Raw genomic sequence first — 72,089 nt, forward strand, 5'->3', positions numbered from 1 at the left:
CAAGCTTTGATGCCCTCAGATGAGACAATATGTCCCAGTAACCTCCCTTGAGTGGCTCCAATGGTTCATTTCTCAGGGTTGAGATTGCCATTCGCATCATTGACCCTTTGGAAGGCCAACCTAACCTTCATGACGTACTCCTTACGTGACGAGAATATATAGAAATCATCTTAAAACACCTCCAAGAAATCCCCCAAATAAGGAGCAAACACCATCTACATAAATCTTTGAAAGGTAGCAGGAGCATTGGTGAGGCCAAATGGCATTACTTTGAATGCAAATGTCCCCCAGGGTGTGGCAAATGTGGTTTTGAGCACATCTTCTTCGGCAATTCTAATTTGATAAAACCCGGAGTAACCATCACAGAAAGTATACATCTCATGACCACTTACCTTCTCAAGAATGAGGTCTTGAAAGGGCAGAGGATGATGATCCCTCTTGGTGGCCGCATTGAGTTTCTTATAGTCGATGGAGACCCGCCACTTCTTGTTTTTCTTTGGGGTGACTACCACTGGTGAAACCCATTCAGTATTGTGAACCGGAACAATAAACCCAGCTTCTATAAGTTTTTGCAACTCTGAGCACAAAGCATCGGTCTGTAGCGGCCCTAATCTTCGATACTTCTGAGCCACAGGCTTCGCATCAGGCTTCAGCTTTATCTTGTCTTTATGGCAGTCACATGGCGAAGGTGGCGGTAGCTAGTTGCGAAGAGGTCAAGGAAATCTTTGAACATTTCTAGGAACTCGTCTTTCTCACTTGGAGTGAGGTCTGGGGAAAGCATAGATTCAAGTTGTTGAGGACTAGCTGTTACCTTTTCTGCAGGTGGCGGGGTCGGAGACACCCCCATCATGTAAACTTCCTCCTCTGAGAATTCCTCCCCCCCGTCTGATTCTTCCATTGATTCACACACCGAGGATAAGAGAGTATCACTGTCTTGCTCCTCTTCTTCTTCTAGTTCCGTGGCACCTGGTTGCACCAGAATCTTCTCCTTAGAAGCACCAAAAGACATGTGCCCTGTCTTCCAATAGCTGACTGCATCACTCTTTCTCAACCATGGTCTCGCGAGTATGGCTGGGTAACTCCTGCCTGTATCTTCGATGTCCACTACATAGAAATTGACGGTGGTGGTCAACCCATTGACAGTGATGGGCAAATCCTCAATGACTCCCAAGGTGGTGAGTCATCGACCATCTGCTACCTTGATTTGAGTGGAGGAATGCCTTGTGCATTTCAAATTCAATTTCTTCATGATTCGGGGCACCATGATATTACATGCAGCTCCCCTATCAACACACACACTTTTGACACTATGATGACATCTACTGTATGTGGGTGCCGATCAATTTCTTCAGAGATAGAAGAGACCTCTCGTACCTTTCGCTTTTTCTTGCTCCTCCTTGTTGAGAGCCCTTGCTGCAGCTCACATCTCACCTTAGGGCTTAATGCTATTAGTTGAGGGAGCGTGATGCTCAAAGACCGATGAGCAAGGTCCTAAACGACCAAATAGTCCTCTTGCCCTGAGCCGATGGGAAAATCCGAGGGCGACCACTTACTCCTGTGACTTTGAGTCTTCTCTATTGGTGGGTCTGCCATCTCAGCATCTGAGGGTTCTGAGAAGGATACCTTCTTCCTAGGGCGGCCCGGTCCACAGTTTGGAGAGGGGTCCGAGGTGGTACGACCTCTTTTCTCGAGGTCAAGAATCTATACGTCAGAATCCTCAGTGCCTGATTCACTTAGAAGATTCACCCTTGGAATATTGGGACATTCCGTGTGATAATGACCCTTTTGATGGCACTCGTAGCACACAACATTGGCACGTTCTCTTGGAGGGTGATTGGATTGATTTCTGATGCCCACCATCTCAAGCCGAAGATCATTCAGGACCTTGGCTAGGTCATTGACTCCGGGTTCTTTAGCAGGAGGGGCCTCTTTAGGTGGAGGGGCCGAGGGAGTAGAAAGGAGAGGGGCTCGTGGGCGAGGCTGGGAAAATCTTCCAGGCAAAGGGTGAGGATATACACCTTGTTGAGGGTAAGCATCTAAGGGAGGACCATACATTTGAGGTGGAGGCGGTGGATACATCCCTGATGGAGGGTGGGAGTATGCCCCTGGGGTGGACCCCCCAGGTTGTTGTTGCCAGAGAGGAGGGGGTTGCAGAGGGACAATCATGTTCTCTGAAGCAGACTAAACTTTATCAAACTTTTGAGCAATCTCATGTGCTAGCACCATAGTTTCTGGATTCTCCCATTTAAGCTTGAGGCGGAATTCGTCACTTGCTCCTACTACAAGGTAGCCCAACACATGCTGAGTCATTCCAGCTCAAAATTCGGCATTGTCCTCTTGCATGGTAATTAAACGATCCAGGAGCATGGCCGCTCGATCCACATATCGACGCGCCGTCTCACCTTCTGACTGCTTCAAGTTTGCCACCTGCAGGTACACATTCTCTGACTCCTCTTCTTTGCCGAAATACTCAATCATCGCTGCTATTAACCTTGGCCAGCTTTGGCGAACATCGTCGGCCTACTTCTCATACCACACTTGAGCCAAATCCTCTAGAAATAATGTGGAAAGAACCAACAGCCATCTATCTTCAGTAAGAAAGTTGAGAGAAACACAACGGTGCTTGAAGGCCACAAGATACTCATTTGGATTTTCTTCAATCCGTCCACAGAACACGGGAATGTCAACCATGCTTGAAAAATGGAAAAGTGAGACGAAATGAGGCTTATCTATAAGCAAACAATGGAAAGAGGTAGCTTGAACTGAAAATCAGGTGAAGATACATCCACAAGGCACACATAGGCAGGGTAGGTTGTGACTGGTGTATTGTGAAATACTACACGGGAAGAATCTTCAGCATAGAATAGCTCATAGACAATCTTAAAAGGACCAACCCTCATGATATCGCATCCATCTTTACAAGCGAGGGTTAGAGACATGGTGTTGCATGAGGTTGTTCATCAAGGCGAACAAGAATGCCATGACAAATGTCAACAGTTAGAGGGCTTGCACATCACCTTCAGCTTCTTCCAGTTCTTGTAGTCACCATGCTATTTCCTCAAAGGGTGTGCGGTCTAGCATCCTTCTTTTGAACATGTCCTTGAGGACCTTTCTGATGATCTTCCGAAGTCGGTAAACTCATATCAAATATGCCCAACACTTAGTTTCATGATGACCACAACCTTTGCATTCCTTACAAATGATCACCCTCCTTCGTGGCTTGCGGCTTTGTTGGGGCGGTGCTTTCAGTCGCTTCATGTGTGGTTGAAGTACAAGCTTCACGTGCCAAGAAATCAGCAACTAGATTTTGAGCTCGAGGGATATGCTGAATTTTTACCTCTTCAAATTGGTTGCAAAGTTCCAATGCTTGTTGATGTCGTGGAACCAAGCCTTCACTCCGCACCTTCCACTAACTTGTTCACACATGAGCTGAGAATCTCCTTGCACCTCAAGTTGCTTGATGCGATGTTCTTGCACCTTTTGTAGCCCAAAAATGAGTGCCGAGTACTCAGCTTGGTTGCAAGTACTTGCTGGTGCGGACTTACTATAACAATACATCTCACCCCCTGGTGAAGTGAGCTTCACACCCACACCAGTAGCCTTGGTCGAAGATTTGTATGCGCCGTCAAATTAGAGGAGCCAAGATGTCATCACACCAAGACTAAAATCCGGACATCCCAAGTTTCTCGGTAGTCCAAGATAGGTAGAAGGAGAGGGTGGGGAGAATTCAATACTTGAGCCAAACATTCAGCACCAAATAAACTTGCAATCCTTTGTTGATAGTTTATCTTTAGACAAAAAAGAATTACAACTTGAAGCTCAAAATGAGGCACAAAGGGTTGATTAGGTACAAAGGGATTCCTTGGTCGAAACATTACCAACCATAGCCGAGCCCTAGAAACCTTTGTAGTGAGATTGAGAATAAACCATTCAAGACGAGCTTATCCACAGGAATTAATAGGTAGATGCACAGATCACCACACAATGAGTAGAATTGAAATCAAAGTCCTCCCAGCGTATCACTAGTTCTTCACCTTGAATCATCCATGGCGTATCATCCCACCCGTCGTCTCCTTGAGCAATGCACTGTACAATCAGTTGTTGAAGATCGACATGAAGATCAAGAAAGAGATCTCACCCATTGGTAGCCGTAAGGCGCGATCAAGAAAGAGATCTCACCCATTGGTAGCCGTAAGGCGCGGAGGACCAGGCACCAAATTCTTAAACTCGTCGAGAAGTGACATAAATATCCACCTTCCTCGTGTGGCGTGCGTCCGTGAAGTGAACTTGAAAAAGTTTAGAATCTGCGACCTAGTAGGAGATATGAGTAGAGCACATGAAGTGAAGTACTTTTGCTTTTTATAGCATGTGAAAACTCCCCATGGTTAGAGAGTTACAGTTCCCAAGATTTCAATATATAAGCAAAAAATCATTACATTTTCATCACTTCCTACTTGCTGGCCCATTGATAAGTCTCCTTTTTGTGAAGGGGGAGGTCTTGGGTTCAAATCCCACTCTTTAATAAAAAGAGAGGAGAGGAGAAGGAGAAGAGAAGAGAAAGAGAAGAGAGGAGGAGGGGCGCAGGATCTGTTATAGTTTTGTAGAAGCACAAGGAATCTTGCCACCTCATCCTACTTTCCCCTTATTTAACTTGCATCCTTGGACCTTCTATACCTCCCCCACATGGGCCTATCCTATATGGAGGGAATAACCCAATATAATATCCATCTCCACCTATTTTATATTACTTCGCCCATGGACTTTGGGCCATATCTCACTAAATGCAGGCATGGGACTACCTAGGTGGAGGGGTGGCACATGCAGGAGCCATGCCACCTTACATTTTATAATATTACTACCATGGATTATGTACAACACACCTTATGGGTCCTCTTACGTGAAAGGGTGGCACATGGTCATGCCCTGCCACCTCAACCCTGGGCCCTATGCACTCCATATTTCATTATACTATTGCCACACATACAAACACACACACATATTAATGTCTTTTTCCTTAGACAAATTGATCCATAACAATGGTCGCGCAATTGTGCGCTATGGACTCAAGTCGTGTGGAAAAATCAAAATGACTCAATTGGTAAGGGAGAAAAAAACCGAGTAGGAGTCGTGTCGCCACGCTAGGGAGCTACAAAGCCAAGAGCTATGAAACCAAGCAGACGCCAAGAAGACAAGCCAAAGGGAGAAAGAAGACGAGGCTTTTGGAGCTATCATCTAGATGAGCTAGTGCCTAGTAGACAAGCAAGTGTTGGCCTATGATCCATGCAGAGGAGTGACCTCTTTGAGAGGATTAAGGAGGAGCGACTTCTTTGAAGGGAAGCTTGGCGACAAAAAGAAAAGAACAGATGCCGAAGCACAGGCAAGTACTGAAACATAAGAAAAGAAAGGTAGCTGGCAAGGAGCCCGTCAACGCAAAGAAGCCTTCAAGTAATTGAGCAATGGAAGAGGCCACCAACCGAGTGAAGGGATCGTGCTTGAAAGATGGTCATAGGAGTAGTGAGGCACCAAGACATGACAACAAAGGAGGACAAGGTGCTAAAAGCAGGAGACAAAGAGATAGCCCGAGCAGTCGAAAACATGTCATAACCTGAGAGAAAAGGTTATGAACACAAAAATAGATGCTCAGCCGTCTCACATGGTGTTGAAAGCAGCAGCACCTATACAAAGTCAAGGGAAACAAGGCCAGACGACCAAGCAACCAGATCCGTAAGCTTCAGGAGACCGGGGATGATCTCAACCTTAGACAGACAAATTCCATCAGTGAACAACAAAGATTTACATATGAGGAGATGCTATGCGCCGGCAAGGAGGAGTAAAAACGAAGTGAATGAGTTACGGGTTAGGTACGCAACAGTAGAGTAGTGTGTGACAACCACCATAAGCTGAAGCTCAAGCAGCAAACTTCCAACTGAGAGAACAGGTAACAGCATAAGGAAGCAGGTCCATGTAGAAGTAAAGCATAAAATGAGGGGGAAGAAATGCTCTTTCAGAGTTAAAGCTACCTGAGGAGGCCATGGATGAAGGGAAATGCAAGGGTCAAAGAGGCGAGGTCGTGTACATAGAGAAGGGGGAATGGTATGACCCAAAGCGGGGAGGAGGCATATTTAAAAGGTAGGTAGCATCACCATACCATTAATGTTTACCACATGCACTACATATCAAGCCACTAAAGACACCCTTATCCGACTTAAGTCTATCCACACCTAATTTCTTTAAAATAGGTTCAATTCTAAAGAGCTATTAGATACCGTAGAACCTTATACGCTCATCACATAAATCCATGAGCGGCATAGTAAAGAATATTTATGAGTTTTTGAAGTGACCACTAATTACATGAAATATCTATTAAAATTTTTTATGGGAAAAGGGCTACGAATAATCAGAAGATAATATACTTAGTCGAACATGCATATGTGTTTACTATCACCAAGAATATTGGATAGGCACCATCAAAGTAATAGGAGGTACATTCGTTGTTTGCAAAGATTTCCCATGTCTCACCTGAGAAGACTTTCCAAGGTATAGTCATAACTATGTGTATGCATATGAATATGTGTGTCCATGTGAGTAAGTACAAGTTGAATAAGAGAGAGAGAGAGAGAGAGTGTGTGTGTGTGTGTTAGGGAAAAATGGAAAGGGGGGGGTTTAATAGTGTAGTGTGTAGGAGTGTAGAAAATGTGTGTGTGTGTGTGTGTGTAGATTTAATAGTCCCATCAATACATGAGCCATACAATTAATTCCACCATTTGGATAAAAAGTTATAAATGAGACAAGTACAAAACAATTTATGACATCTAATTTGCGACTTGCAAAAAATTTTAGAGTTTGTAAAAAATCTAATAAAATTGAGAATTTATAATCATATTGAGTTTGAAATAGGAACACAAGATTGGAAAAGGGTGTCGAATCCATCAAGTAGTCCAAGTTCCAAGGTCAGGGTCCACTTACCTACCACCTTTTTAAGGAAAACTAGGTGTTAGAACATCATAGTTTCAATTGGGTAGACAAGTAAGGCCTGTATTCCCTAGCGTGTTATTACTTTACCTAGGAACAAAGACATCCATTTAGATTCAATATATCAAATTTTTGCAAATACCATCTTTATATCTATAATCATTGTCACAAATCCATCATTAGTCTACCACCAAAGTGTGAGATAATAAAGGGGGTAGTCCACACCCTCAAAAGAAAAAATGGAAGTTGGGGATAATGACCTCTCTTAGGTTAGTTAATCTCAACTTTTTATTTTATAAACCAAAGAGGAATAATAACATATTAAAACGACTAAGTCTACAACAATTGATAAAAAATCGAAACTAGAATCACCCAGGGATGAATCACCAATTTAATAAAATAGAAAGAAAATGTGGGAGCTAGTCCACATCCACAATTTAAATAGATATCACAATTTAAATATAAGGGGATTTTAATCCACTCCCTTCAAGTAAACAATAGGACCATCAAGGGGGGTACTTGTAAAAAAGATCACTTCAAAGTAACATTATGGCATAAATTTATTGGCTTAGCATGGCTTGATGAAAATACATTATTGAACATCTTGGACTTTGTTTTCTTACTCCTTTTGATATTGGTCATATTTCTTTTTCTTGAATTTGTTTTCATAGTGGTGCATGCCACAATAATGAAATCAACATATTTTATAAGTTTCCTAGACCCATTATTATACCCTTCAAGCTTGTGATTGAAATTGCCATTGCAACCTCTATTGCTTTCCTCATTAAAGATACAAGCATTTTCTGCATTTTTGTGATCATGTTTATTTTTCCATGGCCATGTGATGCAAATATTTCACCATTTCCTTTATCACCCTCCATCTTCTATATCATATGCACTTCCTAGTTTACCCAATCGCCTCTTGTAGAGTGGGCATAGCAAATCTAGATGTCATGTAGATTTCATGTAAAAAGGAAACATGGAGTTCAAAATAATGAAATAATAGTTTCTTTTGTGGTTTCCTTGACCTTCATGAGATGAGTGGAGAGTAAGAGTGTAGCAGATTCAAGTTGTATTGCTACCTCCAAAGTTCTCCACCATTATTTGTTTGGGTTGCTTGAGATGATGGACATTGCTTCTCCATCTATCATCTCCCATTCATTAATGCTCTAGGCATCTATATGAACTTTTGTATGCATGTTCACTTTCTATGACCCTTACCAAGAATATGGGTTTGCTAAAATCATTACATGAATAAAATTTGGGGCAATTTATTATAAGATTAGTATGTTGCTACAACATGGATGAAAATATCACAAGGTGAAATTGGCATGTTCACTAACATGACAAAGAAGCATATTTGTAAATTGAACATACAAGAATCCATTCAACTATATAAATGGCACCGTGGGCTAGCGCAAATGGTACCTTGAGGTACATGCCAACATCGTGAGGTCTTTTGGAAAGGACCACCTACATGAAGTAGCTTGGCCTTAAATATGACTAATTATCAATTAAAATGCAAGTAGCTGTTATCATCCTTAAGGAGGCTCATGCATGTCCTTGCTAACTAAAGATTTTCTTTAGGAGAGTGTTACCAATACTACATGAAAGAATTTGAGATTTCACGAATGAATCACAGAGAAACAATACAAAGAGAGGATAGGGTTCGAGCAATTTGTGTGAGTAAAACGAGAGGTGATCACCCAACTTTGAGAGAAATCTCTCTTCTGTACGAGATTTAATATCAAATCGTCACCATAATAATGATAATAAAATCACAATGAATTGCTACATTAGTAGCTATGCATCTAACCCCCCCCCTCGAACATGGACACACACACGCGCGCGCGCACGCACACAAGTGTGTCATCTTGAAGCAAGTATTTTATGGGGATAAATGCTCTGATTGTTGTCATCATTTGATTATGGGGGTTGTCAAAGACATTATTACTTTGGTCACTGGTTAGATTTAAAATATGCTCAAGTCAATACAATATGTAGGACCATATTTAAGTACATCACATGTCACCCTACGTGTTAAATGTATCAAGCTCTAGGGTTACATTTTCTAGCTATACAACCCATATAGGCCTCCTAAGAGAGGGCAAGCATACTTGTCTTGAGAGCAGATGCCCACTTCATACATAGCTCCAACAAGAGCCTATGGTTAGCCTAAGAGTCCCGTGGTGACCTCTCTTGTGAAGCATTCCCTTTCATTTTTTTTGTAGAGCCCTAATGTCCTTGTTCTATCAAACAAGCTCCTTAATACCAACATTTATGCCAGGAAACTTGTTCTATCAAACAAGCTCCTTAATACCAACATTTATGCCAAGAAACTACATCACCTTGTTTGCAAATTGTAATACTTGGATTCAATGGGATAATGAAATTTTTGTTTAAAAAGTTTACTCACCAACCCCACGCCATAGCCATGGCCTTGGAAGAAGCAAGCAGAATGCCTATGAAATTGTAATTGTAAATTGTAACTATGTACATGAAATCTTGCCACAATTGGTTATGTGGTGGAAGGACAATCCCATCTACTAAATCACCTAGCCTAAATCTCAAATCTCTCAAATTAGTGGTGCTACTTTCATTTTGAGCTCTAAAATTCCTAAAACTACACCTCACATATCTTAGATCTCTTCTTTAAGCTCTTTGATGTCACCGTTTGGAGCCACAACCTACAATAAAGGGGACAAAACATCTCAAATAGTTCTTATCTCAAATCAAGATTGGGATGTTGCCTTGATAATAAGGAAACTACCTAATGCATAACACCGATCTTATAACAAGCAAACATCATCCATGATATTGATTGTGAACATAGCCCAATGCAAGTACTTGTGTTCAAGAATTGGGCTATAAATAGGTTCCTCCCTACGTCAAATCCCTTATGAAGGGAGGCTTTGAAAAAAAACTCCTCCCTCCGACTCTACCCCCTTTCTTACCTAAACCCTTCTCACTATGACTATGGTTTGCCTCTCCTCTTCTTGCTCTTCCAAAAGTTGTGCGGTGTGTATAATCTAGTTCAATTTTGTTCAATTTGCTTTGGTTCGATTTAGTTACGTGAGGGCTTTTGAATGTGGTTAGCTTGGTTAGGTCAAGCGCATTTCAAGTGATTCTCTAATGCAAAACTAGCAAGTAGTTTTAGTGTGATAGGCATTATATACTATTACATATGAATTTTTGAAGAAAGGAAACCCATCATGCATACATGGAATTGAATTTACTACACGAGGTCCCCATGTGGCCTTGTGCTATGACGTTAAATAAGAGTGTTTGAAAGGAAACCCATCATGCATTACATGGAATTGAATTTACAACACGAGGTCCCCATGTGGCCTTGTGTTGTAACATTAAATAAGGGGTTTACACACTAGCCCACCAGTGGGCATGCCCAAGGCTGATGGACGAGCAAGATTGCTGCCCACAGCTCGCCACGCCATAGTGTGTAAACGACCTAAGGCAACAATTATATAATACAGCATTGAGCCCTATTTTGTGGTATTTTGAATTTAAATAAGAACACTATCCGTACATACATGCATGCCACAATCCCTTGCTTCTATGGGTATCTTTTTATGACAAGATTCATATGCATCCTCCCAAATCTAGATTTCAGGACTTGCATTACAAAACTTTCCAGGCTGTGCTCTCTTGAATTCTCATTCTCAGGACTTTGAAGACTAATAATAGTCTCTGAGCATAGAGAAGCACTCAAGGCAGCACATCATACACTTGAGTAGGTTGCATATCTTCCTCTGGCATTGTTCAAAGCCCTTGCTCTCATGACAAGGTACGAGACCAATATTCTTCATTTGAAGTCTTAAAGAGTTCTGCCCAATAACAAAACAGAAGGTAGCAGAAGTTGTAGAGGCAAGAGAGCAGGAATTGAAGAAGAGAGAGCATAGTCGATTGTGCGGAGGAGACGAAGAGCGAGCAGGACCAGTGTATAAGGGCGGGCTTAAACTTCAAACATGATTTACTGATTACAAAAATGGGAATTTTTATTAGCCCCGCAAAATGGTGCAATGTCACCAAATATCAAAGACAAGACAAGGAATGGTAAATCACCTACAAAGAACACAATACGTACGAATAATTGAACCATGACAAGCGACTGTACAGTCTTACTCGTTAAATAGAACTTTGCATTACTCAGCTATAGGTTTCGGACCAGAATTCCTCTTGATCCCTGCCCATTCATTCCCGTTTTCCGAGTTTTGCTCATGCTCCAAGCATGAAGCTCCCTTAATAGAGGCCTTCATTTGTATGTTTTTGGCTGTTGATAATCTCTGGATGGGAGCGCACTGTAATTCACCTCTGATAGTAGAGAAAGAATGCCGTGTGCTCCAGCAACAATTCATGCATGTCAAAGAAGCTTCTTGCAAGAAAGCAGCTTACCTTTTCCGCAATGTCCGCTTAATTACGTATGCTCCAGCAACAATTCATGCATGCCAAAGAAGCTTTTTGCAAAAGAGCAGCTTATCTTTTCCGTAAGGTCCACTTTCAGTTTCCAAAATGCGAGTTTGCCACCTTGCTGATCTCGCAATAGCTTCCACTTCTTCAATCACGTCCAAGGAATCACGAATGAGAACGTGTCCCCCAGGACGTAGCATTCGATCCATTTCCACAATAATTTGTGCTATGCTGCATCTGCAAACGTATAGGAATTAGCATCTACTTTCCACAGTGATATCTGCTCCTCCCACATTTAGACTTCCCTGAGTCATCAGGATCTGTATTATATTTAGTTGTGGACACAATTAAGGTCCCATGTTACACAATACTATACTATGCAGTTTTTATTTGCGCTACATACTGTTGTCTATCGCTAAAGAGAGTAAACCCCACAGGTCGTGATAATCCTGTATTGTATGCAAATAAACATGGCTGTAACTGACGCTCACATTCATGCACCAACCCCTACCCCCAAACAAACACATATACCATGCATGTGAGAAAAGGATGCTTGATGGGAGTTAGAGCTCATTCTGCAAGGTATGCCGTCCCCTTCATAACAGATTTTTTTAAAAGCTCACTTCACTGGAAAGGCCTCCCAGATGATGAGGATCTTGTGGGGATGTGGTTCGGAAGCCCCCCTCACTGGGAAGGCCTCCCCTATGATGAGGATCTTGATGCGGCACATTGGCAATGCCCCTTCTGAGCCATGCCTCGATGTAGTGAGGAAATAGAGAAGCATCCACTCATATGGCACAAGGTCTATGACTAGAAGGGGTTGGTTGGTAGATCCATGGAAGCACTGACCACACAACCTCCCTTGCACTAGAGCCTTATTACACATGAGGGGGGCAAGAAGAGAGAGAGAGAGAGAGAGAGAGAGAGAGAGAGAGAGATCCATTCCACAGGCCTAGAGAGGGGCTTCCACACAAATTCCTGCCCTTCAAACTTTTTTAAAAGTTCCATCTATCGAATTGAATAAGAAGATGGAAATTTGGTTAATGAGGATCAAAATCCTGGTAATTCCGAAACCCGGAGGGCTCAGAAAAGGAAACGCAAATGACGATTCTCTGGCACTCCAGATTGAAAGGCTCTCTCAGCTACAGTCCCTTTCAAAGAGATATACTTTGCATGCCACTACAATTTGAGAGAGGATGGGAGCCTTTGGCCAGTGTTCTATGGTACAAGTCCCAAGGAGCCCTCCAATCAGAGTCTCCCGCCTTACACACAGATCCCATGGATGACCACTCCCGACACGCAATAATGGCAGAGGATCACAGTAGTAGAGAGGTTAGGCAAGCATTGGGCCATCAAAGGCGTAAGGGGACCTCTAGAGTGGTTTTGATCAATCTAGGCTAGGCAAATTGCGTGGACCATGCACACACCTTTCTGGAGCATCACTCGCATTGGTAGACTCTTCTAGGTAGCAGCTTCTTCTTAGACCCCTTGCGTGAGAGACGTTGCCTTCAGCAGCAGGTACTGCACACACCCCTCTCCATGACGAGGGAGGCACGTGGAACTGCTCTGTAGTAGGATCTCATGGGACTGCCCTTCAGCTCAAGCGATCTGACAGTACTCACTCATGATTATCTTACTTTTAGGACAAGATACTGAGAGTGTTCACTTGTGGGATGGTAGGGCTCACCAGAGGTGGCAAGCCTTCCTCACGGAAGTGATATCCCTTGCTTACTTCACAAGTTGAAAGGCAGGGAGATCCAGGATGTACAGGTCCACATGCAGTATCCAGTCGAGACTATTGAAGGATGGCATTTGGAAGATAACAGCTAGCGTCACAAATATGGCATATTTGCATTGCACGTGAGGGGGAACAGCAGGTTTGAGCTGCTGCCACCATCGTCAATACATGGCTTGAAGCCATTTATACCTTGCGCTTTAGTAAAAGCAAGGACCCAAGGGCTCCAAGAAGAGCACACAAGTCTTCAGTATTCCCACAAGGCTTAGCCTGCAGGTATTTTATACATTCTCGTGGATCAGGAATCCACTTGAGTAAATTTTTCACAAAACTCCAATTAAAAAGTCTACATGCTTATCATCAACATGAAAGAGAATCAGATGCAATGAATCTTAGACCACAAAACTTGACCAGTAAGTACAGGTATGTGAGCTATGAAGGAAGACATATTGAAAGGTTGCAGGAAAAAAACTAGTGTGAGCACGTAAAGAACAGTCATTAAGAGGTTAAATAAGAGTAGCTTTGTTAGGTAAGACAAACTACCTACCTGTTATCCTCCAGAGTAAACAAGCCAGCTGCATGGAGAAGATCATAAGTCCGAGGATAAGTATCAAACGACTCACACCTGCAAATGTGTGCATGTAAGTGTACCCTCAAAGAAACACGCTGCAGAAAACAAGATATGAAAGAAATCCACATCTTTATATATAGTGTAGAAGAGTATTAAAAAACATATAGCTTAACTAGCTCTATTTGGTTACAATTTGGAGACCCCTACAATAAAGCAGGTTTTTTTTCGTACAAGAGAAACACATGGTAAGATCTAATCACTTTTGAGAGGAATTTCATAGCATACTCTCAAGAATCAGACCGTTAGCTTAGAAAAATCAAAGCAAAAGTATTGGAATTGCTCGTAAAAACACTACCAACTCGCAGAAGGAATGTGTATAGGAGTGTGAAAATTCTATAATGAGTGGGGTTTTGGGGGACTTTCGGTGGTGGTGCGAAGTAATTTGACTTCATGCTACATATCAACACCCCCCCCCCCTTTGTTAGAGGTGACATCTCCTGTATCATAGAGTGAGGGCCTTGGTTGTGGGTCTGCCCGTCCATGAGAGGTAGAGTGAGGGCCTTGCTTGCGGATTTGCCCGCCCGGGAGAGGTAGAGGGGGATAGTCATGGGGGCTGCTCAGTCCAGGGCTGTACGGAGGAGGGCGGGGCTGTTTTCACCCGCCCCCACGCCCATACAAGGCCACTTGCTGCGGCATCTGCTGCTGACTGTACCAGAGGGGTGGGTGCGGGGTGGTTTTTCCTGGCCCCGGGCCCATTGTATGGCTGCCACCAGGCCGTCTTGATGACACCTAGGTGGTGCCTTGATTGGGGGTCAACCAGGCGCCCAACCCTGGTCACACGACCCGACCAGAAGGTCTGGTATACCCTGGGTCTCGTCCCCCTGGTCGGCCAGGATACCCCCCTCAAGTTAGTCCTCTAGGGCAGGGGGAAGGCCCTATATATAGGGCCCCTCTCCCCTCATTGTTCTCATCTCAGTGTGGACTCTCAATGCATCCTTGAGTAGAGGTTTTCCCCCAGCAATGGCGGGGTTTTCTTCTGAGATCCCTTTGCGTTTTTTCTCTCCTTCCCAGTTCAGTTTGTGAGTGGTTTGCTCTCTCTCACCATTGTTGTTCAGTTCCACTGCGCTTCTCAACCCCACCCCCCAAGTCCCCATTTTCTTCTTGCTCGATATAGACTTGTCATATACAATGCACATTCCTTCCACAAGTTGGTATTGCTTTTACCAGCAATTCCAAGACTTCTGCTTCGATCTGTCTAAGCTAAAGGCCTAATGCTTAAGATATGCCATGCTAAGTTTTACTTTGTGCTTCCATTTGTATGACACAGAAAAAATAAGCAAGGTTGAAATTGAGGCAATTACTCCCAAATTGGCCCATCGTCTACTCGATTCCCACGGTGGATGCATCAAGTAGTGCCTTCCTGCCAAATTAGTAGTGCAACATTTTGAGAAAAGTTACCACTTACCAATCATGAGCGACACCTATAAGCCCACGGTCATAGATGATAGGCAAGGTATTGATAGCATTTATTGGAACTACATTCATCACCCACCAGTCCACCTTTGAATCTACCATAGCTGCTGCAAACCTGCATAACATGTACTCAAGCATAATCAACTTTGTTTTACTTCATCTTCACATGACAAACATACCAATCAAATATGATTTTGACTTCAGCAAGCACAGTGGTATTACAAAGTAAATACAACAAAATTCCATCTTTTTAAAATGCACCATTTACAAATGTTATGTCAGAAAGATACTCCAACAGGCTGGGAATGTCAAAGACTTTTCAAGCATTTTGATAACATGTTCCATACATACAAGCTAAACACGAATGCAGCAGGAACTGATGATTAAAACAGAACTCTTTGATGAGCTGGGTGCTATGGAGCCAATATTAACATAAAAATTTGAAGTTGCTAGTTGATGTTCGGTGAATTATGATTGCCTAGGATAGCCTCGGAATTACCTATGGGCCACACCTACATTTAACGTAGCACAATATGCTGCAGTTAACATAGTTCAAATTTAAGGAGAGGTCAGAATATTCATCATACAAAGGATGGGAGACTATGTATAGAATTTCATGGCAGGTTCTCATGTGTGGCCTGAAAACGAGGGAAACAAAGTGTATGCTGTAATTGCAGCCGACATGCAAGCAAGCTCATCGTGGGGGACAAGAAATTATATTATCATAAAGAGTGAATCTGGGAAGGAGTATAGTGCATTGTATCTTTTTAATTGTTTTCATCAAGAATCTGGGAAGGAGTCCGACTCGAGACATGCACACTACCATGAGTTTGAAATTTGTTTTCAGTAATCAACATAGTCCATCATGGGATGTAAACACTTTGACATTTGTTAAGTTTGTAGTGATCCACACTTTGCACTAACACTCTCCTTGAATCACCTCTGCCTATTTAGTCATGATTTGTATGCAGTCAACCAAAACTGTTTATTTTCCATACTTTTGTGCTAGTGACCACCATCAAAGAAAAGAAAACGTTACCCTCCATAGCCAGCATTCATGTCCATCACATTTCGAACTTCTTGAACTTTTAATCCAAGACCACGTAGATAACCACCAACAATTGCATCCCAATAGCGCTGCTCAGCAATGAAAACCTGTTCTTTAGCGTCCTTTGCATCACTTTTCAATGTAAGCAAGCTTGGTGGAGGAGTATGCAACCGAGTTGGCCATAAAGAGAGATTTTTTTGTGTCCAGTTCTGAGGCAGTGGTGTGATACATTGTGACATTGGAACATACCTGCGAAAACCCTTGTAGAATGACAATTCGTTCAACAATAATACATAAAAGAAAATGGCAACCAAGCAACATGCAGCGAAAACAAACTTTCATTCGACCATCACAAAAACGATGTGTTGGATTTTAAACGAATATATCTCACTCTTGAACCCAACCAGTTTATCTAGTCACCCCATCCCTCATTCCAGAACCGTATCTTTCATCTCTACACCATCACTCATTCCATAACCATGTCTTTCATGTCTACTTCCTTGCCCACAGCTTGTGCACTCCTTTCTTCTTATCTTCTCACTCTCTTATCAGATAGACTCAAAACAGCAGCTATCAGGTACTGGATACTCATCAATACATATACAGATCAAAGCATCATGGCACCATGGCATCACACCATCTCACTACAGAACGCATATAAAATATGTCAACACAGAACACATTGTTTGCAACGAGCAAAAGAAGCCATGCCTGCGCCCACATGCAGACGAAAATTCAGTTCTTTTCAACTCTATTAGCTATGGGCAGTACACTTAGTCCAGTTAACCCATATACATTGCATGATCATATTGGGTCTACACAACACCTCCATGATGATCACCATTGCAACGCACTATTGTGCAAAACTGTTTAATACTAAGGTCTAGCTATGCTGGGCCATCCATAATTGCAGCACTCCCTTTCAGGAAAGAACATGACTATATACCTTGTACGTCTAGAATATATCCAATCGTACAAATTTAGAAATTTTGTTGTTCTAAAGTCCAAAAAATACACATAAAATAAAAGAGAAATTAAAAAAAAAAGAGGTAACAAATTGTTTGAAAAACAAAAGGAAGGCATACTTAGCAAGCAAAGCAATACTCATGCCGTCATCAGTGCTCAAGCATAAGCAGCTATACTGGGTTTATAAAGACCCGCGGAGTCTCTTAGGCAAACCCAGTGCTTACTAAAATACATCAAATAAACAAAAGAGAAAGAACTCTACTCTCAACCCATGATCAATCTCAGCAGCAATCAGTCCCACCTTCTGTAAGGTCTTAGAATTGATGAAACTATGAGTGCTACCGCTGTCCACAAGCATGTGAACAGTCCTACCATTAATTTGCCCTTTCAATCTAATAGTTTCAGCACTTTTAGCACCCATCAAGGCATGAAAAGAGAGAGCATAAATTGTTTGCTGCGCATCCCAATAGATCTCCTCCCCGTCCACAGGAGCATTTCCATCTGCATCCTCTTGGGCAAGAAATGGCATAGCAACCTGATGTTCCATAAGAAAAGACGTAGGTCTACGACCTCGCATGCCACGAGTAGGCTGAATGTCCAGTGATGACATAACATGAATATCATGACCAGTTGCACCATGGTTGACACGTCCGATCATGTTCGATATGTACCGTTCAATATTAGCACGGTACTACTAAAAAAACTAAAAAATATTGGGCGTACATTCGATGGTATGTTCGATACAAAAAAAGAGAGAGATTTTAGAGTTTTAGAGTAAGTACAAGCTTTTCTTGAATGGACATTCAATGCTTAGAAGATGTCCATAACTTGATTCTTCAAAGTTGAAACACAAACATTCTGCATGTTGCATATGTGCAATTTGCAAAACTTAAAAGAACCGAAGATATATCATAATTCATGTTAAAAGTATTGAAGATTTATCATTACAAATAGTAGCGAGTCGTGACTCATGACATAAAGTAGTGAGTACAAAAAGGGGGACCAAGGTCTAATATAGATACAAAAAGCTTTACTACTACAGGCAAGAGCCTAGGGCCTAGGGCCTGGCCTCTACGGACTCCCATCACTATCAAATCCAAGACTATGATCACTCTCACTAGAGGATGATGAGGATCCATGAGACCCCTCACCATAGTCACCCTCACTAAGAACATTGCCCTCATCATCATACTCCAGCTCTCTAACCATAGGGGTGTCCTCAGCAACGGATGCGGTTGATATGCCCCCAGAGCCGCGCCTCACATAGGTCCGGGGAGTCGATGGCACGGATGTCCTAATACGGGCTATGGATGCTCTGCCACCACGAGTGCCACCAACTGGAACAGCGACCCTTCTCCCAATGCGAGTGCGTGACACTCATCGATCTATCTCCTCCAGCTCCAAGTAGAGGTCCCTGAAAATATGGTCCTGCTCTGGATCGCACTCTCTAGTAACACTTCTAAGATTATTTGCCAATAGCTTGCACTCATCCACATTTACCTGAAAATTTGACGTGTGGACTATAGTTAGAACTTAAGACCTATAACTTACAAGTGTCAAGTGACAAGTACCACTGTGTACAACTTACATAGGAACAAATCGTGTCTTTGATGACTTCTTGAGCTCCAAGTCAGAGTAGATACGAAAGATGGCAAGAAGCTTGTTTTTGGAGTTGATGAAGCTCACAATGGAGCAAGTGTCACTCACAATGGTCTTTACCCACGGCAATTTACCTATGTCCTCCATGAGAAGGTCAAGGCAATGACTAGCACATGGAGTCCACACTATTGAGGGAAACTCCCCTTCAAGCATGCGACCCATTTACCTACAATTCGAGGCAATGTCCGTTACGACTTGCACCACATTTGGGGGACCGACCTACATCAACTTGTAAGATTCAAGAAGAAGAAGAAGTAGATTTGCTTATGGAGATCAAAGAATATAAAGAAGCTAGTTGCTACATGACTCTCAACTTACCTCAAGTATAGCATCCCGAATGTGACGATAGATACAGTGGTTTTTCTTCCCTTCTCTCTGGCATCCACAGCCCGCAAGAAGTATGTGCCAAGAGGACAAGAGACAAGAATGTTGATGATGCCTCTCTTCTTTCTATCACACCATCCATCGGAGAGAATGGAGCATCCATGCTTGGCCCACCCGGCATGCACGGGCTCGAGAGACTTTTTGATTCTCTCTCTCTGTTCATCTAGCTTCTTGGTACGCATGTCGTTGTAGATAACTCCATCCCATTCTTCACATGGACCAACTGAGGCTATGGCTTTCACTATTCTTCGCCAGCGTTCACATCGAAGCACATGGAAAGAGAGATTGCACTCAATGACAGTGCAGGCAATCTCTATTTCAGCTTGTCTCTGCCGCTCCTTCTAGAATGACAATGGACCGGAGAGGCCACCCGTGGCTTGGGCAAGAGTGGCTTGCCTCCTCCTTGGAGCATCACTTGTCTTTGTTCTCTTTAATGCCGTACCGGAGGACATAGCAGCCCGAACAGAGGCAACGGAGACGGATTGAGAGGCCTCATCCTCCGCTTCGGATGAGGAAATGTCTAGGCACACCAACTCCTCTCGTGCCATAGAGGTCTTCTTCCTTCGCTTCAAGAGTAAGTACTTTTGACAATAATCTTGAAAAATGTCATCGGGAATCCCCGTGCATGGTCTGGATTGCCCACCCAACTTACACAAATGGATAAGGCGGGTCACACTACTAGTTGGGATCTTGGGGCAATACTTGCAATGCCACTTGCAAACATTGAACTTCTCTTTCGCTAAGCACAATGCAAGGAAAAGGCTTCATGAATATTTGATGGCATTGCAGGAGAGAGAGAGAGAGAGAGAGATGAGGAGGGAGAAGGGCGGAGAGGCTTGAATCTTGATGCTTGGAGAAAGGGAGAGAGATGGAGATGGAGAAGGGGAGAGATGGAGATGGAGAGGAGCTTGATGGAGAGGGAGAGGGAGATGGAGATGGAGGGAGAGCTTGATGGAGAGGCCCGAGGGAGATGGAGAGAGAGCTTGATGGAGAGAGAGAGAGCTTGAAGAAGAGGGAGCTTGATGGAGATGGAGAAGTGATGGAGAAGTGATGGAGGAGGGGGATGAAGAGGAAGCTTGATGGAGATGGAGGGGAGCTTGATGGACAGGTAGAGGGAGGTGGAGGGGGAGGGGGAGAGGAAGAGGGAGATGGAGATGGAGAGGAAGAGGAAGATGGAGGGGTGACAGATAGAGAGGCATGTTCTTGGAAGTTGGAGGGAGAGGGAGATGGAGAGGTGGGCAGCGGGCTGCTTGATGGCTAAGGAGATGGAGAGGGAAGAGTGCTTGGTGGAGAGGGGGAGGGGTGAGAGGGGTATATATAGAGGTTTGGAGGAGAGGCTGGCCCCAAACCGTCAAAAACGGGCCAAAATGGGCAGATCTGCAAACCCTAATCGGCCAAAACCCTTAAACACAGTCGACCGTACGGAACGTACGGATCGTTCTGCACATCGAACATAGGCAACCCTGAGTTGCACCCCCCCCCGATCAAAAGGGAAATCAATCCCCTTCGTGGCTCCATTTTCAAGAGCCTCATCCGCATCATGTGTTGTCTCATCATGAGAGGCATCAAATGATTTATGAATCTGTGGCATCAACCAAATCCTCATCATCAAAGATTTCAATGATCATATTGAGCTTGGCTGAACCAGTATTCCTTGCAAACATCCCAATGCTCAGGGGTCCATTTCTCCCCACACTTAAAGCATAAGTTTGCCTTTTTTATACTGTCCAATGTCCATTATGGCCCTAGTATACTGCTTAATTTCTGATTTTTCATTTCCAGCAGTAGGCTTAGTTCCTGGCTTGGCATCTGATGGCTTGTATGGCCTGGCATAGGGCATTTTACTACCTGAAACAGTAGGAAACCTTGGAAAGGGCACTGCTGCAAAATTTTTATCATGCCAGTCACCCATCTTAGGCTTCTTCTCAGCCTCATTTGCAGCACCATGTATGCTACCCCTTTGGCTTCTAAGCAAGGGCACTCTAGCCTCCCTTTCAGTGTGTTTAAAGTCGTTTTTTCAGTGATATTTAACTAATGGAATGGCTGGAAATGATGCATTGTGGCTGTGAGTAGTGTGGATGTCAAGTTAGTTACAGTTTACTTCCCTTTAGCTTGCTAGAGGCCAGTTTCAATTGGAATACGACTGGTCACCTCCCCAATTGTGAGCCCCCAAATGAGGAGTGCATTGGGGGGTGGACCATAGCTTGATAGGTTTAGGCATGGGGCTGCCACACAGGCAGCAGATAAGCTGTCATGTAGGCAGCAAAGAGAAAGGACAGGTACCTAGCAAGGGAGACACGCCATGGAGGGCAGACCTTGCAAAGGAACATCCAGATGCTGTCCACACATGGAGAGGACAGAAATGCACGGGTCAGCAAGCTTTGGAGGACCCTAGGGACATGGAGATAGAGGCAGGATTATGGGAAGCCCTGCCTGGGCCAGTGGCAGCCAGCTACGTGGCAGCAAAAGCCTTGCAAATGAGCCCCCAGAGGGGAATTTAAAGGGGCTGCAAGGACTGAGTCAGTTTTGGGGCAGACAAAAGTCGGCCAATTTGGCTGGGCCCTGAGCCCTATAAAAGGAGGCCATTTGGGCCTCATAACACATTACTTGGAGCAGCAATCCAAGAGCAGGAAGGAGCAGCAGGAGGACCATCCTTGGGCCTATACACAGGAGGTGAAGGTGACCTACAGAGGGCTGCAGACTTAGCTCAAGGAGCTGCCCACCTAGGCTGAGTTTCCGGACAGCAAGGTGGAAGAGATCCTTTGGACGGAGAGTCTACATAAGCTCAGTGGAGCACGTAGGCTCAGAGATCTAGAGGTGCCAGGCATACAATAGGAGAACCTTTTGGTATATTGTCTTGTCCAATTTGTGGATGGACGGAAATACATAAGAGTTACTTCTATATTGTCTTGAGCACAGTCTATTTGCTAGTCTGCACACACATGTGAATGGTTGTGAAGTATGAAGCTTGATTTCATAGTGAAACACTTCCGCGTGTGATTCCTATCAATCTTCTGCTGCAGGATACCCTCTGGTTTTCTATGGAGACAGAATGGCCCCACATAGAGAGACTATAGGTTATCCTTCTTGCTCAGATGATCCGGAACAAGCCATCATATTCTACTAGCATAATTTGGGGTTAACCCTCTACAGCTTGATGCAACTTTCAGGTGGTCACTTATCTCCATAGAGTAGGGAAATTTGGCACCATGACATCTTGATGGCACAGATTACCATGGCTGGCCTTGATTGTACTAAAGGCAGAGAACTAGTATGCTCTGACATGCAAATGGCCTGCAAGCTTGGGACTACACATGGACAGACTAACAATGTTCCAGTATAGCCTTGAGGCTCCATCCCATCCACTCAACAGGGTCATCAGAGAGGTCATTATACCTTCACATGTATAGTTAATAGGACCTAGCTAGCGCCCCTTGAACTTTCAGTAAAACTCAGCTTGTCAAGAGATCATTGCTTGCGAATCTCATAGGAGGGCTTTACCGAACCACCAGGCTACACCTAGATCCATCTCCCACATGCACTAAGGATCTTGATCGAGCAGTTTCGAGTTTCTTCTCACAAGCTATAGGTTGAGGCAAGATGGGCTGAGGGCATTCCACATGAAAGACGGATCTGCACTTTATGTGATATACAAGAGACACATATCCCGGCCTATGTTTCATTTATATGTTCCTTGTAGATACATCTGTTGTTTCATGGGTTACTCTAACCCTTGGATTGGTTAGTGATTGAGTTTTTATAGCTTCTTCCCTCACTTAGATTCTTTTTACTCTTTAAAGTTTACTCATGCAAAGATATGAACTGTATGTTACTTAATGAGAAGAATCATTCTACAATAAAATAATTTGGTTGGGTGTTTTATGCCCCACACATTGATTGTCACGAAACGCTGCCTAGTGAAGGAAATGGAGAGAGTGAGAGCTAGAGAGAGTGAGAGAGTCGAAAGCTTGGAAGCTGTAGTTGCTCAATAGAGTGTAAAGAGTACAACACAAAGTAGTGTAGATAAGGTTTTGTCATAGTGACAAAACCTTAGTAGTCACTAACCATAGTTAGTGAACTAACTGCAGTTAGGGGGAAAAACCTCTAAATGAGGGAAAAGTGCCCCTAACTAACTTATTATATTACATTGGTCACTGCTGAATTATATCTATAATTCCAACACCCCCCTGCAGTGCCAATGTCATGTACAAGGCTGATCAATCACCAAACGGATATAAGTTCAGGGCACTGCGAAATGCCTCGAACTTCTCACGTGGTAGTGCTTTGGTGAAGATATCTGCAACGTTGTCATGTGTGGACACAAAGATCATACTGATCTCTCCTGCATGTAACTTCTCTCTGACGTAGTGATAGTGAACCTCAATGTGCTTCGTGCGAGCATGAAACACTGGATTCTTTGCCACTGCAATGGCACTCTGACTATCAGTGAGAATTGGAGAAGGACCCTCCAAAGACAGATGAAGAGCAGCAAATAAACGTCTCAGCCAGACACATTCAACTGTTGCTGTGAAAGCTGCCCTGTACTCAGCTTCACATGATGAGGTAGCCACTGTAGATTGTTTCTTGCTTAGCCATGAAATGCAAGATTTTCCCAAAAAGAAACAATTGCCACTAGTGGACTGCCTAGTGTCATAATCACCAGCCCAATCTGAATCACTGTAGGCATGCATCTGCAAGTCACCCCCCTTGGGAAATAGTAAGCCAAAAGACTTGGTGCCTTGCAAATAACGGAAGATGCGCTTAACTGCCTGCCAATGCATAGTTTTGGGGCTGTGCATGTACCTGCTCACCTGAGATACTGCAAACTGAATATCAGGCCTAGTATTGCAGAGATATATGAGGCATCCAACAGCTTGACTGTAAAGTGTGGCATCAACTGATTCTCCTGCATCATGCATTGTGAGTTTCAGCCCCGGTTCCATAGGAGTAGATATGGGCTTACACTCTTGCATGTTAAATCTGTCCAAAAGTTTCTGAACACTGAAAGAGAGATGCAAGACAAGACTAAGGCATCCCGTGAATCCCATCTCTTTTGCTCAGGAGTATTGACTGTAGCTGCACCAACAACTTGTCCTGCAGCTGCACCTTGTGCACGACCTCTTCCACCTCCTTGGTGAGGACGGGTAGCAGGTGCAATATCTGCTGGTCGGATTTCATCCCCATTGACATAATCCCATAAATTACGAGAAATCAGAATATTACGTACCATGAAACTCCAGAGGGAGTAGTTGGTACCATCCAATTTGTCTTCCTGAGAAAGACCACCGAACTGAAAATCATTCTGATTTTGATGGGCCATATCTGAAAAAGGAATTGAAGCAGATACAAAGCTGAATTCCCTTACTGGGAATAAAATGCACAACTCCCAAAAACCACACCCAAGCACGGGCTGTATATGCAACTTAGATTTCTGCACTTGAGCTGTCAGAAATCTGTCCAAGCATAAAACACTCTCCAAAATCTGCCAAAAGTGTTCCAAACACTCCAAGAAAGGCAGTATGTACTGAATACTCCAAAAAATGCTCTCCAAACACAAAAGCCCCAATTTGTGGCTAGAAATTGCAGCCAGAAAGGGGTAACAATGCTAAAAGCCCCAAATCTGCAATTTTAATACAAAAGCCCCAAATTTCAGACAAATCTGCAATTTTGCTCTTGTGATAGCTTCAAACTTGCCCAATGATTGCAATGGCTGCAATCTGCAAAATGCCCCAAATGTTCTTGCAGAATACTTAGCCAAACAATGGCTGTCTGCAAACTTAGCCTGCCAAAGATCACTTGCCAAATCAAAGATGACCTGCCAAAAATCACCTGCCAAATCTCTTGTCCAAAACCAAGAAGATACCTGCTGCTATACTGAAGCAGATTCAGTACAGATTTACTGTACTGAATACTGTACGGAGATGCCGTACAGTTTGTACGGCACCGTACGCCTGGTACGTCGTCAACAGGTACGGATGACAAATGAAGGAGATGGAGATGTACGGCGCGCAGGTACGGTGAACAGGTAGGTACGACGGTGTACGGTATATGTCCACGGTGTACGGCGCTGTACGGTGTACGGTGCGCAGGTACGGCGTAGTACGCAGATGACGAAACTTTCGAATGAAGGAGATGGTACGAGGATGTACGGCGGCAGCAAATAACGACACCTTCGAAAGGCTTCCGTACAGTCGTACGGACTGTACGGACGGATTGGAGCGGGCTGGAGTTCGAGGTAATACACAGTGATGTCTGTGGTCCCATGAGGACTCCTTCATTGGGTGGTCATCTCTACTTTGTCACATTTATTGATGACTACTCCAATTTTACTTGGGTTTATGGGCTGAAAAAGAAATCTGAAGTGTTCACAGTGTTTAAACACTTTTCAGCCATGGTTGAAAATGAAACCGGGCTCAAGATACAGATATTACGCACGGATAGAGGTGGGGAATACCTATCTGCAGAATTTGATGCTTTCCTCAAACAAAAGGGTATTGTGCATCAGCTCACAGTCAGGCTGACCCCTCAGCAAAATGGCAAAGCTGAGAGGAAAAATAGAACCCTCATGGAGATGGACAGATGTATGCTGAAAAGCAAACACATGCCTCATAAATTCTGGTTAGAGGGTTTGATGTGTGCCAATTACATTTTGAACAGGGCTCCCACTAAGGCTTTAAAAACAAAAACTCCTTTTGAGGTCTGGAATGACAGGAAGCCTTCAGTGGATCACTTCCGAGTCTTTGGATGCCTTGCCTATGCACATGTGCCAGTTGATTTGCGAACAGCTTTAACTGAACCATCCTTCTTGAAGGGAAATCTATGCATTTTACCTAAAATGCACCCTTCACAGGCATGTGGAGGAGGTATCTCAAGAGGGGGCAATGCATCAACCATTGAAAATTTCTGAAGTGTCATTAAGCTGTTGTAATGCATGTGGCCATATCTGGCATGCCATAATTCTGCATTTTGCATGGCAACTGTAGGGGAAGAAATTGCCAAAGCATGAGCTGCTCTTTTCTGAAAAATATCAAGCTGAAAAAGCCCACGCAGCAGAGTACCAGATAACATTAAGGCATAGTTAGCTTCCCTGTCCCGGACAGCACATTTGTCATCCTCAAAGATGACCTGAAATCCCCCTCTGTTAAGAGTGGACACTGAAAGGAGATTTTTGGTTATGCCAGGCACATATAAAACATCAGAAAGTCTGAAAATTGAGCCATCAATTGCAGTGAGCTCAACTTCTCCTGTGCCACGTACTGAATATGAGGAGTTGTTGGCACAAGTGACTTTCTTACCAACAGGGGGTGGATGCAAGGAAGTAAAGAGATACTTCCTCGAAGTGATGTGCTTGGATGCACCGCTGTCAAAATACCATGTGTTCAGTGTTTCATCAACACTGAAAGCAGATGCATCTGAAGGAGAGTCAAAACTGCAAGTCAAAAATGCATATGTATCATCACTGCAAGAAGTTGTACTATCCCGATCATCTGGAACAGCCAACCTAGAATCAGAAATGCAAGATAAAAAGGCATAATCTTGACCAACAAAGTTGGCTGCAGCATCCCCACTGTCAGATGCACAAGGGGCTGAATCTGAAACAGCCATTCCTGAGCTGTTTTTCTTTTCCTTTGCAATCCTTTTCCTGCATTCTGCTATGTGATGACCTGGCTTTTTGCAGTAGTGACAGAAACCCTTCTTTTTGGGCTTGCTTGCATCACTTTTAGCCTTTTGTGAAGGCTGTCCTGACCCACTGGAAGGCTGATTTGCTGCTGTTTTTGCCTGTCCCTTTGTTTTTTATTTGAATTTTGAGAGCATGGCTTGTTCACCTGCACGTGAAGCCAAATTTTTCCTGGTCTGCTCAAATCTCTTGTCCAAAACCAAGAAGATACCTGCTGCTATACTGAAGCAGATTCAGTACAGATTTACTGTACTGAATACTGTACGGAGATGCCGTACAGTTTGTACGGCACCGTACGCCTGGTACGTCGTCAACAGGTACGGATGACAAATGAAGGAGATGGAGATGTACGGCGCGCAGGTACGGTGAACAGGTAGGTACGACGGCGTACGGTATATGTCCACGGTGTACGGCGCTGTACGGTGTACGGTGCGCAGGTACGGCGAAGTACGCAGATGACGAAACTTCCGAATGAAGGAGATGGTACGAGGATGTACGGCGGCAGCAAATAACGACACCTTCGAAAGGCTTCCGTACAGTCGTACGGACTGTACGGACGGATTGGAGCGGGCTGGAGTTCGAGGTAAGGCGCTGGTATGAAGAAGGAGCAGAGGGCACACGGGCCTAGAACCTGCTCTGATACCAAATGAAGGAAATGGAGAGAGTGAGAGCTAGAGAGAGTGAGAGAGTCGAAAGCTTGGAAGCTGTAGTTGCTCAATAGAGTGTAAAGAGTACAACACAAAGTAGTGTAGATAAGGTTTTGTCATAGTGACAAACCCTTAGTAGTCACTAACCATAGTTAGTGAACTAACTGCAGTTAGGGGGAACAACCTCTAAATGAGGGAAAAGTGCCCTAACTAACTTATTATATTACATTGGTCACTGCTGAATTATATCTATAATTCCAACACCTAGCACACCTTGAATATCCTACAAATGCTCATGGAAGTAAAGGAGTAGTTCAATATCCTAGAAAAATCACTACCATTTGCAAGACTCTAGAGGATGATGGCTTTGGGAAACCATCCCAACTCACATGATGTTGGGATGAGTTTTAAGAACCTAGAGGCCTTTTGCAAGAGATTGAGCTTGTGTTGAAGGCATCGAACTTGTCACCTTTTTGTTGACACTTGACTTCTTCTTTCTAGCATTTCTTAATTCAATGTTTTTACACTTGGCATAAATAAATGACACTAACCAAAGACATTTAGAGAAGGATTCAGCCGTGTCACTAACACATAAAGAGAAGCCCTTTGGGGCTCAAATTCAACTAAGAACCTTTTATGTGAAGGAAAAGTCTCAAAGCCCCACTAGGGTGGAATCTTTGGCTTGATCTTACAAGACTTATATTGATCATCTACAAAGCTTAAGTGAACGCACACCATACATGTGAATCCGTTGCATAATATACCTAGATGAATCCAAGAACATTCCCAAACTCATCCTCTAAAAACACAACATAGTGCAGTTTCAATCTCATGATAGTCAACTCACAAGATTGAAAACCATAAACTCCATCATGCATAGCAGGGACTAGCTACTATGACATCCCCACTGACGTCATCAGCACCCAACAATGGGTGTAGACCATAGTATAAAAATATACATGTGAATCCGTTGCATAAATTGCAAGTTGTGTGATTGTACTTGGAACTAAAAGGGAACTTTACTATCGACGCTTGCACTAACTCTAACACCGTCACAATATCGACTTTGGGTTAAATTTTCCATACCGATGTTTTTATAGAACCGGCAACCACATTTGACTACCACGGTACAATAATTCTGGACTTGACAGTCTATGTGCTTAAATGTGTTTGAAGCTCTTATTAGCTTTGCCCTATGTTACATCAAAGCCCAGTTGATACAGCCAAACAATTCAATTCTAAACCAAATACAATCTTAAATTGAACATAAAAAATAATCCTAAGAACTTTGCTACTGCTAAAAAGCACAATGTGGTAATTATTGAACAGTGTTTGCAAGATGGGTTAAAATATTTACAATGTCATATTAAATTGATTAACATTTAAAATTTTACATTTTAAGGACAATGCCGCTAATTTCACAAAGCTGTTTGCCAAGAAAAACACACAGCAACTGAACATATTCCATTGTTTCCAATACAAGAGACTGAAAGCAAAAAGTCAAAAAAGAAGACACTGACAAAGAACTTCCTCGGTATGAAGCAAGCTATACAACTTTATGGAAATTATCATAATCCAATGTGCAGAGCAAATATCTTTTCTGACGATCTATTACACACATGTTCTAATCTGAAAATAGTGTCTAAAACTACTGACTTTGATACTGACAAACTTCTGACTTTGATACTGACAAAGGACAAACTTACCAGACATCGTCTGGGTCAATTTTTGCATCACACAATGGTGGCTCACTTCCACTTGGCTTATTCTCATAGCATGTATTATCAGAAGGTTTCTGCCAGATAGCAAGATATCCTTCCTTCGCCACCAACTTCCAGCATATGCGTTCAGTAATATTGACCATCTCTGCCATTCAACAACATAAAAGCAATTAGTTTACACCATCCTTTCTTTATATTTAGGATTAGAAGGATTATGAAACAAGATATATAACATTCCACACATACATGTCTTACTCAGAATTGATTCAGATATGCTTAAATAGTGCATACAGTCATCAGCCCTCTAGATTCTGCAGCCCATTGTGATCATTTTCAAAAAATTCCATAGTAAAGTTCCTTTTGCCCCAAGCTTACATGTTCTTGTGTAATCCAGTGGAGGGAAATACACATGCACACCCACTACACGTATTGGCGTGCGTATTTACTCACTCCCTCATTTATTTCTTTTTTTTCACGTTCTAACTGAACCAAAAGTGTGAGCAGTGAGCAGGAGCAACCGTATATGTGCCCACAGTCATTCCTTGAAGGCATGTGAACAAAATTTGTTGACTTTCTGGAAATGTCTTTTTTGGGTTCTGGGACTCAACTCGAGACAATTTCTGGTCATATCTGATTGAAAATAGTAAAGGGATTCGTTGAGAAAAAAAAGTAAAGGGCAAACCATGGCAGCAAAATTCTACTTTTAATGCAAAAGCAGAATTCATCAATATCAGGTTCTCCACTGCCTAGCAATGGAAAGGCAGCAATTCCTAAGATAATGGTGGACAGCAAACAAAGGTCAAATGCATTTAGTGCCACAGATATGGACAATATAATAATGAATGGAGGCAGCCAATTACATGTATAGCAGATGTCCTACCAAAGCTCCGAAAGTCCAAACTCTATTTAAAGCAATCTGTTTGAAGCTTAATACAGTAAAAAGCCTAAAGCTGATCATCTCAGAGTTTGTGGGTGTAAAGCACATACTGTTGGAGGTATAGGGTCAATGCTTCACCTCTGAGGCCCCGAATGAGGAGAGCTCATGGAGTTGACACCTACATAAGTGGGATGGGCTGAGGTGCAGCAAGATGGCTGCCACATGGACAGCAGACAGAGATCCTGTTGAGGTTTTATCTGGGACGAATGATTCAGCAGTTCACTGGCACATACAGGGCCTTATATAGGCCATCGACCCAGAGCAGCAGGTCATCCCCATCTGTGAAACAAACAGACCAGTCACCAAGTTGGCTGGTTCCAGGGGCATTCAGCCTATAAATCGCAGCCTATAAATCGGCCCCCATTTGCAGGGAATCCAGTCATTCTTGGAGTCTCACCTGCAGGTCACTATTTTGGATGAGGATCAGAGGGAGAAACAAGGATCGTCATCAGCACTACTTGCAGGACAGAAGTCCAGATATCTGCAGCACATCTAGGGTGCAGACATACCCTTTGTAGGAGAGCAAGGTGGTGCAGCAAAGGGAGGAGCTTCATTTCCAGTACACATCAGAGCATATCTTTGAAGGAGTGCTCAGCCTTAACCTGCTACTGGCAGGTGGCAGAAGGCAGGAGTTCCCTAAAGAGGGTGCAGCAAACAGAGCCTTGTTTTGGTACCTTAACTCAGGGATTGTTTCTAAAGGTGATGGTATATATGTTGGAAAGTTTTTGTGACTCTGTCTTTGCTGTACATCTGGGTTCTCTTTCAGATCTCAGTTGCCCTCTTCACGTTTAAGTGGCACATGTATTTGAGTTGTGTTCCATATTAAGTATATTGTGATCTTGGGGTGAATCTTCCACTTCATAGGAGTGTTAGCCTCAAGCAAGCAGCCTCCATCTACTTTTCCAACACATAAATGTGGACTCCACTGAACAAACACACAAATCTTCGAGACAAGGGCATCAGCTTCAAAAGTACCAACTCTATTCAAAGCACTCAGTTTGAAGATTAATGCACTAAAGAACCTAAGGCTAGTCATCTCAAACTTTTAAGGAGTATAGCACATGCTACATGTGCATGCCAAAAAGTTTCTTCTCAATAGAGATGTGGTCTCATCAAAGCAACAAGGTTTACTATTCACACAGCCACATGGGTTAGAGAGCAGCATATAGTTTCATCTTTCACTTTCATTCTGTCTTAGGTGCATTTGCCTACAACAATTTTTATGCACCCATGAAAGATAAAGAGATATCGTGTGGGAGTACAAAATCAATTCACACCAAACACCACCAGGCCACAGAAAAAAACATGCAATGTGACTAGCACACAAGATCCGCTGCAAGCACAAGCATGCATGGCACTGAAAAACAGAAACATACAACACCCCACCTGCCACAAAAGGTAGTCCAAGTAAGGTCCAGGAGAATGACAGCACTAATTCATCCACTATCGAAATCCATATGAAACGTACACAAATAGTATGTCAAAGCATCAACATTCAGCCTACTCTTAACCAGCACTTGATCAGCTCAAAAACAGTTGACCCATTCCAATGGGTCAACTATAAACTGACGTCAACCAGAATGGATGCCACTTAGCCCAACAAATCCAAGGATGCAGCCAAATGGCAGCAAGCAAAGCAATTCCCAAGAAGAGCATGATTCAATCATGAACCATCACACATGGCACTTGTGGATTTGCCATGGAAACTAATGCTATAGGATGCAAGTGGACATACAGGATATATCAAGGAGGGCTGGGTGCAAAGGGTCATATGCAAGAGGGGGATACTGAAAGGCCTTGGCCCATAGGGCAAGACGACTTAGCACTTGCAGCTCATGATGGAAGGCCCATCCAGCGAATAGGTGCCATGTCTGGATTTCTTAACAGCAAAATAAAGGAGGCATTCATGGAGGAGCCATCAGCTTTGAGGTGTCAGAGCAGGAAGGCAACGTCTCATGCAGGCATCACCTCGTAAACACTGAAGCTAAGTTTTGCTAACCTGGGCCTTGTGTACTGAAAAAGTCAACACATCATTTTGACTTCATGTTGAGTTTAAAGAGCTGCCTTGCTGCCACATGGCAGCCCAAACATTTGCACCTCTGTTTCGACCTGTTCTCCCCACTAGGTGCTCTTCAGACAGCTAGATAAGCTTCTTCCAGATGCTTCCCACATGACATCCCATGTGCTGCCCATGTGGCAGCCTTTCTTTTCCTGTTAGACCTGCCCATGTAGCATCTAATCTAACCACCTGGTACACCTCCCCCATACTCTCCTCATTTGGGGGCTCATAGATGGGGAGGTGACCATTCCAGCACCCCCTCTCACCGACACATCGTGGGCCAATCCCAACACGTCGATGTAGATCCTCCATTGGCTCCCATGAAGAAGCCCTCTGAAACAATACGGAGTCATTGTTGTTCCTTGGTCCTTCAACAAGCAGCTCCTCCTCCTCCTCCAGTTCTAGTCCTGCACAAGAGAACCATCCTAGATCATACCAAGAGAACCATCCTAGTACACGATGTAAATCTTGGCCGTACCACCGTTCCATGGCACCACCACATTCAATAACGCACTAGTCAGTGACCTTGAGCAATCCCAATGCAAACACCATCCAGCTGTCACAATCAGTGAGCAGCCTAGAGTTTTCCAAGCACCATGCTCCCGAGGTCTGTTTTGACAAGTCTTTCCCCTGGCAAGGTCCACATCCAAGTGAACATCCTGAGCACTAAAACCCTAGTGGCTGATCCACACAGATCTCCCAGCCCAAGTATAACTCCAAATAACATGGACCATGAGCTCTCAATGACCTCTCAAGCAAGTACTCTTCTAGCTTCAGCACAATCTTTCCACCTGTAGGTGTTCCTGCCTTCACTACCAAGGCTCATCATGTCCACCTTCCAGCAATCTGCTTCTAGGCCTCGAAGAAGCACCAATACTTAACCCTTCTGCCTTCCAAGAAGGCATAATGCATACCTTCCAATCCCTCATCACTTGAGAAACATAAAGAATGAAAGAAAACCATACACCTCATGGAGGCACACCCAGCTTCAGCATGTAATCTTATAATGCTATCTCTTGTATCCCACCTTCTATCTGAACATGAACTAAGCAGTAATGGAGATGTCACCAAGAAAATATCTACTGAGATTACCACATTTGCCGCTGGTTTTGGCTCCTTTGATTCTAAATTGGATGACTCCTATTGATCCACCTTCTTTCTGCAATCCTTGGGAAAGCATCCTGGCCGGTTGCAGTACAAGCACTCTGTCATATTTCTTCTCCTGGGCTTCCTGTTGCCAAAGCGAAGGCACTAGCTGCTAAAAATCTACATATGTTGATGTTGCTCGAAAGTTATCGGTGCTGACTACCGCCCAGCACTCCTAGTCGTGACGAAGCTCTTGTATTTTCTTGGAAGCATGCCAAGCAAGAGCCTAGCCATTCTTGCCGAATCCGTCGTCTGAGCAACCGCTAAGAGGTGATCCCTCACCACCTTCATCTTGATTATGTACTCCTTATCGAATTCCCCTCATCCATCTGCATGTTGTACAACTCCGCCTTGAGGTCTAGAACCCTCGCATCATTGTTCACGTCGTCCATGTCCTTGAGGATGGTCCATGCACCAATATCCGCAAGCTGAATGTGCGGGAGCACTAATCCACATTGGTGCCAATAATGATGCCAGGGCCTCCCCGTCACACGTCACCCAATCTCTTATTGCTACCACATCTGTTGGTGTCACATGCCGTGGCCAGGTGTTCAGCGTGGCATCCTCTATCGGCAAAGTGCTGACTAGATGTGGAAACCTTGCGTTGCTCACCTAGAGCTTATGTGGGCCTCGTAATATGTGCCCCGCAATCATGCCTCCTTGCTGCTCCTCTGGACACTAATCCTAAGCTAGTGCATCCTTGACCTCCCTGCTGTTGTGAAGGCAGCCCAAATTAAGGCACAAGTCTCCTTTGATGTCATCTTCCTTTGCTGCTCCTGTGCACCATGATCCAGCTCTTCTACACTAAGTAGATCTGCTCCTTCATGTGCTCCTAAAATGTATGAAGACCCGTGATGTTCTCTTGCTGCATCCAGTCACTCTTGTGCATCCACCAGACAGCCGCTGGTCTGCTCCCTGAAGTATACTGGAAAGCCCAAAGTGTGAACTACCAAATGACCCCAAGAGGGGGCCCGTTTATAGGCTGGAAGCTGAGCCAACCAGGCAACTTTTACAGACTGGCTGACCAGTCTGTCAGCCAGCCAACTGGTTACACCTGGCCCAACCAGTCCTGTAACCTATATAATGCCCCTGCAGCAGTCAATTTGTTGCTGTTGTTCCCTCCATGGCATAGGCATCTGTTCTCTGTGGGCCGTGCTCCTGCCAATCTGAACCATACACCTGCACCACCTGTTACAGCCTGCCAGGCTAAGCTGTACATCCGACCTGCTCCATGGAGCTTCCACAGTGCACCTGATTGTTGCCCCTCTGCACAGGCCATCTGCAGCATTTCCAAGACTCTGCTCCGACCTGTGGAACAGTCCCAAACTCATCGCCTGACTGCTGCGTGGCAACCAAACATATGTCGACCTGTTCTGCCCACTAGGGGCTCTTCAAACAGCCAGGTAAGCTTCTTCCGGATGCTGCCACTATGGCAGCATGTGCTGCCATGTGGCAGCCATTCTGTTCCTGTTAGACATGCACATGTGACATCTAATCTTACCTGGTACTGCTCTCCTCATTTGGGGGCTCATAGATGGGGAGCTGACCATTCCAACAGATTTATGTTCTCTACAATGGCAGTACTTTAGAGGATTTTGGCAATTGGTATCTACAACGAAGGTCAATTTACTCAGTGAGCAGACCAAGAAGGTGCTTAAGCTCCAGAAGGTATTTTGTTCATGCTCGGCAATCACTTAGCACTCACACGGTAGCCAAGTTATACCTTGCTAGAATGATAGAGGGGAGAGTGTTCATCATCACTACTTGATCGGACCTACACATACACAGGAAGACAGCTCCAAGTTCTTACGATGGCTCTCGAGCTCTACAAATCGATAGCAAGTCTATTCATGACTAAGAAAACTTAACAGGAATGGCAAGAATTAATGGATGTCAAATTGAAAGCAAGACTGGACACCAACCAAAGCCAGTTTCCCAAGTGACAGTCCAACGTTGTAGCAGATACCAAAGGCTTCTAGCCAGGTTTCAGCTTCAGCAAAAGGGATGTCACAAGCATCCACAATCATGAGCATCTGCCATAGGGTTAACCAGAGCAGGCACAAGCGCTTCCACAAGAGCAAGCAGCAGACATCTCACAGGAAGGCAATATATATAGGCAGCACTATGTCAGCCCTGGATCAGCTAGGTTGTCCATTCACAGATCTGGATGGCAAGATCTTACAGATCCTTGCCCATTTACACATATTATTGGCTGGATCTCGGGACGGGTCAGCAGCTTCAAGGGCAGGGGTTCAGCAAGTAAAAGAGGCCACACACCCCTCAATTTCATGAGCAGCCTGTCTTCAACAGTCAGCTCAGGCGCAGTCTACAGCCCAGCCTTTATTGGCCTCTGTAGCCAGCAGTGGATGAGGGATTCACCTCCTCCCCACTCTTCAGTATGCATCCCTCAGCCTGATCCTTCAGCCATAAGTCTCAGATCAATCCCTTGTGCACTTGGTGAGTTATCAGGGCCATAAGCAATATAATAGAATTAGAATGTAATCATCAGTAGTCTATCTAGGTGTGTGTTACACATAGTATATATACCTTTGTAAGATCAATACATCCAATCATACAAATTCAGATTTTTGTTGTTCTAAAGTAAGCACACTGAAATTTTAGCTGTTGAGGCTTCTGCGCCCGCGTAAGATATGGAATATATCTGAACAGCTGATCACCACTTGGACGAAAATTTAAAAAATTTGCATGTCCTCTAAGGTGATAAAAATATATACCTTTGTAAGACTATAATATATCCAATCGTACAAATTCAGATTTTTGTTGTTCTAAAGTAAACACACTGAATTTTTAGCTGTTGCGGCTTCTGCAGACACGTAAGATAATTCATTAGACATAGTAGCCTGATGCATGGCATATGTATATTCTCTTTCTGTTTCGGTTTGTCTTTACACTTCTCCACTTGATCAATTAGCAAGGATGGGCTTGTGAGAGATGATCTTACTTACGTGTCAATTACACAAACATACTCCAAGCACACCAGCAGGCAGCACCTAAGCTTCTTTGCCAATTGGAGATACACTCCATGATTCTTGGACCAGAGTAAAAATTAAACATCCCTCCCTTGAGAATTTTATGACTTTGTAGGGCATGTCTTTTTCTAAGCCCAAAATAGAGCTAGATTGTCAAATTCTACAAGTTTTCTAAAACCATAGTACGAACTACGTATATGTATGTCTATGCATGGAGCTAAATATTTAGCATAAGTAGGTATATATATTAATCAGGTCTCCCCTTTTAATCAAAGAAAACATATTTGTATGTTTTAGTCTCATGTAATTAATTTAAAATTATGTATACCTTTACAACGTGGTTTGATTTCAGAATATTACACTATTGGACTCAATTATTGGAAAAAAACAGTATATTCATGTATTCATGTAGATCATGCTACATGACTAACATTGCATTCGGCAATCAAGTTAAGATCAACAGTTTCTGGTTGTTTCATCCACCGATCCTGCCATTCTGGGACATCCAAACAATTACAAAAAATGAATGGAATCAGATCTCAGGTAGAGATGCCCCTACTGTTTTCCTTTTGCTCGTTCTCAACATACAGAGAGACATGCAGCAGGGACTGGCTCGTTGGGATCCATTGCTGCAGTTTGACTGTGCTTTAGGATGTACCATTTTCTTGTTTTCTGGGAGCTGCTTTTCCCACATTAATAAAATTACTTTTCTTTCCTTCTTCCTGCCAAGATTGTATTCTGGGCATCTTGGCAATATATGAGAAGGTGGCTGATATAATGGAAGATGGCCAGGAGGATGGTAGGGGGTAGCACATAGCATGTTGGCAGTACAAAAGGCTGCCTCCTCTCAGCCACCCTCTTATATTGATAAGCTGAACCAATTAGAGGAAACTGACAGACAAAGCGATGCCCAATTTCATTATACACTGACAAGGTCATTTTGTGCTTCCCAATGGCAGAGTGCCTCCGGATGCACACATGCCCTACAATCCACGTGAATCTCAACCAAAGATTACCAAACAAGTGATATAAGTCAAAGAGGCTTTTAAAATATAATGTTTAACTGTCATAAAGTCTTGCCTTGCTTTCATGCATCTATAACATAATACAGTTCATGTGGAAATTCTTTCAAGAATACTCCAACCTGAGAAGTATGGTCCTACAATGCAATATTGCTTCAACAAATGATATTTAAAGCCTAAGATTTATAGCAGAATACAGTAACTGGTGAGATATCAAACATGGGCCAGATGACAGGATTGGTAAGAAATCAAACATGGGCCAGACTAACAAGATTAATGTCTCTCAAGGCTTGTGGGCAATTCTTTTGAAGGTCTTTCCAAGAAATCACATTCATGGATCCAAACACCATATAAACTTGATGTGTTGCAACATCATATCAACTGACATGAACCCATAGTCCACATCAACACCTGTATCCCATCAAAGGATATTAGAAGAAAAATGTTTCAATACTTGATACCCATTATAAATATGAGATACATTCAAAATATTGCTTAGTAACAAGTGTGCAATGCAACAGCAAATCAACCATCTTGCCCTATTTTAAATATTTAAGTGACCAATGAATAACTTCAAATCTAAAAGCAAATTTGTTCTTCTTCGTATAACACATGGCCATCATTAGACAGCAGCATATCTATGTAGAAAAAATCCATGGGTATCTTTGTTGATATTAGACAATTTGCTACTTCAATCAATTCAACAAGCATCCTTTGTTTTTTTTAAACATCAGATCTGGATTTTCCTTGTTATGAAACTAGCATACATATCCACAAACACGCAGAGTGTGTATGCTTGACATTAAACTTAATCTATTAACAATTAGATCTGTGAGACTTCCCCCTGAGTCTCTACAATGCAAACTGGTGGTAGCACCCACCAAGCCATTCCTCTGGAAGGTTTCCCTCATGCTTGTAGACAGGCTGAGCAGCCCAAGCAAAAAAACCTCCAGCTCTTAATACACGGTTCACTTCAAGCAAAAGAATTCCTCCTGCAAGAAGCCACAAAAGACAGTAAAGATCAGAAGGTACTCAACAAAACGATTCATGTTCGTATAAGTTCAAGCTAGCAATCTTCACTCCTTTGCATAAAAAGCATTGATTTCTTTAAAAAAATAATGCTAGTAAGCACTGCCAAAACTTAGTGGTGACTAGCAAATTGGGGTTCCTAGCAGCTTGGACGAGAGGCAAGTATCTCATAATCAAGATGAAAGCCACACAAATAATAAGGTTACATGTACAGAATACAGATGGTTAGACACAAGAAATGTAACATGCAACGGTAATCTGATCGTGTAATTCACAGCAAGACCTTTAAACCTTTAGCAAGGAATTAGCATTGTACACCATAGAGAGAGAAAGGAGATGAGGGTAGAGAGAGAGTAGAGTCGACAACCGATTGGGTCCATGTACCCACTGAGAGCCCCTCCCCCAATCAGGGGAGAATTTGCTTTATACTTGGAGAACTGAGAAATACAAAGAACACTCTTTGAGAGAGCACGGAAAACGTGCTTTTGAAGAGCTCACTGTGCACACGTATAGCAGACCCAAAGACCTGAGAGGCAACACCAACCAATACCGAGACCTTGATGCTGTCCACACTGACGATGTAGGACGCTTCTGCAAGGCAAGGGAGAGGCTTGTGCTGTCCACCGGAATGTAGGGTTACTGCGTGAGTGAGAGAGTGAAAGCTAGGAGTGATAGATTCTATAAGAGAGCTAAGAGATGACTGAAATAAAGATCTGAGAATGAGCTGTGTAAAACTGTAAGAGATAACTGAAAAGAGCTGCTGAAACAGACCCCAAACCTTACTCCGTTTGCTGTCCCGACTCCCCATCTAATGCGCTGCGTGAACACCTTCCAGAGGGCTGAACTGATGCCAAAGGCTGAGGCTGGTCAAAGGGCCACTGGGGGTGAGTGTCAGGCTGTTCAGAGGGGGCTGATGAGGAACTGTAGGAGGCTGAAGTGCTGGGAGAACTGAATGAGGAAAGAGGGCCTGGAGGCCCCCAATTTATAGGGCTTTTGGGGCTGGTTGGCTGGCCCCATAAAGGCAGCCATGGCAGCCCTAGGCCCCATAAATGCAGCCCTAGGCCCCATAAAGGCAGCACTAGGCCCCATAAAGGCAGCCCTAGGGAGGGGTGCAGGGTAGCCTATAAAGGCATCCCTTCCCTTGCCACTCTCTTCACTTGTTCCAGCCCTGAGGGGGCCCAGAAGGGCTCCTATCCTAGGTTGGACCTAAACCTATCCCTAAACCTAAGACGGAAACACTAAACTACGGTTCTCCAGTTAGTACTAGTGAGCAAGGACTGATCTTCTGACTTTACCTAAGGCTGAGAGACTGACTTACGTAGCTTGTGCCTGACTGTCCCTGGACAAGGGCTCACAAAGGGGTCACAGCATACGACAAAATCTCCTACTAGGGAACTATTACGCACTTGTCGATGTAGCCAGTGTGTCACTTTGCGCCCAAGTGCAAGGGTGCATGTGACAAGAAACTACCTAGTTTGGGGCATTTCCACCTCCTTATTTGCATCATAGATAATTTTCAATTCATTCATGTGCTCCTTTAATGTACTGCATTCCTCCTCCAACTTCTCTATATTGACTTGGGATTGTCAAGCTAGATTCCATCACACCTAATGGTGTAAATTTATATGCCGCATGGGTTATCACATTTACTACTTTTTTAAATATTTGAACGTCATCGCATTGTCAAAGGTCTATGACAATAGTTGCTTTTAGATTGATCCATATGTGGCAATCTATCTTCTTGGTATGGAATTGCTAGAGCCACTTCCAAGTATTTTTCTTCCCAATTTGAAAATTGAGTTCGAGCTGCTCTTGAGCCCCCCTTGAGTAGTTTCTTTAGATAGTCTCTTGCCTTTGCTATTTGCTTCACTAGCTTCACCCAATCGACTCCTTTGCCCTTTATTGCTTGATTTTCTTTTCTACCATATTCATTTACCTAGAGATTTAAACTGAATTTGTTTTGATAAATTTCTAAAAGACATTATTGTTTTATAATGTTGTTGTCCTTGTTACATATCCGTGACCTTGCAACCAACCTCCCTCAAAAAGAGTTCGTCACATTTGGCATTGTATGGTTCTTCAGTATGGTTCTTCACTATCTTCCTTTTCTAGGTGGAGTGAAAACATCGATGACATTTCACTCCTTGATGATTATTCTAATTCATTTTACCATCGAGGAGCTCATATTTGTATCATAGTTAGATGTGTTTCACTCAGGGCCGGATGATGACTCGCTTCGGCCGGTTGGATTCATCTTGCCTCGAGTGATGTTCTAGTAGTATCAGGATTAAGGCCGGGTGACGGCTCGCTTTGGTTGGCTGGATTCACCTCATCCCAATTGAGAGAGGAATAGAGAGAGAGGAATATGTGTGATGCTTATTTATGCTTGCTTATATGTGTTTGAATATGTGATGTTTATCACTTGGGGCTGGATAATGACTCACTTTGGCTGGTTGGATTCATCTCATCTCCAATGATGTTCTATTAGGTAGTATCATGTCAAGGCCGGGTGATGGCTCGCTTCGGCTGGTTGGATTCACCTCGCTTTGGTCTACTATCATATATTCATATATATTGTACGTAGGTGTCAATAGAGCCAATTATTGTCCCGATGATAGCTTGCTTTGACTGGCAAGATTCATCTCAATGACGACCTTCCACTCATCTCTCTTGTGAGAGTTCTGTGCTGCCGTCTTTTTTTGTTAATTAATGCTTTTTTAGGATTGTAGTGTTTTTTTATTTATTAATGTTTGTTTTGATTTATGTTTGAGACTGATACTCATCCCTCCTATGAGAGTTGTGTGTTACAGTTTCAATTTCTATATAAATAATTATTTTTTATATGAGGCTGGTACTCATCTCTCTTAAGAGAGTTGTGTGTTGCAGTCTCAGTTTTGATAGACATGTTTGTTTGTAGGATCTCTTGGGCTGGCACTCATCTCTCTTAAGAGAGTTGTGTGTTGCAGTCTAAGCTTTGTGAAAATCCACATTTTTCGAGAATGCAAATGTGTGCAATGCATGCAGAATTTGAATGCCGATTGGCCCTCCAATGGGGAAGAGCGCCCTCGTGAGAGTACTTGTTTCTATTTCAACCTACATGCAAGGTGGGAGAGAGATGATGGATGAATGCAGTGTGGTAGCGAGAATGCAACGTGAGATTCACAATGAAAGGGTGATACCCTTTCATTAATGTCCCTTGAGATCACTCAACTTCCATCTTCCCATTTACACCTACCCTTAGCCTATGACCCATGCATCTACCATTCAATGCACCTTAATGCACCCTTCCCTTCCTATTGCCCCTAGGACCTAGACACGCGTGTGCACATTTTTATTAATAGAATAAGTATCACATGTCCAAATTCAATGCCGTCTGAAGCTGTGGCTCCAGCTCGACTAGTCCTATCTACTTAGATGATTCACCGCCATAACAAATCGGTCGGTGTCCATCATAAATACAAATACATGTTACACCATTGGCGTATAACATAATAATAATGTTTTAATGTCTACTAATCACAGATTAGTGATTTCTGTTGTCATGACACTCCCTCTTGCTTGAATGGGCAGAAGTCCTCTTCTGGATCCTCTCTTGTCTCTTTCTCTTGCGTACGCTTCTCTTTTACTTCTGCATTTGCATCTACTCTTCATAATCTGCAAATAATCTTCTCCTGGTAGTACACGATCTCTTCTGAATCCGAACTTAAATCTCATCTTCAAGTTCTGGTTCCTCTTGATGCTGAATATTCAAAATGCAAAAGTATCACTGCAGTGCCTCTTCAGTATGTCTTCATGCTCAGAATCCTCTTATGAATACTTAGCTGCTGAAATCTCTTTACAGTAACCTGCTCAATAAGCTTAAACACATTCTCAACAAATTGGTCAGTATTAAAACGATTCTCTCACCCAAATGTTTTCATTGAACTAGGTAGACCTTGGCTATGGATGATTTTGCGATGGAGAGCTACTTAGTCTATAGAAACTATAGACCTTCAATCTCTTTTTCCAACTCTTCTATTTCAGCCCTATTTATCTTATCAGACGCTCTACACGAAGGAGAAAAATATTTATTCTCTGTCCATACTCTACAATAAATATGCCTACTCTCTATTCAGTTCACACATTCATACACCAGTGTTGGCTAAATGGATAGCATTTACTCTTGGTTCTATGTTCATCATAGAGTGTTGGGATGAGGAGGTAGAAGCCTCACCCTCCTGCTTGGATGCTTTGCCTTTCCCTTTTACAGAATTGGTTTTGACAATTTTGGCTAATAGATAATGTATCGATGATAGTGGAGAAGTGTATTATTAAGGACACGCCCTTTCCATTTCCCACTATGGATGCAATGATTATCGGTGAAGCAATTTGGAGTGTTGTCGAGTGGCCTAAGATATCTCTACAACGTGACTTTGTTGCTTTAGATGAGCCAACAGGTGAGCTGAGAAATTGAGCTAGAGCAACCTTATGTCAAAGCAATGCCAACCTCTTCATTGGAAACCGACAACTGCATTTGTGAATCTTGGAAGGAGAAAAGCATGGATGTTTTTATTGGAGCTATGCTTATATAATAATATAAAATCTTGGCAAAAGTTTATCGAGGTTGCTTTTTTAGTTTCATAATTTCGATGGAATGTAATATAATTATAATTTTTCTTTTGAATTTTGAAGTAAAAAATATAAATTCTGGAGAAACTTTAACATTTTTTTCATGAGAGTTTCAAATCTTTGCGAATGTTTCAAACGTTTATTTTTTGTTAGGTCATACAAAAGGTCATACAAACTTTTGACACCAATAAAAAAGTTTAGCTTCTTAACAAAACTAACTTGAACAAAACATCGCTAATAGAGTAGGGCATTTGTGCCATGGATGCCCTGGCTTATGTTTCTTACATCCGAAACACTTTCCCTCCTTAATTAGCTTTTTCTTCTCATCGTCAATCATGGATGGAAATGGTATCCATCCAAGACGTGATTGGCTGTTAACATTTTATACAATAGCTTTCTCATTTCCTTTGTTGAAGGGTTTACGCGGATTCAATTTCCTCTCGGCTATTTCAGCCAGCTTAGTGAGGTCCTTAAGCGTGGTCGGGTTAAACATTTCAACCTCGTACCTTACTTTTGGGCTTAAGGCTGCTAAATACTTCTTTCTCCTAGCTTCCTCACTCTTTTCGGGTAACTCTAGAGAGAGTTTCCAAAATCTAGCTGTAAAATCTGCATTACTCTCATTATCGAACTGCCTAAACCTCTCCCAATGAAAGGTTAGGTTCTCTTCATGCCTCGGTGGCATGAAAGTGGCTTTCAGTTGCTCCACGAACTTAGCCCATTCATGAATAGGCTCTTTTCCTGTTTGTGACAAGGACCACCACATTAGAGCATCCTTCTGCAGATGCAATGTGGCAAGAGCAAGCTTCTCTTGCTCAGTCTTGTCTTGATGGGCAAAGTATAGCTCAAAATGACGAATCCAATTGAGGATTTTGTCAGCCTCCCTTGCCCCATCATATTTGGGGAACTCAATTCTCTCTCGTGGTTGGAATTTGGACCTCTTAGAAGGGGTACTCAACTCTTCATCCATAATGGACTGCTCAATCATATTGCTAAGCTGGAAAATCAGCTTATCGACAGGAGTCTCCTCTCTTCCTCTTGCACTTGGATTATAATCCATGTGTACTGGGCTTTGAGTTGAAGGCATGAACTCATCACCTTGTTCTTGGCTGGTCTCATTTCTTCTTTCATTACGAAAGGAGAACTCCCTATCAAGAGGTTCTTGAAGGAGAGACTGCTGTAAATCTATTTGTGGGTTATCATACTCAAGATGTGTATAACTCTTACCTAATCCATCCTCTTCAAGAGGGGGTGAAGGTGTTCTTTCTCTCTCTCCTTGGGGTAATGAAGGAAAAGGAATAAGTTCATTGTTATATGTCCCTTCCCCTTCCATTCTTTCCTTTTAATTATACAAGAGAGAAAATGTCTTGCTGTAATTTCAAAAAAAAGAGGTTTATTTTACAGCAAAAGTCAAGTGTTGTAGAGTTGGTGGTACTTATCCGACTCCCGCTTCGTTTGTGTTGAGAAGATACTTAAAATGACCTCCTTTCCCTTCTCTTTCAAGCTTTTCTTATTGTATTTCTGCTGTAAACTGGTACGCTCCGTTTGGGCTACTTGTTTTGAGCAGATTGGAGCTCTAGATACCGTTATAGGGGGTACTTGATGGGTGGATCACCCCCTTAAACTCTTATTCCGATCCGACTTTCCGTTGGGGAGAATGGGGGATCCCTTTTCCTCACGGTTTAAGGCTTTTAAGGGTACATTCACATTGGGGGGGGGGGGGGGGGGGGGGCAAATTCACCCCGTGAGGACACCCCGTTCACCGTTCAAGACCAGGAATTTTCAGAAAAATCCCTTGTCTCAGAACCTCGGACATCGGTCGGTCGTGATCCTCTTTCGCAATTTCTCTTGCGACTTCAGTCGTCCACAACTGTCGCCCTCTTCTCATCCCGCTCGTGGATCATCACCGCTCTGATACCAAATGTGAAAATCCACACTTTTCGAGAATGCAAATGTGTGCAATGCATGCAGAATTTGAATGCCGATTGGCCCTCCAATGGGGAAGAGCGCCCTCATGAGAGTACTTGTTTCTATTTCGACCTACATGCAAGGTGGGAGAGAGATGACGGATGAATGCAATGTGGTGGAGAGAATGCAACATGAGATTCACAATGAAAGAGTGATACCCTTTCATTAATGTCCCTTGAGATCACTCAAGTTCCATCTTCCCATTTACACCTACCCTTAACCTATGACCCATGCATCTACCATTCAATGCACCTTAATGCACCCTTCCCTTCCTATTGCCCCTAGGACCTAGACACGTGTGTGCACATTTTTATTAATAGAATGAGTATCACATGTCCAAATTCGATGCCGTCTGAAGCTGTGGCTCCAGCTCGACTAGTCCTATCTACTCAGATGATCCACCGCCATAACAAATCGGTCGGTGTCCATCATAAATACAAATACATGTTACACCATTGGCGTATAACATAATAATAATGTTTTAATGTCTACTAATCACAGATTAGTGATTTCTCTTGTCATGACAAGCTTAGCGATGTTTTCATAGATGCTTATTCTGGCACTCATCTCTCTCTTGAGAGTTGTGTGATGCAGTCTAAGTTTAGAGATGTTTTCATAGACACTTATTCTGGCACTCATCTCTCTCTTGAGAGTTGCATGATGCAGTCTAAGTTTGATATCATGTGATGTGCTCATAGACACTTAGTTTGGCACTCAATTGTCCCTTGATAGTTGTATATTGCAGTTGAAGCCTAGTGTTAGATGTGAAGACCACGGTCAATCAGTGTTACACACTCAGTGCCACACAATAACACGATTTTTTGTGATTTGATTTTTTGTACTCTGTTACATGAGTTGAGTTTAAGTTGAGAGCTTCTACCTAGGTCATTTTTGGAATTTATTGCATTGTTAATTGTTATGGCTTACTCAGTTTTTTATCGCACCTAGCACTGAATTCTTTTTTGAATTCTGTGATCTCAGCAAGACTCAGAGGAAGGTGCTTAAAAATGAGCATGTGCACTTCTTCATGAATGTCGATCAAGACATCATTGAGAGAGCTTTCAACAATGGTGAAAGCGGTGTACAAAATTTGGCTAGGACCATGGTAGAGCGTGGAGTGAGGACCCTACATGAACAACTTCCAGATGTATTTCTAGTAGGATCTGTAGATCAATTCATGCACCACTTCACCTTGGAGTGTCGACGATGCCTTGGTCAAATAGATCGAGACATCACCTCTTTTAACACGAAGTGGGAGGGTCCCGTTGTAGAAGCCAGGGTCGTATACATTAAGAATGTGTGGTGAGGTTTCAAAGGCAAAGGAGTTACCTCGTCCTCCCTACCATCAATGCACCCACCCCATCACATGCACGCCCAAATTTTGCAACTTCTTTTGCATCTCCGTTTGTGCCTCCTACCGCACGCGTTGACCAGTTTCCCTCTCCTTCATACTCACTTGCACCAAGAATGCACAATCTATTTGCACATGTTGATAGGGTGCCCTCTCCATCATTCTCACCTCTATACTCGCCTGCACACAAACCACCCACATCACATGGCCTGCGTGAACGTGCACAAGTGGCAACACCCATGCGACCCATACTGCTTTAATGACGTGATGTTCAAATCACACCCAGTGTAGATGTGGGCACAGGCACACGTGGAACTGTCAACATGTGCAATCTTCTTATTGCACCATTTGATCCACCTACAATAGAGTATATAAGAGATGGTAGATTAATGGGAGCATTGATGGACAATAAGGAGGGCATTACATATTTGGACCCTTCCACTTTGCACTCCCTACTAGGACAAGAGGCAAGTATCTCATAATCAAGGTGAAAGCCACACAAATAATAAGGTTACATGTATAGAATACAGATGGCTAGACTAAAGAAACTACCTAGTTTGGGGGATAGAGTAGATAAGAGATGGTAGATTAGTGGGAGCATTGACGGACTACAAGGAGGGCATTACATATTAGGCACTTCCACTTTGCACTCACTTGTCAATCATTAACAAATACACGACATCTCTCGTCTTTAACCCCAACTACCTTCGTTTTCACTCCAAGATACTCACCCTCCTCCATTCTTACTTCACCCTCCTTCATTCTTACTTCCCTTCACCAATTTGTACTCACTTGTCAATCATTAATAGTTACACAAGTTCTCCTCTCCTTGCCCCCAACTACCTCATTTTCACTGCGAGAAACTCACCCTTACTCATTCATATTTCACTCTCCCTCATTCTTCCTTTACTTCAAAACTTTGTTCTCAATTGTCGATCATTAGGAGACACACAACTTCTCCCCCCCTTGGCCCAACCTACCTCGTTTTCACTCCAAGATACTCACCCTCCCTCATTCTTACGTTCCTTCAACCTCTTCCGCTTTAAACGGCTCTGTTGAGATCTGCTAATACCACTCGGTGTTGCTAGGGAACCTCCTTTGGATGGATTTGCATATGGCTATTCAAGTTCTGATAAGATACCTCTCCAACCCCTAGATACATGTTAAGCTAACAATTAATGTGAACCAAATAGGTTAGGAGAACTGGCTCAAATATCCTTGAAAGAGATCACATCTTTTCAGATTCTTCTTTTTTTTTCGAAAAAAGGAACCTTCTATTAATGCTATCTTTTCAGATTCTATGACCTCAAACCGGAGTAGAAAATTGAAAAGCTGTTTTCAGATTAGACATTGTTTCTAAAGTCAATTTTTAAATCATTCTAAAGAAGAGGTATTCTCTTGGATAGCTGTATCTTGACATTTTGCCATGCTCACAGTGTGTAAAGTTCTAGGACTTTTCAACCCAGATGTGTTAGTAGCCAAGGCCCCCACCAGATTCACAAATCACAACTCATTGATTTAGAATATAATTCTTGAAAGGTGCCTCTGACGCCAGAGCATTGAAAAGGGAGGAAACTACACGAGTTAGGCACCTGAAAATGGTGCCCAATCTTTGTATTTGCAACACCCTCTTATCTAATAGCTTTAGCAAGCAAAAGCTTTTGCAGAAAATAGCTTTGTATCTTACGCACACAATTATTGTGACAAGCACAGAAACAATCTCTCAAAAAACCAACTACTGAAAAAAACAAAACCTGTTCTAAAATGTACCATCACGAGTCCATTCGATACGGCATCTTGAACAATGTATAATGTCGAATGCCTGACTTGGATATAAGAGACGGCGTGTGGCTAGTGCAGCAATCATGGCTGGAACACCTCTCTCAAGTGCGAATTGGATCTGGTTCTCATGTACATCCTTAGGAGCAATAGAAAGAGGTAACACCCCACGAGACATTAGATAGGCCCCCCAACTAGCCACTCCACACCCTATGTCCAAAGCAACACGAGTATGAACTCCAAAGGCAATATCTGGAACCATCTGTATATACCGAATCAAGTCAGGCTTGTCCTGCTAACTCATTATACTTAAAAATGGAATCTGTAAGCATATACACGAGTATGAACTCCAAAGGTGATATCTGGAACCATCTGTATATACCGAATCAAGACAAGCTTGTCTTGCTAACTCATTATACTTAAAAATGGAATCTGTAAGCATATACACAAGTATGAACTCCAAAGGCGATATACAGACCTTGGCCATCTGGTCCAGATACTGATTTGCTCCATGAGCAAATTGTGTCCCACCTCCAGGAAAAGTAAATTTATCTTTCTTGATCGAAATCCAATTCTGCCCTCCTTTGTCTTCAACCAATCGTGTGTGAGGAACATTACTATACCACACCTGCACTTGAACAAGTGTACATCCCATAAATAAGAATGTATGAAACTTGCAAAAGAAGTCATCCAATCTTACACATTTGATCCAAATAGAGATAGACCATTGGATATTCAGGTGCAGTCCCTAGTATGAGGTCAGAGGACAGTTCTACTGCTTTTTTAAAGAGAGTGACTCAATGTGCCTTATATTATCAGATACAAATGCGCTGGCATTTCATATACAAAACGAAACAATGTGTGCAACAAATTTCGTTTCAATTTTTCCTTCAAGGACAATCCTCACTACGTAAATAGTGTAAGATATTTGATCATTATAGACGTCTCTTGTTGTACAAAACATAGATCTCATACAATACAAAGGCCTAACTGTAAATGTTTTCTGCTAGCAGTACCACTGCACGACTGGAGAATCTTAAAACACAAGTTTCAATAACACAAATGTTGGCAGCAAACAAGTTATCCGCAAACGTTTCAAATCTTTTTCTTTGATCAAGTTTACAGGTTTCATAAGATGGGGAACAACAAATTTTAGCTGGAGGCCCAATTAGTGGTGACTACCAAAGATCCACCTTTCCATAAACTCAAATCTAGTTTTTTAAACCTTGCAATACCTATGCATTCACAATTCTTGTTGAACACAGACTCCCAATTTGTTGATAAACTGCCTACAAGGAATTCTAGCCAAGGTTCAGGAAATCTTATCTTTGTGTAAGTCAATCTCCTCACTTGTTCTTGAAACAATGAAACAGAAAGTAATTTTCGAATCTCTGCAACTATTTTCCAAACCTACGGCATCCTCAAGGCAACATTTGATTGTCTACATGCAAGTAATTTAGATTATCCTGCCTTTTTGTTATATAATGATATCATCTGATGCTTTGTAACTGGGCGTGGGCGTCTCTTTCCATGGGTAATATAGTGACAAATGGATTTCACCCCCCCAAAAAAAAAGTGTCTCGAGTAAAATAAGAGAATGCGATACTTTCCAAACTCCAGCGATGAGTAGCCAGGTGGCAGATCAGCGAAGAGCATACCTCATCTCTACTTTGGGGCCAACGAATGGGGTAATGATAACCAGCCGGAGCGGCGATCAGACAGCACAAGCGAGCTCTTTTCTCTTGAGGACAATGTCTTTCCCATTGTTCCCCCCTTTTCGTGGAAGGAAGCTTCTTAATTGAGGCCACATTGTCTAGACAGGGAATGTACTCTTTCAAGCTAACGGGACAAACTTCGAACTTGAAATTTTTGGGAGCGGGTAGACGTTTCTTTGAGCCAGTAGCATTAGCACCAACGGAGTCGAAACTCTCATCTTCACTCGGTAGTCTTTCTTCAAGTGGAAACTCTTCCGTAGAAATGGACCCGTCCTCGTGTAAAATGCCCGAAGTTGAAGTGACATTCTCGACGAGTGGAGGAGGAAAGACGTTACTCGTTTCCGGTTCAAGTTCCGGGGTCTGAGTGAACTCTGCACCTTCCTTTCCTTTTTCTTCTCCTTCCCCTTGTTCACGATAATCCTTTACCAGAGAAACGTGGTCCTCGGATGGTGGTGCAAGCGAAGACGTTGAAATGCTATAAACCACGAGATCCTCGTATCTAGTAGCCCAGCGCTTTCCTACGTAAAAGCAGAGAGAAGAAATTGCCAAAAGAGCAAGAACTCTGAGAAGAAGGGATTTTCTTGCCAATTCCTCTCCGAATTGCCGGAGTATGATCGTCATATTCGAGCAGAGTTTCGCCTAGATGATAGCTTAACTCATTCCAGACAAAATTTGGAGGCAAACTTTGGTCTGCAGCTAATGTGATAACGAGCTCATTCCAGAGACCAATTCGGGAAACAAGCTGATGTGATGAATGATCTACTCCTTCGCAACAGCAATGTGGATCACCAGGCAGAAGAGGAATTGAGCTCACAGAGATGAGCAAATCAAGTTAGCAAGTGCATCAACGAGCAGAACAGCGATATAGGCAGGCAAAATCGAAGCTCCCTGAACATCCAAACACATCACAGAGATGACCAAATCAAGCTAGCAACTGAGCATAACTGCAATATAGGCAGGCAAAATCAAAGCTTCCCGAGCATCTAAAACCTCACAGAGATGAGCAAATCAGGGTAGCAACGGCATCAACCAGCAGAAATGCGAGCCTCAATCCCGAGGCAAAATGGAAGCTCTCCGGAAACGGAATCGAGCTGAGTGGCAAACAACAGCAAAATGGATTTGCAAACAACGGCAGAATGGAGCTGCAAATCCGGTGCAGCAACAGAAACAAATCGGAGCAATGAAATGTGAAAGCAAATCCCAAAAGTTCATCAAGTACACGTGGCTTCCCCATCAAGCATCCCCCCCTCATTCTTATTTCACTCTCTCTCTTCTTTTTTTCCCTTTGGCTATCCTAAAGGCGCCGCCACGTCTGCTCGAAACCAACATTAATTTTGAACGAATTTTTGCAGTTTTATTTCCCATTGGCTCGAAGTCCTAGTTTGTCATTGGCGGTACTGGCAGTCTCTGCATAGCACGGACGGGTGGCTCTGCGAGCGTGCGTGAAAGTGTGAGTGAGGTTAGGAAGAGATGGCACCCGAGGATGCCATACGACTTTGCCACACGATTTTGGGATGCCAATTTGGAAGTGGAAGTTTGTTTGGAAGGGCATGACACAGAGCATGGTCTGCTCTCGGGAGGAACAAGATAAAGAGGAACGTGTTTTCTCTGTGTGCTGCCTTTTTCACGATGGGCGGCTCCAATGACTCAATGGATATCGAAAGCTCTGCGTTCAAAGGAGGTCACTACTACTCTCAATACGAACAACTGCCCAGTACTATGCATCCATAATTGTGTGTTTCCCTGCAGTTATCTTTTGTGAACAAACGTAAGTCGATGCAAGCTCGACTAGTTCAGGAGTATAATAAGAATGGTATCATCATGTATGCATTGAAGAACGTTATCTTTGATGAAGGCTCGCAACACATTGGGAGTGTTTGACTTTACCATACTCAAGGACATGCCGGAGGGAAGCAAGCGAGATGAATTAAGACATGCTTTCATAACACAAGTCTCCGAGCTTGGGTATGGTCGTAAGGTTTGTTTTCTCCACCTAACAAGCATTCAAAGGCATTGTGGTTCAAAATTGCAGCCAACCTTAAACTATTTCTCATTATCATCACAGATTTTTGGAATCGTACAGTTCACCAAGCTCAACAGGCAACTCGTGCAGTACCAGTGCACAGCTTGCGACAACTTGCACGTGAACCGTGACCCAGCTAGGCCCTTCTGCTATGCATGCGATGGTGTTGAGGTGATTATGTAGGTGCCCACCCTTCATGGGCGAATCCTTATTCGCGAGGGCGGCGAGGTGTCTATGCAAGTGAGCAACCCACACGTAGATGAAGTTATCTCCTATGAGCAGCCTTTCATTTCAGCGTACTCTGAGAGTGTTCTGCATGCACGTGCCATACTCTTGGACACCAAGCCCATTGGCAGTTTCACAATCAACAGCGCAGAATTTGTGATCGACTTTGAGTCGGACATTTGACGCACCATGCTACACGATACATGTTTTACCTCTTACCTCACATCACACCATGCATACACCGTCTATGCTTCCATATAGTCTCACTCGGCCATGAGCCTTGAGCTATCGCCATCTTTTAGCTTGTAAATACAAAATAAAACCTGCCCATTTTATGTGTATAATAAAGTTACAATTTGACCTCTTTTTTGTCCTTCATTTTCCCTACTACACACACGAGCAGCCTTCACACCGCATATTTATTGCCATGGACAATCTAGCAAATATGGAAGCACAAATGCCTAACTTCGAGGTCCCATTATCGACTTCCTTCAAACAGCAACATCCAAAAAACATGGACCCATCGGTTTGTGTTGTGCATTGCACCAACCACGGACGTACTAGGATATGTTAAACGATTTGTGCAAATCAATTTTTGCATCGGATAGGACAAGCCTCACACCATGGCGTCATCTTGCATTTCCTCAACCTTGCAATGGTGATAGACAACTAGGGGTGGAATAAATCCGACAACAACTGCTCAACATTCCCTGCACTAGTAGTCGATAGGCCGTCTTGCTGATATTTTGTGCATGACAATGGTTCTCATGCGATTTGATGGGATGGAACTTCGACAAATGTTTACTAAGTACATTCAACGATCTACGTGGACAACGTATGTGCTCCTAGATGAGTTGGTCCAACCGAATGAGGTCAAACCACTAGTGAAATGCCACCCACACCGCCAATAACTTAAAAGGTCCATGCCAGACAAGGACTTGATCGAGGTTGTTTTTAGGATGAAGGGGTCTAGCACTAGGGAGATGGCACAAGCATACCTTGTGGAATGAGCGGACAAGCCATACACAGCGGGAGGTGTGATGGGCAAAATCTACAGGCTGCAACGTTCCCAACATAGCCCTAATAATATAGCGAATTGCAAGCTCGAAGGTGAAGCACCTAATGTGCATGCCGAGTAGTATGTGCTCACACCCACGAAAAGAAATATCTCCAGGGCACAAGGTCCACAACCACGAAAGAGGCGCAGAACTTCCAGCCACCCTTGCAACGCAAAGGAGGCATACTTCAGGAAGGCCAATGACACTCCTGGCTTCGTGTGCATGTGTTGTGGCACTTTGACTTTCGTGAGCAAGCTCAAGTGTGCAAGCGAGCTAGCAATCGAGTTCCTTTACCAAAACGGTGCACTGTCACTGCAAGCAGAACATGGCAATGTGCACCTATGTCGTTGATGCACACATCGAGCAAATAGGAAAGAAATCCTAACATTCTCTTGTAAAAATGCAAGCATGGCAAAGCCTTTGGAGCTACCATAGTCACTACGCGACATCAAGGCAGAGTTGTTGTCCATCAGAATACCATTTGCACAAATCAAGGAGCTCATGAACGGCAAGAAATTCGGCTTGCATGGCAGTGTCATTAACGTCTTTGCGGATATTGGAAGGGCCCAAATCGTTCTTCCATGTTTCCTTGACGACTCAACAACCATGATGGTCGCAATTAAGCGCAAGTTAGAGTACAACCACCACCACATCAGTGGTCTCCTACGACCAACGCTAACGATGAAAGCCTTGGATGAGCTCCTCAACATAGTGTTGTACAGGCCAACCATGCCAACCTGGGACCAAGCTGGGTTGAACACATCACGCTCTGTCGGCAAGCTACCATGGCAGCAGGACTCGACGTTAACAACAACGAAATTGGGATAGGCGATGAGGACATATACACTGACACACTCATGCACAGAGTTTACAGTGCGCAGCAGGTCATTGACTTTGAAGACAAACCCATAGCCATGGCTCCATGTGAAGGCTTCCCACCTCTAAGCATATTCAAAGACAAGTATTGTGAGGAACTTGCATTCCCAAAGCTATTCTATGGTCACTCACGAGCATATGGAACACCACCGGCTCACACTTTGTACCAAGAAATGGCTCGGTGGAAGTTAAAGAATAAGGACTGAAGATTTGCTTTTTGCATAGAAAACATCTTCTTCAAGACCATGAAGATAATCAGCCAACAAATTCTTTCTCGACGTGGCTCAAGATGTAGAAGGGACAACTCCGAGACAAAAAACTCCGAGCAAAGGATGCGGTTGCCAACACCAACATTGAAAGGCTTCTTCAATCAAACATTGGGTACAGGGACTTCACATGCTTGCAAGCATCCCTCGACTACAAGCACAAGCTAAAGAAGAATCTATTTGCTATGGTGCACCAACTAGGTGCACCAACATTCTTCATCACTTTGTCATCTGTTGAAATGTTATGGGAGCCGATACTTTCTTAATGGAATTGCACGGTGATCCGCCTACGGATCCAAAAAACCAAAGCGTCAGGGAACCTCATACACATGGACCCAATAACTACAAAGCAATATTATGTCCACAAGTTCAAGGCTATGAAGGAGCTACTTCGAAAAGATAGCTCGATCCTCGAAGATGTGCAAGACTACTTCTTCGTGGACTGAGTTCCAAAATAGGGGAAGCCAACACGACCATGGCCTGCTATGGGTGCACAACGCGCCCGTGATCGGCATTGAATCCAGCGATGCTAGCACCGATTTTGTCGACCAATACATAACAACAGACTTGTCGTTGCTTGACTTGCTGAAGAAGGAGTTGCAAACACACAAGCACAAGAAAACCTGCCATAAGAAAAGAACAAAGTGCAAGTTCGGTTTCCCATGCCCTCCGATGCAAGAGACTTTGCTCCTTCAACATATGGATAGAGGGCCAACGTTTGCTACCGCCAGGAAGAACATGGGGCGCATATCCACTCCTCTCTCATGAGAAGATGTGATCAGCATTGACTTTATGGCTTCCTTAACGAACTAGGGCTCTCACATGTTGAGTACGTAATAGCTTTGGGAACGACAATCTCGCAACCCCCACAATCATGTTCAGGAGACAACCTAAGGACATATACACAAATAACTTCAACTCAGCATTTACGAAGCTTTGGGGGACCAACACAAACATTCAATTCGTCCTAAATCCACATGGCGTAGCAGCCTCAGAGGGGGGGGGGTGGATCACTATGTATGAGCCCTATATATTGTGTGCATTCAAGGTCTAATAATAAAGCCCCTTATCTGTGAATTTTTCATTAATAAATTGCACCCTTTTCCTATTCAATCTATAATTTTTTCCCAAAATACATTTTTTGGCACCCTTCTGTCTTTGAAAATGTGAGAACAAATGGAATTAAATATTCCCTTATGTTGAACTCACATGATAGTCATATAAATATTTGAGTGAACCCCCCGAGGCAGCAACGTACTGCACATCATACATCACAAGGGCAGACAAGGTGACAACTGACGCAATTAACCAAGCCATGGCAGAATCCATATGGGAAACAAGTCTTGCAAACGAGCGCATCCGTCGTGTTGGAAGCGCTATTCTGAACACGCAACACATTAGCTCGCAACATGCGGCATACTTGTGCCTTTCACTTCTACTAACAAGCAGCACATATGAATTCATACACATAAATACACACCTTGCCGAGAATTAGACGTTGCTACTCAAGAGACGACGGCAACTAGAGAGGTTGGACCCTGATATTGATGACATCATAGAAAAATACAAGCAGTGCACACATGGGCTATAGGACATGTGCTTGGCAACATTTGCAAGCAGATACAATGCCACCTCCACAACATGCAAGAAACAAAATCACCCTTGGGTCATTCAATTCAACAACTACAGCAACTAAAAAGACCAAAGAACCATTTTAGGGAGTAGTGTCTCCTCTACTTGTTGCCATTCTTCACTGAGGAGCACTACCTAGGTTAGGACAGCACGACATGGCATGACATTCACAACCACAACATTGGTGTCATCACAACAAACAGTGCACACATGGGCTATAGGACATGTGCTTGGCAACATTTGCAAGTGAATACAATGCCACCTCCACAACATGCAAGAAATAAGGTCAACAACTACAGCAACTAAAAAGACCAGAGAACCATTTCAGGGAGCAGTGTCTCCTCTACTTGCCATTCCTCATCACTGAGGAGCACTACCTAGGTCAGGACAGCACGACATGGCATGACATTCACAACCACAACATCAGTGTCATCACGATAAATGAGGCAAAATAAAAAAGCAACTTTGCCAAAACGCAAGACCACAATACAAAGGTAGCTCGATTGATAGTTTGAGCAGAAGTGCAGACACCGAAAGCACACCCTACTAGTATGATCTCCAGGTCGACATCTAGCCAATAGGATGTCCGTGCGGGCTCTTCAATAGCAAAATAAGAACATGCAAACTGATGACAATGCACAATATTACATGCAATTACGCTCACTGAACAATGGGCAATGAGCCATCTTGGAGGACATCTTGCTCAAGAAATGAAGGATGGCAATAAACAACTCAACATTTTCCTGAACACGAATGCAGGTACATGAAAAGCATACCGACTGCTCACTTTGGTGCAAGGCCTACTATGCTACTACACGCACAAACAAACAGCCAACATAGACTCGCCAAGAGTGCTGCTATCGGCATACATCGGGAAGGCAGTTTACAACATTGGTGGGATGACGATACACTTAGCCCTACGCCTCCCACTTCTTACATCGCAATACACGACCCTCTCCGCTGAGAAATTGCAAGAACTGCTAACACAATACAGAGACCTGGAGTAGGTGGTCATAGATGAGGTCTACATGTTGAGGCAAAACACTTTCATTGCGATTGACATGTGATTGTGTGAGATCAAGCACAACCACAATGTTCCCTTTGGTGGTTTAGACATCCTGTTCTGCGGAGACCTCTGCCAGGCCATCCCAACAAAGGATAGTTGGATTTTTGCAACGCATCCAACTACCACATCAAGCATGCCAATAGTGTGGAGGGACCACACAAAATGTTACAATCTACAACAACCAATGCACCAAAACCATGCAAAGTACTGGGAATTGCTCAATACGTTGCGTCTATGCAAGCGCACAGAGTCGCGGACCTCGAATACTTGAACAGGACCTTCAGAAGAGATCCTCCGCATAAGGAGCAAATCATGCACCTATTCTACACGAACGTGGCAAAAGACGCCCACAATGTTGAGATGTTTCGGATTCTCCCAACCCCAGAGAATACGATCAAAGCACTGGATAGAAGACATCAATGAATGGTGTTCCAATGGTGTGGATTCAATTCCATGACAAAAACATAGGGAGGCAAACAAGAGCTAATAACATAGCTCTTCAGTGCGGGAACACACCCAGGGGTTGGACACCCATCCATCGCATCGATAGGGAATTCCAAATCAGAAAGAACCACTTCAACACAGTGTGTATGAAGCAATTTCCAATTCAGCGAGCATCTGTTAGGACAATCCACCAGTCACAAGGGCTCACATGGAAACATTGGCATTGGACCCAAGAAACATAAGGATGCATGGAGTCATATACACTGCACTATCAAGGGTGTGAGACTCGAGCAACTTGTACCTGCTTAGCGAGTTGCAACAAAAACATATCAAAGTCGACCCAGTAGTTCTGTAGGAAATCGCAAGGCTTTGAACATCAGCAGCCTGGGAGCTAGACCAAGTGAACTTCCAAGCACAATGAGGAAAGAAGACATACAATCGCTGAACACAAGCCCATTCAAAAGTCATAGGGATGACATTCTATGCTGCGAAATCCTCAATGTAGCGTCAATACTATGTCTCCAAGAAACACACGCAGAGAGCAACCAAGTGATAGGTACCAAGGCTTAGGGAAACTTACAAGAGTTGCAGGGTCAGCATCGGCACATACTATGAAGAAAACTTGGAACTAACTCGAGAGCAATACCATTCTCAGCAAGGCGCTGAGATTTTGCTTACATCCTTCAACACCCCCGTCGTTAAAAGCTTGGACGTCCTAAACATTTACAAACACCTGACTGCATCGGCATCCACACTCATAGCCCTACTGCATGAAGCACTTTGACTTCCACAAACAACAACGCAAACATACATTCTAGGGGATTTCAACATTAACTTCCTCAGTCAAGTGAAGGGCAAGGGAGAACTACAACGATTTCTTGAGGTTGAAAGCATGTCGCAACTAATACAAGAGTCAATAAACATGCATTGACCACATCTGGACAATTACAAAACATATGGTGGGGACAAACTACATTTACTTATCCAACCACTTATCATCGACGTATGCTATTGTGTGTGCATAGTGCAGACCCACCGCGAGGGCAGAGCGACTGAATGAAATTCACCTCTCTTTTTTCCCTACACATTCACCCACCTCTGGTCCTATTGACCCACACCCCGCCCTAGACTGATCGGTACAGGGTCCACAGTTGCGGTCAACTCACACACAAACCACACACACACACACACACACACCCCCAACCACATGGTAGAACACCATGCCCAACCTCCAAGTTTTGATCCCAAACCACATTATGTCCCCCAAGATGTTGAATAAAATGGGAAAATTACTATATATCAAGGTGTCATCAAATGCATTTATCTCTACGTCAAAGTCCGCATTCACACAGAAATGAATGTCGATTGTGGGTACTTATATCACAGAAGATTGCATCAAGAGATTTGCACGTCAACATCGTAAAAGAAGACCTCGGACATCGCTTCGAGGTGGGAAGAACAAGGGAATGTTGACATGCTCAAATTTTACAGCTTACTTTCTTCAAAATGGACCTCTCGCGAGCCCTCGATGCACTAGAAATAGCCCGTGGTCAAAATTTTTGCATTAAAAAATCGGCTTGTGGCTATCACCGCTCACCATTTTTTAATGCAAAATTTCCTCCCCTAGTTATTTCCCTAAGAGCGTAAAGGTCTAAGATACGTGGAGGATGAATTTCCACTCTCCTATCGGCAGCTTGCAAAAACTTGCTATGTAAGAGAGTTAAAAAGCTAAGGACATAGGGAAAACGACACAAGGGGAGGTGACATTCCCCCAATAAGTAGGAAGAGGATGTGTGGGATTTGAGAGAGCACATATCATTTGATAGATTAGTAAGAGAAGAAGCTTCTTCATATGAGAAGGGAAGAGAACAAGGCTGCAAGGAGATGATATTTTGTTACTCACCATTTATGTTGATGATCTCATCATAATCAAGGCTAGTGATTGTATGTTAAAGTACTTCGAAGGAAATTGTCTTTGGAGTTTGATATAAAGGGTTCAAAAATTTGGCGATATCTCAACATCAAATTTGGCATCGTGAGAGATATCTCCTCAAGCAAAGTACACAATTGAAAACTTGAAAGGTATGACGTAGAAAATTGAAAACTTAAAAGGTATGACATGTAGGAATTACAATCTTTCTCTTTTTATTCACACACACACACACACACACACACACACACAAGCTAAGATCAAAATTAAAAAGACATACCAGGCTACTACCAACTCTAAAATGGTATGCAAAAACAACGTGGAGACTGCAATGCAATTACAAACAACAACGACCAAGTGTGTGTCATGGGGTGTGATGGATTAAACTCCACCCTATGAATTTTTGCAAAGTTCAATGAACTTTCATGCTTACTACCTCGACGACAGATAAATTACTCATGGCCGCCATCTTGAACGATTTCTTTTTTCTTATTCCACAAAACAATTAAGGTGAATCACATATCGACTACAAATTTGATGAACACACATCTACAAAACATATTCCTTATCCATAATACTAATCCACAATATGCGATCCAGATATGTTATGATTTCGTATCTTTTCATGTGGTTTGAGTTCTTTTTCCCCTTAAATTTGTTTTAACTTGGTTTACTCTACTTTTTGATTAGCCTTCTCCTTTAGTACTAGCCTTCATCATGGTTGAGTTTGCCCTTCACCTCCAGAGTGCCGACAGAAGCTCGGTACAAAGACTTTGTATTAAATTGTCTACACCCACTGTTGGGCATTGATGATGTCAGTGGGGTTGTCATAGAAGCTAGTCCCTACTATGCGTGATGGTGTTTATGGTTTTCAACCTATGAGTGATTATCATGAGATTGAAAGTGCACTATGTTGTGTTTTTAGAGGATGAGTTAAGGCATGTTCGCAGATTCATCTAGATATATAATTATTTTGTACGTGTATGGTACGGCCAATCATACTTGGCCTTTTTGGAGGGAAAAAATGGGGTTCCTAGACCTTTATGAAAACGTTTTTAAATCCGTGTGTTCATTGTATATTTTTCTTGTTTTTCTTGGTTGTAAAGTTAGGGTCATGTTTGATTCAACCCCAGGGGCTGATACATACTCCAATCATACTTCCATACCCATATGCAGTATGCGTATGCTAACATATGGAAAAAACTATGGAGGGAATCGCCCATGATGTTTGTCCTTTGCTAGTACTTTAGTCTTTAAAGATGGCAAATGTTGAGCTAAAGCGTGCCTGATTAGGCCATCTGAATTTTGGTAGCTTACCGCATTTGCATATGGATGATTTGGTGTCTGAAATATCACATATACATGCTTGGGGAAAATGCATTGAGCATCATTCCCAAAAGTGGAGCTTTTTGGAAATTGCAACTCATACAGAGTGATGTATGTGGTCCTATGAGGACACCATCTATTGGGGGATATTATTATTTTTTGACATTTATTGATGATTGCCCTTATTTCATGTGGGTGTATGCACTGAGAAGAGAGAAGTTCGAGGTATTTTTGACATTCAGGCATTTTCTTTCTCAGCATGAGAATCATACCTTAGAGGAGGCAGTCGATAGAGCGAGCAAGGAAAAGCGAGCGGGCCCAAAAAAGCGAGCGAGCTTTTCTACAATTTCCTTATCGAGGTATTCGACATAGCTTTGTGGAAACCACTATTTAGGAAGATTCTCGAAAATAAAACTTATGTTACTATGTGTAACTATACCAATATTGCGAATTATAGTCTACCTTAACTTCCAATTGGAGCCATACTCACATTATGCAACAATAATATGTGGGTTTGAAAGAAACCGAATTTCCACTCCAAAGCGGATTCCATTACTGATACGACAAATCTTTTGCATTTGAAATGGGTCTTATTATCAAACTCCTTCAATAATCAAAACAAATGTGTTGCTTGATATTGGATGAGGAATAAATAGGTATAGATATAGATAGACCTATATATATGCATTCATAGATATAATGATGATTAAAGTTGGATGGTCATAATAATATTATGTGTACTATCATTGGGATTAGGACTACTATTGGTAATATTGTATGTAGTAGTAGGAGAACTACCATTAAGGAACACTCAAATAAAATTACTAATGGTGGTGATAAAACTACCACTAGTAGTTTGGTAATTACCCCTAACATCTACAACAAATATTTGATGGGTAGCTAGTATTAGGTCAAAAGGCCCCAATTGTGCTATAATAATGGACCAAAAAAGGGAGTGCTATAGCATCACCTAAGGGTCACTTTTTATCCATGAAAGAAACAAGTCGGTGCAACCTAGGTCATACAGATCTAGGTCATGTGGAGTGGTTCGCGTCTCTTTCCTTGACAAAAAAGTTACACTACTTTTGATAGTAACTACAAAGATTGCTGCCATAGTGCCGTAGAGTAGCCCCTAGGTTGCACCATCATCCTTTTTTGCCTTTGAGCCATTAAGTTTGATCCACTGATTTTATGTAGAATTATTCTACTATATGTTCACATGTCCTTAATAGGATCTTGATATAATCCCTTCCATTGTAAGTATTTTTACTTTAAGTTTCACATATCCTTAACAAACCACTAGGCTTCAACACATATTCATTCTCATGTTTCAAGCCTCAAAATCAAACACCCTTGTAAAAGGGATAATGTATTAAAGCTACATTCAATCCATCAAATCTTTGAATAACAGTTCTATTGAAAATTCATGTATCATCAATAGGATTTCATCCATTATATGCTCATTTGTCTTTAATAGTATGTCTAAAAATTCATGTATCTTCAATATTATTTCTCTCATGTGTTCCAATATCTTCAAAAAAATACCTTTATTTATGTCCAAACTTGAGCATTGATTTGTATTTATCAAACACAATTTCACTCCACCTGTTCTTTAGAATGAAATTTTTTCGCCAAAAGTGGGCCAAATGTAAGGTCTTTTCACATATTCTTAAGAATGAAAATTTTGGCCTTATGTTGGCAAGTCTATGGAATGAGGGTAAGGCCAAAGTCTTTGATACGGTGCATTAGGTCTTGATTAATTCTTCTTTAGGCTTGAATATTTAATGCATTAACTTCACGACTATTATTTATGCTTGAACTTGTAATGTATTAATTTCATGACTTAGGATTTTATGAAGTTATATCTAACATGTCCCAAATTTAATGGAAATTAATATCCTACATAACACAACAAAGTATCATCATATCCCTTCCCAAAATCAATGCTACCTAGCAACTCTCCTAGCATTTTCACTGCCTTGCATTTGAGTTAGCTATGATGAAGAATGTTGCCTACCTTTGGAACCTCTTAGAGTTACCGTTAGCATGATCTAATTTCATGTACCCCAAAACTTGAGACTTGGAGATTCCCATATCACACCAGCGGTAGCTATCTTGTCCACTCTCAATGCTAGTAAGAGCTAGGCCCCATAGACCCGTAAAAGAAGTCTTTTTGGAGGTTCAATTTTTTCCCTCCGTCTTCTGCAGGCCCCATGATAAAATAGGATATATTCATCACCCTACATTTAATGCAAGAATTGACACAACTTTTACATTTAATGCAAGAATTGACACAACTTTTTTGGACTTGACTATGTAGTTTACATCTCAAACTTGGTGCTAAAATTGCAGACTGGGGGATTCCCATATCACACCAATGGTAGCTGTCTTGTCCACTCTCAACACTAGTAAGAGCCGGTCCCCATAGACCAGTAAAAGAAGTCTTTTTGGAGGTTCAATTTTTTGCCTCCGTCTTCTCCGGTCCCATGACAGAATAGGATATATTCACCACCCTACATTTAATGCAAGAATTGACAACTTTTTTTCGACATGACTATGCAGCTTACATCCCAAAATTGGTGCTAAAATTGCATACCAGACATCTCCATTTGCTGGGGGGGTGTCCCTAGCAACCCCTTGGACTTGCTCTATTTGTCTAGTTGTGTCTCTCCACAAAAATCGGAGTGGGGCCTATTTTCCCCATCTAGTAAAACTATATGCATCAATATGTATGTATGTATGTATGTATGTATGCATGCATGCATGCATCCATGTATGTATGTACACACACACACACATGTATATATGCATACCCCCCGAAAATCAAGACCCCCATTGCAAAGAAAGGTAAAGAACACAAGTGCTTGTTCTTATGCTCATGAGACAACAAAATGCATGACATGGGAAACCAATGGGGTCTTACTTTTGATGTTTGTATGTATGTATATATATGCATGTACATACATACATACATCTATATATATATATGTGTGTGTGTGTGTGTGTGTGTGTGTGTGTGTGTGTGTGTGTGTGTGTGTGTATGTATGTATATGTTGATGCATATATGTATATATTGATGCATACAATTTTGATATATGGAGAAAATTGACATGAAAATCATCTAAATTGGCTCTTGCCATTTGATTTGATATATGACATGACCCCATTTGAATTTGTAAGTCCAAAGATACAGGGTCCTACTTTTAGGGCCTAAATGCTTGAAATAGGCAGCACGTTAACGTGCTGCCTATTTCATGCATTTAGGCCTCAAAAGTAGGACCCCATTGGCAACACAATGGGGTCCTACTTTTGAGGCCTAAATGCATGAAATAGGGAGTGCATTAATGCGCTGCCTATTTTAGGCATTTAGGCCCTAAAAGTAGCACCCTGCATATTTGGACTTGCATATCCGAATGGGGTCATGTCATATATCAAATCGAATGGCAAGGTCCAATTTAGATGGTTTTCATGTCCATTTTCTCCATCTACTAAAACTATATTCATCAAATAATGGTGTTTATCAATTTTTGGCATACCTCCCCCAAAATCAAGACCCCCATTGCAAAGAAAGGTAAGGAACACAAGTGCTTGTCCTTATGCTCATGAGACAACAAAATGCATGACATGGGAAACCAATGGGGTCCTTATTTTTATGTATGTATGTATGTATGTATATATATGCATGTACATACATACATACATCTATTTATATATATATATATATATATATATATATATGTATGTATATGTTGATGCATATATGTATATATTGATGCATACAATTTTGATATATGGAGAAAATGGACATGAAAATCATCTAAACTGGCTCTTGCCGTTTGATTTGATATATAACATGACCCCATTTGGATTAATAAGTCCAAAGATACAGGGTCCTACTTTTAGGGCCTGAATGCCTGAAATAGGCAGCGCGTTAACGCGCTGCCTATTTCATGCATTTAGGCCTCAAAAGTAGGACCCCATTGGCAACACAATGGGGTCCTACTTTTAGGGCTTGAATGCCTGAAATAGGCAGCGCGTTAACGCGCTGCCTACTTCATGCATTTAGGCCTCAAAAGTAGGACCCCATTGGCAACACAATGGGGTCCTACTTTTGAGGCCTAAATGCATGAAATAGGGAGCGCGTTAACGCGCTGCCTATTTTAGGCATTCAGGCCCTAAAAGTAGTAACCCGTATCTTTGGACTTGCATATCCAAATGGGGTCATGTCATATATCAAATCGAACGGCAAGATCCAATTTAGATGGTTTGCATGTCCATTTTCTCCATCAACTAAAACGATATTCATCAAATAATGTTATTGATCAATTTTTGGCATACCCTCCCAAAATCAAGACCCCCATTGCAAAGAAAGGTAAAGAACACAAGTGCTTGTTCTTATGCTCATGAGACAACAAAATGCATGACATGGGAAACCAATGGGGTCTTACTTTTGATGTTTGTATGTATGTATGTATATATATGCATGTACATACATACATACATCTATATATATATATATATATATATACATATATATATATATATATATGTATGTATGTATATGTTGATGCATATATGTATATATTGATGCATACAATTTTGATATATGGAGAAAATGGACATGAAAATCATCTAAACTGGCTCTTGCCGTTTGATTTGATATATAACATGACCCCATTTGGATTTGTAAGTCCAAAGATACGGGGTCTTACTTTTAGGACCTGAATGCCTGAAATAGGCAGCGCGTTAACGCGCTGCCTATTTCATGCATTTAGGCCTCAAAAGTAGGACCCCATTGGCAACACAATGGGGTCCTACTTTTGAGGCCTAAATGCATGAAATAGGGAGCGCGTTAACACGCTGCCTATTTTAGGCATTCAGGCCCTAAAAGTAGTACCCCGTATCTTTGGACTTGCATATCCAAATGGGGTCATGTCATATATCAAAATCGAATGGCAAGATCCATTTTAGATGGTTTTTATGTCCATTTTCTCCATCAACTAAAACTATATTCATCAAATAATGTTATTGATCAATTTTTGGCATACCCTCCCAAAATCAAGACCCCCATTGCAAAGAAAGGTAAAGAACACAAGTGCTTGTTCTTATGCTCATGAGACAACAAAATGCATGACATGGGAAACCAATGGGGTCTTACTTTTGATGTTTGTATGTATGTATGTATGTATGTATGTATGTATATGCATGTACGTACATACATACATCTATATATATATATGTATGTATGTATATGTTGATGCATATATATATATATATATATATATATATATATATATATATATTGATGCATACAATTTTGATATATGGAGAAAATGGACATGAAAATCATCTAAACTGGCTCTTGCCATTTGATTTGATATATAACATGACCCCATTTGGATTTGTAAGTCCAAAGATACGGGGTCCTACTTTTAGGGCCTGAATGCCTGAAATAGGCAGCGCGTTAACGCGCTGCCTATTTCATGCATTTAGGCCTCAAAAGTAGGACCCCATTGGCAACAAAATGGGGTCCTACTTTTGAGGCCTAAATGCATGAAATAGGGAGCGCGTTAACGCGCTGCCTATTTTAGGTATTCAGGCCCTAAAAGTAGTACCCCGTATCTTTGGACTTGCATATCCAAATGGGGTCATGTCATATATCAAATCGAACGGCAAGATCCACTTTAGATGGTTTTCATGTCCATTTTCTCCATCAACTAAAACTATATTCATCAAATAATGTTATTGATCAATTTTTGGCATACCCCCCCAAAATCAAGACCCCCATTGCAAAGAAAGGTAAAGAACACAAGTGCTTGTTCTTATGCTCATGAGACAACAAAATGCATGACATGGGAAACCAATGGGGTCTTACTTTTGATGTTTGTATGTATGTATGTATGTATATATATGCATGTACATACATACATACATACATACATACATACGTACATACATACATACATACATACATACATACATATATATATATATATATATGTGTGTGTGTGTGTGTGTGTGTGTGTGTGTGTGTGTGTGTGTATGTATGTATGTATGTATATGTTGATGCATATATGTATATATTGATGCATAAAATTTTGATATATGGAGAAAATGGACATGAAAATCATCTAAATTGGCTCTTGTCGTTTGATTTGATATATGACATGACCCCATTTAGATTTGTAAGTCCAAAGATACAGGGTCCTACTTTTACGGACTGAATGCCTGAAAGTTGCCAATGGGGTCCTACTTTTGAGGCGTAAATGCATGAAATAGGCAACGCGTTAACGTGCCGCCTATTTTAGGCATTCAGACCCTAAAAGTAGCACCCTGTATCTTTGGACTTGTATATCTGAGTGGGGTCATGTCATATATCAAATCGAATGGCAAGATCCAATTTAGATGGTTTTCATGTCCATTTTCTCCATCAACTAAAACTATATTCATCAAATAATGTTGTTTATCAATTTTTGGCATACCCCCCCCCAAAATCAAGACCCCCATTTTGTTGTATGTATATATGTATGTATATACATACATATATATCTATATGTGAATACATTTTTTTTTCAATACATATTGCTAGTGAGACTACCAAAAAGAGGCTCTACCCCTCATGATGTCTCTGGATATAGAATATGAGATTGCTTGATGCTTGGATTGCAGTTGGAAACGTTGCGTGGGCAAAGCCACTATATGCCTCAAGTGTTGGATATTGATGTATGGCTCAAGTGCTAGAATGTGCAAATCATGGCCAAAATCAAGACCCCTTAGAGATTCCATGAGGGCTATCCTTTTACTACTACACACATCACCTTTAGTCGAGGGCAGAACCATTCGTCATCATAGGCAGCAAGTTCATGGGACCCCATCCCATGATCCAAGGCATTATTCAAAGACAAAGTATTTCTGACCATTCCCAAATTGAGTTTGCCAATTCCTAATCTAATTGATTTCATTTACAGGACTTGCAATGCTTGCAAAGCCCTTGCTTAAGCTTGAATGAGCCTCTTGATTTTGGGGGTATGATGGTCAAAAATGGCTTAACACGCCCAAAATCAAGAGGCTCATTCAAGCTTAAGCAAGGGATTTGCAGGTCTTGTTTTTGGGTGGCAAAAGCACGAAAAATGTTAGCGCATTAAGGTGTTGCTATTCTTATGCTTCCCCCCTCCAAAAACAAGATCCCCAAGCTATTCATTAGAGACACCAAAATGAGGAGAAGGATGACATGAGGAGTAGAGGAGCTGGCCAATGAGGGGAGGGACAGCCTTGGAATTGCCAACAACAAGCATGATGCAAGGAGGTGAGAAGGCAAAGAAGCAAGGAGGTGAGGAGGTGAGGAAGCAAGGAGGCGAGAAGGCAAGAGGCAGTCTTGAAGGGCAACAAGAGGGTGGAGGTGGCCAAAAGAGTATGCAGGAAAGGGAGGGATGGAGATTGCTTGTAGGAAATGCTTGGATTAATGCTACAAATGCCTTTTTTTTTTGTGTGTTTTGCAGCATGAAATTTTTATGGCATTTTTCTTTTAAAAAATACAACGTTGTTGTGATTAATTGGGCGACAAACAACTCAAGCGGTAAAGCACCATGGATTAGTACAACAATATACATCACAAATGGATGCATACACTCATATACATCACCGATGGATGCATACACCTATACTCACATCAATTTCCAATATTGTATTAGATGGACCCTTAGCATATATGTGTGCATAGAAGACCATTTCCTACATTGATCCCTGATTTCATAGTTAAATTATTCCCTTTCTCACATTCTAACATGTGAAGATTTAATGTACATGCATTATGGGCACATTATATTGTAGTTTATGACTAACTTTTTTTATGAATGCATGATACTTGTATATGTTCAAGGAAGGTATATTATCATTTTTGAATGACAAGATTACTCTATGCTCCATTTTATCCTATATTAAAAACTATGATCACTAGATATTACATAAATGTATTGCTCCATTATATCCTATACTAAAAACTATTTTGACCCAAATACATAATGCCAATTGAGGTTAGTACTCATGACAAGTGATGAAAACAATCTAATGGTATGAATGAGATCTTATAAATTTTGGATATATAATATGGGTACTATGTTGATTGAGCTATTTTTCTAAGGGAATATTTTCAACTTAATTACTAAATACATACTTACAATGGTGACCTGATTCCCATCTATATGTATAATCAAGTTTTACTTTGTGTTAAAAAAAAAGCTTTTGCATAAGGTTAAAATTCGAATAGTATTTATATTTGTTTAAGACTACCCATTGAGCTGGCTCCTATCCTTACATTGAACATGATAATGTTCATAAAGATTTTATGAATACAAATAGATAGCATTGGCTCTCTTTTTAGTGGTTGGGAATGAACCCTAAAAGTACCCTAAAACGATTATGTATTCCCTTATTTGTAGCATGGAAGTGATCATGGTAGAGTGGCATAATCCCTATTTTGCTTTTTTCATAGGTTTTTTTGCTACTCATGGTCGGCGGATACACCACGGCATAGATCCAAATAGATATTTGGTCTTTTGCTTCAACTTGCTTGACTAGACTTTCCTTGCGATTGTGCATCATGAGTAGTCACTGGCTTAATTGATGCATTAAGTGCAATGTTTTCCTTAAAGTTTTTCATACTACAGGATACGAGTTTGCTTATAGGGGTGGAAATAGAAGCTTGTTAACGCCTGGTGCATATTTTACGTTAGATGCAGTAGGATACTAGTTACAGAGTGTCGGCCAATTATTTCACTTGAATCATGCTCCTCTTATGCTTGCGTTTATGGTCACGTATTGAGTTTAACATAATAGTCTACAGGATACTGGATGAGCACTCAACATAGTGGTTGGATGCATTCATTTCTAGTTCTGATAGAACTATCATTCAGACATTGGTCATAATAGAAGTATGGAGGGCTAAAATCCTTTTTTGGCTCCCTAAGTTTTTTAAAGCATGGTATTGTCCAGATTACATAGGTATTTTCACTAAGCAAAATTAATGCTTATGATGAAAATGTGTTTTTTTTCTTTTGACATAGTTAGTTCTGTTTCCATGTTTTTGGATCGAATGTATGGATGATCTTCTGCAAGCATAAAAGACATGATATGTATATGTAGCACATGATTATGTTTACATATTTTCAGTCATATATTCTACCTTGTGATCTATCATTATCTTGCTATGTGGATGTTCAATCTGAGTAGTGTTTGCTTTTTTTATCGCAAATTTTATGTATTCTTATGTCTCTACCTCTCCACAACGACTCAAATTGATAGTATGGGGATGAAAGAGAAGTTAATTGTGAGTTTCAGGCATGCCTTCATTGTTGGAATATGTTTAATTTGCTTATGATCACATCAATTGTTCCAATGATATTGAGGGGAATAAGATGCTGGATGAGGTTCTCGCTTGCTTGAAACCTATTTAATCTTGCTCGCTTATTTGGGGCTGCTCGCTTTTCTCCGCTCACTTTTTGGTAATCCTCACCTTAGAGAAGGCTACTCTTTGTACTCATGGACGTGGGGTGTATATGTTCATATTGATAGAGGGGGGGAGTATATGTCTGTGGAGTTTCATGCATATTTGGTAGATAGAGTTATTGTCTATCAGTGCACTGTGCTCGTACACACCTCAGCAAAATGTGTGCGTGAGAGGATGAAGTTGTGTATCGTGGAAAGGGCAAGATGGATGGTGAAGGGAAAGAGTTTGCCAAATAGGTTTTGGATGGAGGCAATTATGTGTGCAACTTAATGTGCTAAACAGATACTCTACAAAAGTCTTGAAGAGCATTTTTTAGAAATTCAATAAAGCTTTGTATTGGAAGAGGCCTTCAGTGGCACCTTGTTTGAGATTAGTGACTTTTATTGGGGGATACATTTTTCATAGAGAGGAGATGGTATTACCATGTGATGCAAACTAAGTATATTGAGAAGCCGTTACACATGTTTTCTTTTGAGGAATGCAAGCTAATTGTAGACCTATTTGATTTGACTTTGTACCAACATTTTGTGGGCTGTTTGATTTTATTTATGTATCGCAAGTCGAGATGTTTAGTTTGGGTGTTACAATTAAGTAGATTCATGCATAGTCCAGGGAGAAGCATCGGTAGGATGTCAAGGGGATGTTCCACTATTTGCTCAGTACCTATCACCTTGGAATTTTCTATCCCAGGGGGGTAATTCACAGATGCATGCTTTTTTGACTTGGATTGGGCTGGTTGTTCTGACACATTTTTGTCCACTTTTGGTTTTTGCTACTGCTTGGGTATTTCAAGCATTTCTTGATTGAGCAAGAAGCAACCTTTAGTAGCCACTTCTAGCTGTGAGGCTGAGTATAAAGCAACATTCACAACTACAGTTGAGAGTGTCATGGCTCACACAGCTATATGCTAATTTGGATAATAATGGGACAACTGTCCGCTACCTTCATCTTCATTGACAATTGGATTGCTTTGGTAGTTGCAAAGACTGCACAAAGCACATGGAGATTCACTATCATTATGTCGGGGGGAGATTGCCTACAGAGAGGCTAGTTTAATCTATGTGCCTACACATGAGAATGTGATAGATATATTCACCGAGCCTTTGCCTCATGAAAAGTTTGAAGGCTTTCACAAGCTTTTTAACTTGCTTCGTTTTGGTGATTGACATGTCTACCATGTGTGTGCTCGCCACCTCTCTCTAGGGGGTTTGTAAGTATATATTCTATACATGATGAATAGTGCCTTATGAATGATGATTGAACATACATTTTTTGAGCCTAATCTTACTGTATTGGACTTGATGCCTAGGTCTTGTCTTCATGATTCCTGGCCTTTGCATCTACTTTTCAGCTCCATAACTTTAGTGCCTTAGCCTACAATTCCTCACACCCACTCTTTATCTCCACCATCTATTTCCTTAGGGTGAAAGCATGCTACGGTGTCTAAAAAAGAACTCTTTTTGGCAAAGGTTCCAGCATAGATATAAAACTAAATTGTGTACTAAAAGGCACTGACAGTTGGATTAGATTTCCACATATCGAGGAGTCCATGATTTGGAATCTGCAATCCACTCTCAATCAAGGATGATTTCCCCGCACATCGAGGAATCTACGATCTGCAATCTACTCTCAATTAACTCTCTTCTCTCTCATGGAATCACTCGAACATGTTTGAAACCATTGACATTCAACTCTCTTCTCTCTCGTGGAGTCTTGTCTCTGTCCCTGCAATTATCTCTACTCATCTTCACTAGAGGTCCATTGCTCTCTCTCTCCTAGAGGTCCATTGCTCTCCTCGGCTCTCTCCATTCTTTGTGCAAACTGGCTCTCCCCTTCTGTCTCATTGAAGCCCTTGCAC

General features: G+C 42.2%; 1 protein-coding gene and 1 pseudogene across 1 annotated transcript; both read right to left on the reverse strand.

Annotated features, from left to right (window-relative positions):
* Positions 1–10,586: 10,586 nt before the first annotated feature.
* LOC147881069 (putative methyltransferase PMT11) lies at positions 10,587–51,041 on the reverse strand. The gene is made up of 9 exons (XM_087402143.1): positions 49,824–51,041; positions 48,644–48,793; positions 48,157–48,427; positions 38,315–38,425; positions 29,265–29,424; positions 16,216–16,473; positions 15,169–15,291; positions 13,680–13,757; positions 10,587–11,634 (listed from the first exon to the last, which is right to left on the reverse strand). Exons 1-9 carry the CDS (start codon positions 50,499–50,501, stop codon positions 11,427–11,429), a joined length of 2,037 nt encoding a protein of 678 aa, XP_087258269.1. The 5' UTR covers positions 50,502–51,041; the 3' UTR covers positions 10,587–11,426.
* On the reverse strand, positions 18,568–20,017 carry LOC147881070 (uncharacterized; annotated as a pseudogene).
* Positions 51,042–72,089: the final 21,048 nt, after the last annotated feature.

Source organism: Dipteris shenzhenensis, chromosome 31 (genome assembly GCF_047967505.1).
Source record: "Dipteris shenzhenensis isolate YYH24624 ecotype China chromosome 31, Dip_SZ_1.0, whole genome shotgun sequence".
Lineage (NCBI taxonomy): Eukaryota > Viridiplantae > Streptophyta > Polypodiopsida > Gleicheniales > Dipteridaceae > Dipteris > Dipteris shenzhenensis.

Coding starts and splice junctions, on each gene's coding strand:
- LOC147881069 (XM_087402143.1), bottom strand. CDS start 50,501: ATGACGATCATACTCCGGCAATTCGGAGAGGAATTGGCAAGAAAATCC. Junction 29,425..38,314: donor CCTTCCAGAGGAATGGCTTG/GTGGGTGCTACC, acceptor GTTGAATGGCAG/AGATGGTCAATATTACTGAA. Junction 16,474..29,264: donor ATTGACCCAGACGATGTCTG/GTAAGTTTGTCC, acceptor GGGTTTTCGCAG/GTATGTTCCAATGTCACAAT.